Source organism: Lepidothrix coronata, unplaced genomic scaffold (assembly GCF_001604755.1).
Source record: "Lepidothrix coronata isolate B3197 unplaced genomic scaffold, Lepidothrix_coronata-1.0 Scaffold89, whole genome shotgun sequence".
In the NCBI taxonomy this organism is placed as follows: Eukaryota; Metazoa; Chordata; class Aves; order Passeriformes; family Pipridae; genus Lepidothrix; species Lepidothrix coronata.
The window spans coordinates 2,676,421-2,748,509 of record NW_016690269.1 but is presented as its reverse complement, the minus strand read 5'-3'; the positions used below and the strand labels follow the sequence as shown (position 1 = coordinate 2,748,509).

At 38.4% G+C, this 72,089-nt stretch overlaps 1 protein-coding gene across 1 annotated transcript; it reads left to right on the top strand.

The window, feature by feature from the left end:
- The first annotated feature begins 22,687 nt into the window (after positions 1–22,687).
- Positions 22,688–51,649, top strand: MFSD14B (major facilitator superfamily domain containing 14B). The gene is made up of 12 exons (XM_017821236.1): positions 22,688–22,900; positions 33,896–33,991; positions 36,517–36,579; positions 37,700–37,827; positions 38,660–38,774; positions 41,592–41,810; positions 42,932–43,045; positions 43,586–43,657; positions 45,606–45,718; positions 46,587–46,684; positions 48,418–48,575; positions 50,044–51,649. The coding sequence occupies exons 1-12, from the start codon at positions 22,706–22,708 to the stop codon at positions 50,245–50,247; spliced, it is 1,575 nt and encodes a 524-aa protein (XP_017676725.1). The 5' UTR covers positions 22,688–22,705; the 3' UTR covers positions 50,248–51,649.
- Positions 51,650–72,089: the final 20,440 nt, after the last annotated feature.

Genomic DNA, 72,089 nt, shown 5'->3' with positions numbered 1-72,089 from the left:
TGGAGCACCAAAGTTGTTTGCTTTTCCAGCCTCAAAGAGTTTCAGTGAACTTTATTTTTCAAGGAGTCTAGAGCTTTGCTTCAAGCAGAAAAGACCTCTTATTGTCATATTTCTTTATATGAGCATTTCTCTAGCACAATTCTTGTAATAGATTCTTGCATGAGACAGATAGAAAGACTTTCATTTACCTGCACACTCACTTGCATATTTCATGGCCAGGATGACCTACAAAATAAATTAAACTTTCAAATGCTAAGAAATTTACTCATAAGTAGCAGTGATCTGATTGAACCAGAAACTTTAAGTAAGAAAATACTCCATTTGTAGTTGTCTGTAATATTTTTCAAGACTGGATAAACATTTAGAAAGCTTGCCTAGATGTATTAACTTATTATCTGCCTCAGAGGGATTTCCTTTTTACGACAAATTTTAGGATTTTTAGGAATAAATAAAGTCAAGATATCTATTAATAACATTTTGATTCGTTTCTATTTTTTGTTTCCAATAACTTTGCAGATTTTAGCCATCATGATGTAAGCAGTGTCCTACTGTGTCAGTTTTGGGTGCAGACAGACTTTAAGACTCTGGTTTTTGTGAAACACATAAGTCCTATAAGATCTTTAAACAATTGTCTTTTCTTGTTGGAGGCTATGCAGGAACAAATTTAGACTTTAGGGCATAATCCATTACAAAGACACTAGTGAAGCCTGAGTTGTGTTCAGGGTTTTTTAATAGAGCTGAGATTCAATTTCTGTGTTAAATATATGGAATTCATCATATCTTCCCCAAATTTTTAGCATTTATTAATTAAATTCTGAATGAACTTTCTCAGAATTTACATATGAAGTCATAAATTGAATAATTGATTATAAGGAACTAAAAGCGAGTCAGAGTTTTAGCATCTGTGTAAGCAGGTTCTTCCTCCTGAATAATCCAAACAATGGAACAAAGCAGCCCTTTAAGGGTTATTATGAAAAATAATTGAGATTTTGTATCCTACCTGTATTTGAAGGCAGTTATAGTTGCTGTACCTGTGCAGTTGGTAAGACCAGAAAAGGTCATCACCTCAGATGACTTCCAAGAGGAATTGCAGGACCGGTTTAAATAAGGACTATTCATCCTATAGAGCTAACAGATTGAGAAAGTTCTGCTGGTTTTTGTGATGTAGAGGTAAGAACGAAGTCAGATAGTCAGGTTATCTCACTTCCAGGTTACGTGTTCCATCCGTGCCTGTCGTTAAAGGTCTGTGTCTGCAGCCCCGCTCGTGTGTCTGACGGACACCGGGGGGCAGCAGTGGCTTGGCTGTGAGCTGGTCAAGCCTAAATGTTTTTCTGCTCTTCCTGAGCATGACGTCAGCATTTATGAAAACTACTGAATTGTTCACAGTTGTTCAATCTGCAAACTAGAGTCTCATAACCTCAGCCAATGCCCACCCCTGATGGTTTTGTTACACGTGTACGTGCGTGGCTGTGTCGTACATTATCACACCAAAAGGCCCTGGCAGAAACCTGGACGTGTATTTATATGATGAGAAAATCTGTCAGTCAGTATTTCCACACTCAGTTCCTGGCTTCTGCAACAAGGCTGTTAAGGAAGGTGGGTTTTGTCTGCTGTGAAAAGAATGGAAACCACCAAATATGTTCCTCTAATTGTATTTATAAAGCGCATCGTGGTCATTTCTAACACAGGGCAGGGAAGCAGAAGTGGAAGTCTGATATTCTATTTCAACCCACGTGATCCTGCTAGTTTCCTGCAAGCTAACATTTGTAAAAAAAAAAAAAAAGGAAAAGCAAAATAAACGTTTATTTGGGGTGAGAGTAGCTCATAGATAGTTCATGTGTTTGATTGTGGTTTTGAATGTTTGGAAAAACTACATAGAGGGAAAAGTTTCTGTGAAAATTGTTAACATTCCCACCCCCAGGCCCTCAAACCATTGTAAATCTACTTATTACTGCCTCCAGAAACTGACGTGCAAGAATATATCTTTCCATCCCACCCAGTTGCAAAATCTGAAAATAAATGGGATTAATTTATCACTCTTGAGTGCCTACTTTGATGTAGTCTGTAGCTTCATGTTTGCCTATATTTTTCTTTTCAAGATCTTTTCCTCTTTCAGTGCACAGTATAAACATTACACATCTCTTGGTGAAGAAAAAGAAATGGAAAAACAGGATTGCCTTTGCACAAAACCATAATGTCCTCTGTTGAGGCAATCAGAAAATTCTCTGCACAGACCTCCATCGTTGAACTAATGGAGTAGTAGTCTGGCATTTTGCCAGCCTGTTTGGACAAGCCCTAAAGGAAGGTCAGATACTCCTGTGGTTTTTAGCTTCAAGTAAATACTGAACCTCCAGACACTGAGTTACCTTGAGGTGCCTTTCTCCTTCACAACTCAAAATGGTGTGAAAGGGGAGATTAAGAACACAGACAAACCTTAGGTAGACAAACCTTAAATCACAGAATCATTTATGTTGGAAAGGACCTTTAAGATCATTGAGTCCAATCATAAACCTAACACTGCTAAGTCTACCCCTAAGCCATGTCCCTAAGTGCCACATCTACAGGTTTTTTAAGTACCACCAGGGATGGTGACTTGACCACTTCTCTGGGTTTCACAGAGAAGTTTCACAACCCTTTTGGTGTACAAATTTTTCCTGTTATCCAATCAAACCCTCCCCTGACACACCTTGAGGCCGTTTCCTCTTGTCCTGTCACTTGTCACCTGGGAGAAGAGACCGACCCCCACCTGGCTACAACCTCCTGCCAAGTGGTTGTAGAGAGCCATAAGGTCTCCCTTGAGCCCCATTTTCTCCAGGCTAAACAACCCCAGCTCCCTCAGCTGCTCCTTGTATGACTGACCCTCCAGACCCTTCCCCAGCTCCACTGCCCTTCTCTGGACTCACTCCAACACCCCAACATCCTCCTTGCAGTGAGGGGCCCAGAACTGGATACAGGATTCGAGGTGTGGCCTCACCAGTGCCAGGTACAGAGGGACAATCCCTTCCCTGGTCCTGCTGGCCACACTGTTCCTGATCCAAGCCAGGATTCCACTTGTCCACCAGGCATGCTGCTGGCTCACGTTCAGCAGCCGTCAAACAGCACCCCCAGGTCTTTTTTCCCAGGCAGCTTTCCAGGCACTCTGCCCTGGCCTGCAGCACTGCACAGGGTTGTTGTGACCCAAGGGCAGGGCTCTCCACAGAATTTCCAGTTATATTCCAAACCTAAGCTTTCTAAAAAGAATATTTGCCAGAATTTTGCCAGTGTTTTGAATCCTGGACAAAATAAAATAGTCCGCATCAGTGGGGAGGCATAAGGCTTGTAAAACTGAAGTTATAATGTTTTAGGTTGTCAGAGTTGTAAGACGTGTTGTAGTGAGAAGTGATAATTGGTCTGATCAGTACTAGAGCTGCCATGAAATACTTATCTGTGGGTACATGTAGAAATGTTCTAAAATTTTTATAGTTCACTGAAAGAAACAAACACTACAGATATTATGGCTTTAATCATCAGAATGATGCTTAAGTTGCTTCTGTAGAGCTGCAATCCTCAAATGACAGGACAAGACCCTGAGCAAATCATGAGGTGCTAGGAGGTAGCAGACAGAAAGCAGCAGCAGTAGCAATTTAATTTCCTGTGACCTGTCCAGAAGCTCAGCTCTTTTGAGGTGGGAAAGTGAGAAAAGACTGTAGTGACTGACAGCAAGCACTTCCTAGCCAAGGATCTGCCTTTCATTACTGGCAGTTGCTCAGTTTCTCCAAAGAATTGAAGTAAACATAATCACTTCCTGCCAGTTTTCCCCGTTCAACACCCTGTTCTGTGGATGCCAAGTTCCTTGCAGGGGTTTACCTTCAACAGATTGTGCGAAGGACAGAGCTTGCAATGAGTTTGACTACTAATGGGATACATACATATTTACCTATATTAACATCCAAATACTACCCACATACTATACAAATGAGACATGGCTTTCAAGTTCCCAAATTCCCCAACACAAAACTCAACAGACTTATGCCTGATGAAACTTTAAAAATGGTTGTCATATATGTTCCTACCTCCATTGAAAGGCCAAGAGAATTAAGCCAAAACTCAAAAGATCTTCATGTGGCTCTGAAAAGAAAGAGTTCAAATTCCATCTTAATTTCAAATTTACTTTAGAGCCTGAAGAATCTTGCTCAGGTCTTCAGGCGTTCTCTCGTGGCAGTAGGTGGTGAAAGATAATTTTCCCAGCATTTCTCCAACTGAATTGCAGGCTTAGCAGCATTAAATTGTACATATTTTTGACATGCTTAATGGGATTTAGTCTTTAATTTTAAATTGTATGAAAGCCTCACTCTGAAAATAAACCAGCAAAAGTGCTGTTTGAGGAATTAATGAAGATTTTTACCCTTTGAAACACTGCACACAGTAACTTTTGTTTTGTAATTTTTTGTTTTGTTCCACTGTTTCTTTTAACGGTTTCTATACTGGCTGCACATTTAACACTTTTATTTTCCTTATGCTAAGAAGTGCATTGCAGAATGTCAATAGCAAAAATGTTATTTCTTGTTCTCTAAGAATAAAAACTTTTGCAACATTACAAAATAATATTATGTATGAGCAGGTTGATCGAGGCAGTATGATTTATGTTTAAAGCAGCACTGAAAATGTCTTTCAGTTTTATGACTTCAACTTGTTTTTTTTTCTCAGGACAATTAAATATTTCCTGTTACTTAAATTGAATGAATACTTGCAAAAGAATTTTTTTCTTACATTATGTCTTATGCACCCATGTAATAGTTCTCTCAAAGGAATGGCTATTTTGCCTTCAGTTTGTTTCATCTTATTGTCTGGAATATAAATTCCTCAGGCCAGTTAACTGACTTTCCAAAGTGAGATCATTTAAATAGCACAGGCGTATCCTATTTGTTTCCAAATAAATACTTCTTAAGTGTGCATCTTGCAGCATCATGTCTCAGTCTAAAAATAAGAATACTTTGTTTCTGGGTGTATGAATACTTGAAAAGAGACATTTTTCAAAGAACAATTTTAGAAAAGTATGGAATTGTGCCATATATGTGGTACTTGGTGCTTGAACTTTAACTTGAAGCTGAGATTAGCTGGTAAATTCTTCATTACTCATGAGCTCACTTTACTTCTAATCTTTGAATCAAATAATTCATCATTCTCAACTATGGTATTCTTAAGAAGAAATCATCATTAATCTCCTATCACATGCTAAACTAGTAGTTTTAACAGGGGTCTAATTAAAAGATTGTAAAATACAACAGGGAATTTTAAACTCCGAGTCATAGTAACAGCAGGGTAATTGATTACAACTTGTACCCTCTGCAGGAGTTATGAATTCTGTTGAAGAATAAAACTACGTATGGCAGTCCAGAAAGAATCTTAAAGATCCGAAAGGTATTGTCATTACTTTAGTGGCATTAAGAAAGCAACGTGGAACATAATTCAATATTTTACCAAACCCAAAAAATACACCTGAAGTTATCCAGCTGTGTAACCAGTCTTTTTGTACTTCATGATAACCCGAATCTTCCATCCAACTAAATGCAACCTGTGAGTTTCAACTATGCTAAGAGCTAGGTTATTTTCTTAGGGGCATAGATGTATGGGGGCTTTTGGTAAAGAAGGTGAACAGAAAGATGGTGACTTAGAGGAATGTCCTTCAGTCTTATGTTGCATTGATCTCAGGGAAACAATAAGAAACACATTAAGTAATTCATGTTTATATAGCACAAAAGTCTTCAAGCCTGATTTTTAATGGTATTCTTTTCTCCAGTGCAATGCTCTATGTGCCAATAGAGGTATCTGTTTTCCAGTCAGAACTTCACCTAAAGCTCCACAAACTCAAACATATTGTTTTGAATTGTGAGATGTGTTTCCTAAAAAACAGAGGCAGTTTATGATGGCTTTATTTACTTTTTACAAGAGCATATAGTGCTCTTAAACAGTGCAGTCGGTGAGCTTGTGTCAAGCAAAGTCAGTGACTTCCCATGAGTCTACCACTAACCTTTAAATCCCACAGTCTCTTTTGATTTCACAGTTCATTTTCATTTCATCAGACACAAACATTCAGACATAAACATTTCATCAGACACAAAAGAAAAATAAAGACATGAGTCTATATTTGAACTGGTCAGGTGGAAGCATATAACATTTGCACAAGGATGGTATTTTGGGGATCCCAGCAAATGACTGTAGAGTACTGACATATCTGTCTGTCCTTCCCCAGAAATGCATGTTTTTGCACATACACCTGATGGGGCTGAGACATTATTTTAATCTCATATTTCTTCTTCATAAACAACTGTAGTGACACACCATGCATAAAGCTGATTGAACTCCATAATTTTACATCAACTCCTTGGAAGTGATAGGTTTTATGTGTTGTTCATCCTCAGAATAATAATTAATTAAAGAAAATCAAGGAAAGCATAACAAGGGATCTAAACAAAAATGTGCAAAATGTCACCTTGCATGAACAGTGCTAATGAAATTCTTATTTTCAGAGACTGATGTAAAAAACCTGAAGGCAGTTATAGCTTAAATACAAGTAAGAAAATGCAACCCCCTCACTTACACTAAGTTACTCGGATTCTGCCTCCCCATGTCCTGAAAGCAAAGTGAGCCCATACGTTCTTTCCCATCAGTCTGAAGCACCAACTCTAATCTGGCTCATCATTAGAGAAAACAAAATTTGGAGTGAGTTCCAATGGGCCCAGTTAGGGTTGCTGGCCAAACACTCCATGGGTTGTGCACTTCACTAGAAATGGCAAACACGGGCAAACAAAAAATTTGCGCAGCTCTTTCTGCAGCGTCAGAAGCTTGTAAGTTGCATTCACAGCATCATAAAATTGCCCATTGTATGAGAGGTTTTCTGTCAGCCTAAGCATCCATGCTGCTCTAATGCTAAAAAATGTACTCTCACGTTGCTCTTGTAATGAAAAATACAAACCATAAAAAGCTGAAAAATTTTAGTACTGCTCATGATCAGGGGAGCAAACCACAACCAACATTTGTAATATCCATGGCAACAGAAAGCAACCTAGACTTAGTAGGTCTTATCTTGCTGTGTGTAATAAGTCATTCATCTGTTAAGAAATAAGGACAGTTTAGAAGAAAAAGAGTTCTTTGTAGGGCTTAGCCTTAAATTAGTTGCAAAGTTCCCACGCTTCACCCCAGCCACTTACAAAAGGAATCATATAGCCAGCCAGATTTTGCCTTCTGGCCCTTCTCTTGCCATTTCTTCTTCACAGTTGCTTCAGTGATAAATACACCACTCCCTGCCTTGTGACTTCCCCCTCTGCAGTGACCTTTCTCTTCCTGTCCCAGGCCAGATTTGCTTTGTATGTGCCTTTCTCATACAGAAAGATAGACCTTTAGGACAGATCTAGGAGAGGTGTCTTGATCTACTGTACCAGAGCTGTTCCATTTAAGTTAATTGACCTAAACTTAAACCAGATAATTCGACAGAGTGAATAAATAGTCTAGTGGGTGAGTGGGTACCTCAGTGGGTGTGAACCCCTTATGTTCACAGCCTTCTTCTGCCAGAGTACCCCATCCTGTCCCTGGATCACGTATTCTTAGTTCCTCAGGGTTTTTTTTTTTTTTTCAGGGGACCTGATGAAGGTCAGGGAAACTTCAAGATATATTGAGTTTCTCCTCATGTTGATGGCATCACTTTGGAAATCATTAAGATATTTCTTGTACCAACCTCTACATGCAACGTCTGGGACCACTTTTCAAGGTGTATTTATTAAAGCTCCTGTTCTGATATGAACATTGAGAATGGCACTGCTGAAATGACGTGTGTTGAGCCTGCATTGTGCTCACTGTTTTCAGCTATGCTCCTCTGTGGAGCTGAGAAGTCTGAAGTGGGACCTGAAATGCTGTACACTGAGAACTAAATTTGGCAAAGAGCTATTTTCTATTCATAAAGCTTGCAGCAAGGAACCTCACCCACTTAGCCAAGCTGTCTCCAGGGAATGAAGCAAGGAGATAGGTAAAAGAAGCATTCCTAAGTAAGCTGCAGTCTAGCCAAGCTTCTTGGGAAAAGGTCTAGAATTACAACAGCAGCTACACCAGTAAAGAAAGTTAACTGGTTAATATATCCATCTAAACTCAAAACACCAAGAAACACACTATCTCTCTGCCTGAAGTCTGATAGTAACTTGCCTGAAAGCATTCTCCTTATGGAAAAAACTGCTGCAATATGCTATACTTTCAGATTTCGAAATGGATTTTGTTAAGTTTTCATATTTATAAAGAAAGGATATTCTAAGGCAATTAGTAGATTTTTTTTTGCCCTGTAACATAACATGTATTTAATATTCTAATACATATCAATATAATATTCATAATATAACTTTGAAAGGTTTGGAGTTGATAAGGATATAGGGAGTTCTACTAGGGCACAAGCTGAGTGGATGACAGTTTTCATCACCAGTTTGCATTAAAAAATCATCACTGAAAAAAATGCTGTCTTTGTAAAGAAAAAAGAAAAAAAAAAACCACCACACCCCAGCCCTTTGCATTAGGCTTTGCATTGAACTTTTCTGTTGCCAAAATCATACTCGTGGATTCCTCACAATCTTCAGCATCCCACACTGGACAACTTGCAAATAAATATAGCTTTTTTTTCTGCTATACTGACATGGAAAAAAAGGATTGAATGACTGGTTCATGGTGGAGTTCCTGAGTTAGTAAGTAGAATTTCTATAAGATCTGTAATGTTTTCAGACTTATTCTTTATAGGAAATCATACACAGAGAACATTTATTGGATTCAGGCTTAATAATCTGATGAAAGTTCTTATACTGACATTGCTTGCATCTAAAGGTTCTGTTTAGTCTTCACTGTAACAGAAGGACCTCAGACAACTTTACAAACTTCATACGTATTACAGAAAAATTTTTCCTTTGTTTTTTTTAGATTTAAAATACATCCTTTCAACTCATTACTGAGTAACTAAAAACAAAAAGTTGTTTTGACACATCTTTAAGCATTATGCATCCCCAGTGCTGCTTGTTGGTGACAGTGTCTGTTAGGGAACACATGAAGTGCATTTTCCTGTCAAATTTCTAAAAAAGCACTACAAAAAATGAAAAATGTTTCTAAATCAAGGAAAGTAAAAGCAGTGCCTCTTAACTAAAAATCCCTCAGTATATTCAAAGAATATTAGTATAGATTAGAACCCTGGGAAGCAAAAGTACATCGATACAAACTTTTTTACCTGCAATTCATCACTGCTGTTGAAATGAAACCATGTTATTTTTCCTTCATTTTTACTAATGTGGAGATTTTGATCCTAGCTGTATTTCCCCAGATCTTGTTCTGTTTTAAGTTTTATATTGATTTCAACATTTTTCATTTTTCAGTGGATACCAACCTGAATGTTTCACATCGTCTTCCTGGCATCGAGATTTTATATTTGGTGCTTTGATTGCAATTGATACATCTGAGTGCATTCATGGAGACTTGCTAAGCTTTTCTTACTAAGGATGTTTGTACTACTCTCCTATGTTATGTATTACAAATATACAAGCATTGTACACTTTTTTCTGATGAATCATTGTGGATTTTTACTATAGTAAAAACTATATAGTTTTTAAAACTATAGGTATATAGTTTTAAAGGTGCATATGCCATTTTACCATAAAGATCCCTTATCTAGCTTTTAAAAATGCTAGATATAGTATTTGATAAACTTTTCTGACTAAAGCATCTATCTCTAAAATAATGATGTACTAGTGTATACATACATACATATAAATATATATATATGCAGAGAGGGCAAACATCCAGATAGTTATTTAGTTTGACAACAGAAAGTTTAATCTATGAGAGTCATATCATGTGTCTTTTCTATATCCAATACTGAAGACTTTGCAAGAAATGGAATTCTTAAAGAGAAAGACTACTACTACTGGCCTAGTGTGACACTGTTATGGTGATTACGTGGATTATAAATATGTGCTTCAGAAAAAATTGATTTCAAAACACAGTGATGTCAGCTGTCTTCCTGACAGTCCTTCTGTACGTCTCTCATGGTTAAAGACTCCCTGTCTGTCTCTCATGTTTTTCATTTGTTTATTGGCTGCACCACACGAAATCATTTCCAAGCAACAAAACAAAATATTTTTGAAAGCAGAAAACAGTCACAAGTTTCATGTACTTGCTACAAGTCTTCTATGCAAGAGAAAACACATTACAATAACAAATAAATGCAGAGTCCAGAGGGAAGTTCTGAGAATCAAGGTCAAATTCAAGCTTCTAGGACCTCATATAACCATAAACTTGCAAAATCATTAAATCAGTTCTCACTCTCCTCATCTTTTAAAAGTAAGCAATACTAAGCAACTTCATAGGAATGCTTCAAGTTTTGTTTACCTGATACACTCAAGAGTTTTAGTTTTCTTAGAAGTAGCAAAATGTTATTATTTCTTTTAAGATTAAGATTTTGATTTTTTTCTTTAAGGAGATATCTCACTTCAACAGTGAGATATTCAATTGGCTTAAACTGGCTCCATATGGGAAAAGCCTGTTCAAGTGGCACTGAAGACAATGGCATAAATCAAGGGTAATGTTAAGGACCTTTACAAAGGATTCCAAAATTGTTGACAAGAGTGATCTTTTGCCGTGGGATGTTTTCTGCGATGTGTTTCTACTTAGGACTCAGACTGTGCACTGCACCCAGACATCTGCAGTTCTGTTAACGTGCATTTTCTGAGAAGCCTGACACTGAGAGCAGAGTTTTATTTAGCTTAGAGACAGTTGCACCAGCAAATGCTCTGTCTCACCTCAGCCCAGTATATTGTGCTAGAAAACTGCTTAGGAATCCATCACTGCAATTGTACAAGAACAACTATTTCTAAGTTACTAACAGCTGAAACCTCACACCACATCATCTAAATTTTATTTCCTTACACCATTGTTCTTAAATGTTTTTAACTGATAAATCACCTAACGTCTCTAAAATACACACACATACACAAGTGCACACCTCTGCTGTTAAGCAGCAGGCAAGAGACCTGAGAACTGCTTTGTAACATGCACATAAATAAAACGTTATTATTATATAAAATCGTGGTTTATCTCAGAATTAGAAACAACTGAGTGTAGAATACAACAATCACAACAAAACAAACAAAAAAAGGTGACAGTTGGACTGATATGCCAGAGGATATCCACAACGATCATCGATTAACTCACAGCTTTCCTTCAGGGCACTTGCTGTTTCTCTGGTTGCAATATCTTTATGGATTTTCTTCTCCTGCCTCAGTATTAACCTTTGATTTATGGAAACGGGATAAATAACACTGCAGATGTACTTAGGTACTTCCAAGGAGAGACAGAAGACACAGTTAGTATCCGGAATTAGGTGGGAGTGGGAAAAGGGGTTTAAGCCTGCTGGAAGGATGGAGGGGAGGGGGGACATTTATAAACAATCCATGTATGCTTTAGGGGGTCCATACTGGTGTCTTCATGCAGTCATTGAGATGTCCAGCTGACAGCACTATTCCTCCTTAGTTTCAGGACATGTTGGCTTACGCTTCACCAAGAGGCAGACTTCCCCTCAGGGGAAGTCCTGAGGCTGCAGTCTATAAATCATATTAATTTCTATAAAATACCAGGTTCAGTTCTTTGGATCCTCGGGGGCCTTGGAGGCAAGTCAGGTCTAGTGCATCCACTATGGCAGCAGAGAGAGCACAAGTTCAAAATCTCTACGGGAAAAGGAAATCCTTTGCAGTTTTGTATGCCAAATGGGCACAAGACTTCCTGCTTGTATTCACAAAAGCTGCTACTATGATTTTGCTCCTTTTTTGCTCAGGAAGGAAAGAAGTCATGAGTGCTGTCACTTTGGGTACAGAGTACTCCTTCATTTGTTTGAAAAGGGTTACAATTGCCTGGTTTTGTTTGCTGTCCTCCATTTCTTGCTATGGGGGACTGTGAAGAAGAATACTTTGAACTGAACCCTTGAAACAGCAGTTTTAGTTCCAGAAAAAAGAATTAACATTATTCACTTGTTTTTTGAAGAGGAAGCAGCATGGAGCAGAGCAGTCATTTATCACATCAGTAAATGTGAACTGCAAGTAGGAAAGGGCAACATGTTGTGCAAAATGTCTGCTTTTCCTTTCTCTCCCATTATACCTGAGCAAAATTATAGGGAACTCCAATTCTGTGTACGTAGAAGAGAAAACGTTTCCAAACTGATTCTAACATATACGTATACTTTAGCAGTTCTAGGACTCCTTTGTTTTTTTTAATCCTTTCTGAAGCTCAGAAGGCAATGTCCAAGGCTGCATATTCAAAATAAACAAAAAAAAAATAAAAAAATTCAAAAGAACAGTGAAAGAGAACCAAGAATCACCCAAGTGGGATTTCTGAAATCTGACACAGGTCTAAACACAGCTGCAAGGGAAATAACTGATTCCACTAAAACTGAACATTCTCTGTACTTGAGTCATATGTTCTTAGCTTCTACATTTCTAAAAAAATGCTATAATAGGCTATACCACTAGAACTCATAATTTCTCTTTACCTGGAACTTATATGGATATACTTACTAAGTATTCTCTGAGTCTACACATTAATTTTCATTAATTAGATTGGTTCTTTAAAACACTGTTTTGTTCATCACTAGCTCCTAGTCATAGCTTTTGTCTGGTTAATATTTTGAGAGCCTTTTTCTTCAAAGTGAGAGGGAACTCAAAATAATGAGTAACTAATAGAATGGCATTAAAATTCCAGTAAAAAACCTGAAAATATACTACTGTGGGGTACTTATTCGACCATGCACTAAAACCTGAAAGCTGGAGTGACTTATTTTCTGAATGGGACATCCCCATGGAAATTGGAGTCAGGGGGTGAGCAGTGGTAGCCACTATGACCATCCCTGCTGTGGGAAGCTACTGAACACTGCTCTGCAGTGCCTGGGAATATATGAATCTGTCAGTCAGAGGGAAGTGCTGTGAATGCTTCAACCTCTAGTCTCTTCCAAAGAAACTAAATCCCTGCAATAATTAACATTCTATTACTTTAGTAAAAGTATAAAAAAGCGAGATTTGAATTCTTCTTCTTTATGTGATGACATATGTGATATGTAAGTCAGGGATATAGACAAGTCAAAACATTAGGGATGGCTTTTCTGCTACTCTAGTAGTAAGCTTGAAGTCAAGCTATGGCTCAACTAACTTTTGTTTTACACCAGAGAAGCAGAGGAACAGTAGCACCAGCAACATTTAACTGGATAAGAGCAATGCCAGCTGAAATTTCAATAGAGAAAATGTCTCATTTGCAGCTGTATACATTCGATACATTTTGATATTCACATTTTCTCTTTCTTGAGCAAATTCAGGTTTAAGTAAGTATGTTCTGCCACCTTGGCATTTTTCTTTACTTCAGATTGACTCTCCTATATTCTTTATTTTATCTACTAAATTATACAAGTTGCTGCAAACTGTTGAACTGCAGCTATTTATGGTTGAATAATTGTAATATAAAGTGAGTAAGCAACATCCACTACAGTTACAGCTGAGCTTCGATTTCCATCTATCATGTGTAGCCAGTAAATTAGTCTTAAATGACTGGACTCAGCTTAAATGAAGTAGGAACTGTGTGGGTAAAGGTCAAACACTACCTCCTTTTTTTCTGTTTAAGTTTGAAATCTTGCATTTGAGTTTCTAGTGCTGTCACCATAACCAACCTGACATTTCCTGCTGACAAGAATTCTTTAGCATTTTAACCTCATGCCATTTTTTTAATCATTCATTTCTACTACTAAAACCCACAGACAACACACATAGAGAGAGATATACATGTATCTAATAGAGATACTTTTAAAACAGAGAACAATGAAAATTAAAATGTCCCTTATTTGTTGCAACCTGGATCTCACCTGATGAAGCCATATTTTAATAATGTGGTAATTTTCACAACCTTATTTTTCCTTTTATTTCCAACTGATCCCAAGATGTAAACACAAGCAGAGCACACTGATGGATGTGTGAGTGCCTACAAAATATGGCATCAGTGTCAACCTCGCTGTGTGCCTGAAGCACTGTTGAATGGGTTATTCCCTTACAGAGAAACCAAAGAAACAAGAATCTCGAGGAACTTTATTCTAACTCATTTCCCATCAGAAATCAGCTAAATGATCCTTCTGGACCTGTAAATAGTGGCCTATTTTTTTTTTTTTAAGTGCCACTGTGAGCCAGCAAGATTTCCCATGTGGCCCATGTATGCATTGTCTTTGACACTAACACCCCCCTTCAGACTGAAAGCATATACCATTTGGGCACACAAAGAGGTTTCCTGGTTCCCTTAATCCTACTAATGGATTACTCCAAGACTTACTTTCAATATTGTCCCACGGACTTGGCAGACTGCATATTATGATTGAAATCAATATGTTCGTTAATAATAGGAATACTCAGCTAAACCCTGTGTCTTATGATTAAGTAAATTATTTGTGACTGTGCAGAAAGTAACTACTATTTTTATTAAATCAACAAAAAGATGGTTAGAATTATTAATGTCTTAATAGACACTGGGGAGACCTCAGTGTGGCTTTTCAGTGTGGCTTTGAAGGGGGCTCATTGGAAAGATGAGGATAAATTTTTTAGAGGGATGTGTTGTGATAGAGGAGTCATGTTTTTATGGTAAAAAAGAGTAGATTTAAATTAGATAGAAGATAGAAATTTTTTACCATAAGGGTGCTGAGACACTGGGACAGGTTGCCCAGAAAAGTGGATGCCTCATCCTTTGAAATGTTCAGGGTCAGGCTGGACATGGCTGTGATCTAGCTGAAGATGGCCCTGCTCATTGCAGAGACGATGGACTAGATGACTTTTTAAAGGTCTGTTCCAACCCAAACCATTCTGACTCTTGCATTTTGAATTACTTACAGAGACTACTTCAGTAACACTGATGACCAGTCATGTGTCTCCAATCAACATTAATTGAGGCTATTGTGCATCCTACATTTTGCAATACAGAGTTGCTGTATTGAGCAACTCTGTTTTAAAATTGGTATAGAAGTTGAAATAGGCAATACCACAAGGGAAAATGCTAATGCTCAGCTTTTAAAAAGGACTTTTCCTTAGTCCCTTCCCATGCTATGAGGTAATTGCACCCCCTCAAGCCAACTAGTTATTACAATTCATCAGGAATATGATTTTAGAAAACATCTGCATGGAAATCTTCCAGGTCTTCTCTGACTACACTAACAAGTCAAACAATATCTCATTGCTACTAACTAGCAATGACATTTTTACAGTTTTTAAAAAGACATTTACCTAAATTTGATTAAATTAACATCAATATTTTCATGTATTTAACAGTAAAGTACCTTGTAAAGAAATACCCCAAGACCTCTTTGAGCAGAAAACCTAAAATGATGTCTACTCCTTGATGCTTTGTTATAAAAGACTCAGGGATAAATTAAAAGTTGCATATTTTTTTAAGTTTTAAGTTTTAAAATTTTAAGTTCACAGTGGATGATGCTTCATTCCTGAATGATAACTGGCTATCATATTTTCACATAACCTACTTGACAATTATTAATAGAAATGATGGAAGTCACATCTTCATCATTGCACTGATAAATCTGAAGTGAAGTTTTTGAATAATCATGCATATCACTCTTATGGGTGTACACAAACTAAAAACAAATTAAATTGAAATTTGTTTCCACAACTGCTAGTGAAAAGCAAGAAGTGACCAGTATCCTCTGCAGCTGTGGATCCCAAAATTACACAGAACTGCTTTTAAGCATATTAGCCTGAACAGTTGCAAGTTGCCACTCATAGGCAACAACAAAGGTAGCTGCAGGTGATCTCATGGACTAATCTTTCAATTTTTGTCACTAATTTCTGCTGTATGTTTTTGTATGTTGCACATCTTATCCATAGCAATAGTCTGTACTGTTTGATGCAATAATATTGACCTTTTGTCATAGAATTAAGGAGATGTATGTCCTTTTCTAACACAAGAAATATGCTTTTCTTCCCAACATCATAGAGGGATGGGGATAGGGAATCCAGTGTGAGGGACCTTTGAGAAATAAGAATGTTAAATAAATAATTGACATTGTATACTTCCATTATTCTTCTATAATAATCTCACCTTACTATTATTTTTTATTGGGGAAACAGCACATCTTACATCTTGTGACATAGATGCTTCTAGTAAGCCATGAATTACATATAATCCAGGAAGAAAATGTTCTTGAGTTCCCAGCTTAACATCCTTCCTTCCTATCCTGCTGAAACATGTGAAGTTTCTCTGCAATATGATTGCAGAAAAAACCAAAACTCAAGTATATATTTTAAAAGGGATCATGAAGAAGTAATTTCATATGTTCTATATCTGGCAGCAAAAGCAACCTCTTCCAACTATACAGAATATTTCTACAAGCATTTATAAATATAGCAGGTTAGCAAATAACAACTGTTTGATATGTCTAAATAAACTCAGAATCACAGAATGGTGGAGGCTGGGACCACTGGAAGTTATTTTTCCGGACTCTGGAATCATGCAGGGCTACCTAGAGCCAACTTCCCAGGACCATGTCAGCAAGGCTTTTGAATATCTGCAAGGAAGGAGGCTGCACAACTTTTCTGGGACACCTTTTCTGACACTCATCCACCTTCACAATGAATAAGTGTTTCCTGAGGTTCAGGAGGAACCTCCTGTGTTTCAGCCCTGCCAATTAAAGGGGATGTAATAGTCTGCAAGAGAATATTTATTTCATTGTGCAACTGAAATATGTAGCTTGGGAAAAAACCCCCTTGGTTCACATCAGGAAAAAAAAAGACACGAATCTTGCAGTTCACGCTGAAAAATTCTCAGCAGTGTCAGCCACTCTTGATGAAGAGTTTGTCATTTTACATGTCTCTGATTCCAAAGGTGTAAAGTATTGCCTTCAGTCAAAAAAGCATTTTCTATCCAAAATTTAACCTTCAAACACAAAAATCTCAGTATCAGGTATCACACAAAAATTAAATATTTGGCAGTGAGTAGGACCTGCTTCTTTTAATTCTCTTTCAAACTTTGTTGAGCTGCTGTTCTTCAAATATCCATGACAGCTAATTGCTGGTGGAAGGTAATAGCCGTGTTATAGTATTGCAGAACTAAGTCAGTGTGCCAGCTCTGGTGTTATCCCAGAAGGCAACCTCCAGCTTCTGGCATCAGCCCTGGAGATGTTTTGGTGCCATATTATGTAAAACATTGGCAGTGGCATTTGGTGACAATGACAGTGCAGGATGGGTATGAAAAAGGATGGGTGTGAAAAATGACAGGCAACTGAATGGTCCCCAGAGCTGTGGACAGAAGAAGGTCTGCAGGATCCACGTTTTTTGTGTGTGATGTTTATCACAGATCGAAGAAATTTTGTAAACACAATTTTTCTGACTCAGTAAGTTATTTTTCCTGAACCTGATTTTCCTAAAGGCTATTAAACCTCTTCTGCTGCAACCAACGAAGTAATATAATATGTGGGTATGGGATTCTTCATTCAAAAAGACCCAAACCACTATGCAAACACTATACATATAAGAGTATTCCAGGTATGTACCTATACATTATTTCAGGATGCAAGTGAAATTGAGTAATGGTAAGAGCAGGTAAACTTTTGAAACAAAACTAGATTTTGATCAAACCACAATGCTAAGCTCATTAATTGTGCAACAACTGCAACCAATGCATGATGTAAAAAAAGGACTGCAAAAGATCAAAATTTTAACAAATTACAATATATGAGGGATAGGTGGCTTTTAGTTAATTATGAGATTCAAGCACAGGGAAGATGGTAAGTGTAAGAAAAAGCTTAATTTCTTATTAATGGGTCAAATAACTTAGCAACACAAAAAAAGTTTCATGGAAGCTGAATTACAGTGTAATGCAAACATGAAGCTGGAAGACATCTAGCAAGCACCAGATAAATTGACATAATGTGTCTTGGGATTGGACAATCCCCAATGACCTTTTCTGTAACCCAGTTTCCACTTGCTAATGCCATCTTTGAACAATAGGGCGAAAAAAAGTATTGTTAGGTTTAGCAAGGACATTCAGAATTGTATTAATGAATTCAATTATTTCACTTAAAAATTTTGGAAGAAACAAATTGCCATTGTATATTTATTATGCTTGTTATTGCTTCATACAGTAAATGACTGTACTTCTGACAGCTCCCAAGCTACAAATATCTTGTGCAGGAAAAAAAGTTTAAATATTGAGAGTCAGTGAGCTAAAAGTGAAGTAAAAAACCCCTCCTTTGTTATTTTCTCTTTTCCTTCATTCTGTAGTCTTCTCATCTGTCGCATGTGCTGTTTACACTTACAGGGTAATGACTGACAGCCTGTGGGTTCAGCATAAAGTCAGAAATTCCATTCTCAGAATTTGAACTAAATTAGAACTCATACTATGGCTAGGGAAGGGAGACGTTAAATCACTTTTGAAAATAGGGTTTTGATAAGTTTTTGACAATTTTTAAATACTCTCGATTTTCCAGTACCTCTTACTGGAATTCACAACACTTGATATAATCACTAGATGACTCCCGATTTCCCTGTGTTCCTGTCCTGGTCCAGTTCACCCCGTCCCCCTTTTTTTTTCTTCAAGTGGTTTTAAAAGTTAAATTTCATTTGTCATCTTTTGTATGAAAGATTGTAGATAGAAGTGATTTAGTATTCACTAAATTCAACTAAGTTCATTACAGTAGAGATGACCCTTAAGGTTCCCATCATCATACTTAAAATGTAAAATGCAAAGGCATTACTATAAATATCAATTAAACTGACAGATGAATAAAAGTGTTCTGAGCATAACAACAACAAATATGGTAAAAGAATATTAATAAATTTTTTATATAATCACAGACCAGACAATGTCAAAAAATAACTTTGTTAATCAATTTGTTTTCACTGGATTTTTGTGTATGTGTTCTTCCTTTTAGTTACTACTACATCTAATTGATTCTCATTTGAGAAACTCTGTTTAAAACTGAACAGTAACAGGGATCTAGGAACATAATTATTATATATATTTAATGTAATTATTTATTATTGCCTTCAGGGGAATTAAAACCCAGCTAGAGGGCACTCCTGTGCTAACCAGTTTTCTTTTACAAAAATAAAGAAATAAACAAAAACTGTGTTCCAAATAGTTCATAGATTATGGCACCAATGATGTTACTAATGTCAAATTAAAATTATTTGCGACAGATTTTTTTCCTGTAACTGCTATATATTAGCATACAAAATGATAAAAAAAAAGCAGTGCTAGGGACAGCAAAGAAAAAACCCCAAATTTCAGCCATGAAATCTATGAACAGTGGCAAGAGTGCCCCAAACACACCAGTAACTTACTCAGATAAAGCTGCAATAACTTGTGCTGAATGTCAGAACAGTCAAAAAAAAACCTACTGGTGAGCCAAAGAGATAAAGACAACATGTTCTAATTTCATAGAATTATGTTCCCAATTTGAATAAAATAAGAAGCAAAAAAATGCTTCGCCTCAAACCAGATGAGAAAATACTCTCCCTTTGAAACTATAACCCCATCTAGTGGAACTCCCTTTCAGTAGCTGGTAGGATTTGATCTATTCCTTACTCTGACTTGAGTACTTTGTGTTAGTAAAGACCATCAAATATCACTGGGAGATTCCCAGGTTTTGTCTGTACCAGCTCTCTCTCTTTGCTACTGTTATGACCACTTCATTAGTTAGAAAAGGGTTGATGCATATGGGGAACTATTTACTGTATTTTCTGGATGAGATCTGAAAAAACTTAGCATAACAGTGTGGGAAAAATGTTTTATGAGATGTAACTGATTATAGGTAGAAAAGTACAATGTGGAAGTAGTGTTGTCAATGGTCCCTAGATTACTCAGCTTGCATAAATTTCCTTCAAAGTTGTCTGTGTTTACATAAATTAATAAATTACAAGGGACCCCAAGAGCATAAAAGAAGGTAATTTTACTTTACTGAATGTTTGGGACTAGGCTATAATGAATTTGAGCAAACCAGCAAGGATTTCTCACAGTGTGCACAGCTAAATTGCAGTACTGGAGCACAGTCCACTGCTTTTGTTCTTTGCCTTTAATAACACAAAGAAATGAAGGAGGAAAAATGGCTCATTGGTTCTAAACTCTTCTCACTGGGAGCTGTGACGTATGGAGAAGGAGAGAGTGGAGTGTTTTTCTGGTCCCTGATACCTATAGCTCACATTACTGTAACACATAGCTCAGACTGAATGCAGAATCCATGGCAAGTGTCTGCCCTGCAGAATAGTCTGGCCCACCTCTTGCACACAGCATTGCTTCATTGATAGGAAGCTCACTGAGTAAGGTGATCTCCATCAGCACCCTGCCGAGACAGAGCACTCTCACAAGCTGCAGGGATTGCTTTTACAAACTATTGGCCCAACCAACACATCATCCTCTGTTTTCAAATGATTCTGCAATCTTTGATATTTCTTTGATCAGTAATAATGGTTATTAGCATTGAGATACAATTATTATCAATTTTCTAGAGAATATACACACAGTGAAATAAATGAGGCAATTATATTTTGTCAGATCAGTCATTTTATGCTTGGCAAGTTGGTCAGATGATGCAATTGTATTTTCTGTTTCAAAAGCTCTCAGTCTGTGAGTCTGCAAAGATTTGAGCCTTAAAATAGAAAAGCAGATATGTAGAGCTACACCAAACTTATGCCTATCCAGGTTCTGAAACATTAGCCTATGCTTATGCAAATAGTGGAAAATATGAGCAACAGCAGAGGGATCTTCCAACTAACTCACCCATGTCTGTGCAGCTAGCAGACTGGGGGACTTTGTATGGTTTAGTAGCTCTTAAGAGAGTTTTATTCCACAAAACAATGTAATTGTCTTTTAAACCACTTGTACTTTTTTAACCAAAATATCTTGTGGAAATGATTTTCATGATTACTGACAATTTGACTGGAAAAACACTTGCTTCCATCTGTTTCAAACTTACTTCTTGATAATCCCATTTAATCCGAGGCAGACTCAGCTACCTTGGACAAAGAAAAGGCTGAGGTTCTCTAATACTTCTGCAAGCCTCCCAAGTCAGAAAAAGCAATTGCAGGGACTGGGAGAATTGGGACCCTAAGCCCACTGTACGAGAGGATCAAGGTCAAGACCTTCCAAGGAACCTGAATGTGCACAAGTCCATAGGACCTGATGAGATTCATCTGAGGGTCCTGAGGGAGATGGCAGATGAAGTTGCTAAGCCACTATCCACCATTTTTTAAAAATTGTGGCGGTCAGGTGAAGTCCATGATGACTGGAAAAAGGGGAATATAATGCCCATTTTTTAGAAGGAGAAAGCAGAAGACCCGGGGAACTACAGACCAGTCGATCTCACCTCTGTGCCAGGCAAGACTGTGGAGAAGATTCTCCTGGAAACTATGCTAAGGCAGATGGTAAACACAGCCAGCATGGTTTTACTAAGGGAAAATAATGCCTGACAAGTTCGGTGACCTTCCATGACAGGCTGTAGCATTGGAAGATGGGGCAGAGCAACTGACATTGTCCACCTGAACTTACACAATGCATTTGACACTGTAGCTCATGACATCCTTGTCTCTAAATTGGAGAGACATGGATTTGATGGATGGACCACCCAGTGCATAAAGAACTGGATGGATGGGTTGTGGTTGATGGTTCACATGGAGAACAGTGACGAGTGGTGTCCCTCGGGGTCGGTGTTGGGGCTGCTACTGTTCAACATCTTTGTCAGCGACATGGAGAGTGGGATCGAGTGCACTGGGAGGTAACAGGTTCTGACTCCTATGATGAACCTGGGGCACTGCTTATGACAAGCAGCTGGCCTTGCAGTACTGCAGAGAGGAAATCAGGGTCACCGTTGTACTTGCCTGATGATGAAGGACTGAAGGGTCCAGCAAGGTTTAACAGAGCCACACACGACACTAGTTTGGAAGAGATTCGCCTTCTGTATCAGAAACAGCGTGGCCAGCAGGACCGGGGAAGTGATTGTCTCCCTGAAGTCGGCACTGGTAAGGCTGTACCTTGAATCCCCTTTTAATTTCTGGGGCCCTGAATTCAGGAAGGACACTGAGGTGCTAGAGTGCGTCCAGAGAAGGGCAATGTAGCTGGGGAAGGGTCTGGAGCTCAAGTCTTATGAGGACCGGCTGAGAGAGCTGGAGAAAAGGAGGCTCAGGGGAGACCTTATTGCTCTCTGAAACTACCTGAACGGAAGGTGTAGAGAGGTGCGGATCGTCCTCTTTTCCCTGGCAAATAGTGATAGGACAGGAGGAGAGGGCCTCAGGCTGCACCAGGGGAGGTTTAGATTGAGTATTAGGAAGAACTTCTTCACAGAAAGGGTGATTAGACACTGGAATGAGTTCCCTGAGGAGCTGGTGGAGTCACCACCCCTGGAGGCATTCAAGGAAAGACTGGACGCGGCAACCCAGTGCCGCGGTGTAGCTGCCGTGTTTGGTGCTCGATCGCAGGTTGGGCTCCATGACCTCGGAGGCACCTTTTCCAATCCCCTGCCCGGCGCTGCCCGGCGGGAGGCCGGCGAAGGGCTCGGCCGCGGTCCCGCCTCAGGGGCGGCTCCGCGGGGCGGGCGGGGCCGCGCCCCCACAGCAGCGCGGGGAGGCGCCGGAGCCGCCGCGCCCGGCCCGGCCCGGCCCTGCGCGGGCACCATGCAGGGAGCGGCATGAGCTCCGAGCCGCAGCCGCCGCCAGCCCCGGCCCGGCAGGCGGAGGAGGACGAGGAGGAGCCGCCGCTGCCGCCGCCGCCATCGTCGTCGTCGTCGTCGTGGGAGGGCGGCGGCGGCGGCGGCGGCGCCAGGTGGGGCGGCTGCATCATGCTGGTGAAGAGGGTCGGCCTGAAGGCAGGCGGTGGCGGCGCGGTGAGTGCGGGGTGGGGCCGGGGGCTCCTTGGGGACGGCGGCGGCGGCTTCTTGCGGGCCCTGCCGGCCCTGCGGCGGCGGTGCGGGCCGGGCCGGGCCGTGCGGGCAGCGGGGGTCTGCGCCCGCCCCGCCCGTGAGGGGCCGGCTGCCCTCCTGGTTATCCCCTGGTTACCCGCTGGTTACTCGCAGGTGACCCCCTGGTTACCCCCGGCTGAGCCCCGGAGCGCCCTCCCGGGAGGGCTCTGTGCCAGCCCGGGCGCGGCCCTGCCCTGCCCTGCCCTGCCCGTCCCCCCGCCCCGTGCGTTCGTTACGAGTTTTGTCCTCCAGCAGCCGCACCTGCGAGCAGGTGGCCGTAAATAAGTTTTTTTTCTTCCAAAATGAGCGATGCCGGGGTGGTAGGAAGGTAAAGCTTAAGTTTTCCTCTGGAGTTGTAGGAGGTGCCCCTTTGTGAACTCAAGTACTGCAGCTTTCGTGACTTACTGCGCTTTCAGTTTCGTCTCTCCGCACTAAGCACTAAAATGCCTTTGTGCAAATGACGGAAGCTGGAGATGAGCGATCTGTGCACTCGCCTGAAAGTGTCTCTGAGGAAAGTTGCGTTTGTAAGCGTGGCAGCGGTGCGTGATTTCTTCCCAGCAGAAGCGTCTTTCTGGTGGCTTAAGCCTGTCCCTCCACGCGTGTGTGCTCGCATGGTGCCCTGGAACCAGACCAGAGATGACACTTCCTGCAGTGAGTGGGGACGAGTGGCTTGTTTCAGGCAGGATGGCCCTGGCTGAGGTGATACAACCCATCCTGTTTTGCTGGCAGTGAGGCCAGAACTTAAGATGGGGCAGAAGAACCCAGAGGAAGACACAAAGTAACAAAACAGATGATCCTGTCACTGACAGTTTTTGAAGGCAGTGCCTTGCCGTGCTGCGTCTCCTTCGGCAAGTTGAATGAAATCACACGATCTTTTTTTAGCAGCGTGACTTGCTATCTAGTAATAACTTTTTTTAGAGTATATGTTCACGTTCGTGTGTTCCTGAATGATTTAATATTCGTTTACTCACAAAATAAGGCACGCTGAAAGCATTGCATATGCCAAAAGTTATAAAACAATGTAAAGTTTGTGTCAGGGAACCAGTGTCTGCTCTGTGTGTTGCCTGCCCTCCGAGAGAGGATGGTGTGCTGTTTTTTGTGAATGTGAGCAAGTATGTTTAGCTGAGCATTAACAGTGTAGGATTAACATGATCACGGCTAGAGCTCAAGAATGTAAAAAAAAAAAATAAAAATCTTGAAACCATCAGTTTGACACATGTACGTCTTTGTACATTACTCGTATTTGATAAAGATGTTAAGGTACTTTTAATACATGAATAAACCAGAGGGGATGTTAAAAAAAAAAAGTTATTCTATGGAATTTGTTAGTCAAGTAATTAATTTTTCTGTAAGTTAATTCCAAAATGACGGTTTCATGCTTCTTGTTACCCATAATTTCTGTTTTCGAGTCTTTCAGTTGTATTTTAGAAGTGGTTGTGTCTTTAAAAAATCAGATTTGACTCCCTCAAGAAGTGCACCTGATGTCTGCTGTGTGGTATATTGGCTGTTCCAGGTTTGTGTACAGCAGCTCCCATTAAGGACTCTAGTGTGTATAAGATGTAGTAACCCAATCTGAAGTCAGACTAGGAAAATGACTCTAGAAGAGTCTAGAAGAGTTAATGTTTTAGTTAAGAAATACAAGCTTTTTTATCAGCTCAGATGATGTGGTGAAAGAAATAGAGGATGATCCCAGTATATAGAAGAAAACCAGTTACACTTATTTAATCATGAACAGAGAATAGGAAATGGAAGGTAGAGGTAGGAAAATTTTAAAAAGTATCAAAGGACTTTGATTTCTTTCTCCAACTTTGAGAAAGCTCAAATGGAAATTGAATCCATAACTGACAAAGGTGCTAACCTGTTCTTTTATTAATGGATGGAATGTTTATTACAGTTGGATTAAATGTTAAAAGAATGCTTTTGTACTTAAAATACATTCTTCTATCAGTTTGAAAACTTAGCTTCTAAATGATATAAATTCTTGCTTTTATAAAATGATCACAGGTTTTGCTTCCTGGGTTTATTTTTTCCCCCCCCCCCCCCCCCCCCCAGTTGTGCGCTTAGAGGACTTTGTGTTCCTGTGAAGCATCTCCTACAAGAGAGAAAGGCTTGGGGCTCTAGCCTTATCTTTTGTACATTGGTGTAGTATATGTATATATGTAGTATATGTGGTGTTGTATACTTACATCATCTTCGGGTCTGCATCTCAGTTCCTGACTGAACAGTCTGTTTCCTGCTCTGTTGCTGCGGTTCCTGCACCTCCCTGTGATTCTCATGTGGCTGTCACATTGCTAGAACTCTCTCTGCTTAGACTTCATTGAAAGAACTTATTCACACTAAAATATGAGGGGCTGCATCATGGCTTTAGATGTAGTTGCAGAGATCTGTTTGATATCAGTGGGAGTGCAACCCTGACATCTGAAATGGGGAAGCTTGCCGTTTGGTCTGCTGCTAAAGTAAATACAGAAGTGAAATTTCTGTGAGCTGCATCTTTGGTCTTTGAAGAATGTCTTAATTTTTTATTTTTGTTTTTACTCTTTTGTCACATCAGATCGGTAGGACAAAGAGGAGGAATATGACCAAGTCTGTCAGACTGTGCAAGGCTTTCTCCTTTTACCCCTCCAGCCAGGGCATAACAAGCTTCTGGTTTTTGATTTATCTGTAACTAAGTTTACCCTGGTGAATGCATTGGCTTCACTGAATCAAAGAACTATAATATAAATGCTGAACAAATGAATTTTTATGAATTGAGTTACTAGTATGTAAAACTAGTAAAAACGATAGAATGTTTAAGTAAGTTCCAGTGGAATTAAATCAGTTTTCATTGGCTGTATTACCATGATTTCAGTGAGCTTCAGAAATTGAAATAAATGATGCCATGGGACATTTTGTTACTGGTTATGCAATCCTGTTACATCCAAATTATGAACACCGGTAGTATAAAACTTAGCGTGACATTGACAGTATTCATCCCACACACTTCCTTTCTATGCACCCTATTGTTGGTAAAATAATGCCACACTAAGGAAGCTTTGCAACAAAATACAGTGCCGTACTGTCTAAATCAAGTGCTTCTATGGGAGAAGTCCTCAAATGGGATATCAGAGAAGTCACACCCGTGTACCTCTTTGAGAATTAATCACACGTTAGTTTAATGTTCTTGTGCACTATAAAATGCCCCAGCTATTGTGAAGCCCAAGACCTTTATGTTTTTTAGAAACATAATGAAAGCATTCTGAACTGTACATGTTGGAAGTATGTCAGCCTTTGTTATTTAAGCTATTTTACTCAGCTATAAGTTACAGGTTCTCACCCTTACTGCTAGCATTTTTCTTTTTGATATTTCATAAAAAATACAGTACAGTGAAACCGAGGCAGCAGAATTTAATGTTACGAGACTTTTCTGAAACAGCTCTGAGTTCACTAAGCTGGTTTCTTAAATTTCTCGCTCTTAGGATTTAAATAGGACTGCTAGTAGTAAACACATTGTTCAGTTGTCAGTTTGGGTATCAAGTCCCACACAAGTTATTTTTCATGTTAAATCTGAATAATTAGAGATGAACAGTATTGCCTTCCCAAGGTTGCCAGTGTAATTCTGAATCTTCCTATCACGTTAAATTGACGCTGAGTCTGAACTGTTGCAGGAGTGATTAGCTGCTGTCTTTGAAAACAAACCACTCTGGCTTATATTTATACTGAGAGGACAGTTTTGCTGTTATGAGTCTACTGTTACTGATCCTCCAAGTTCTGTGAGTGTGGAAGTTTTTATGTTCAGAAGCACACTAGGCTAGAGCAACAGAAGCTTTTTATGACCATGACTTGTAATTTAGTACTGGAGATCCAACCCTTCCCACTGCACAATGAGCTTGAGTAATTATCTGTTCCACGGAGAAGCATGTGAATTAACTAAGCAGTGGGTGCTTTTTAGAGGAATTCTCAGTGTCATATGTCTTTCTATATTTTAGGAAGAAAACTTCAGTAATAGATAAATCAGTTTGTTATTTGGTGTAGCGTAATATGCTGGTTATATGTTATTTCTGTAAGAAGTAGTTTAATTAGGCAATTACTACTGTCTAAAGCTGAGCTTTCAGAATGTGGCAGGGTGTATGGCAATTGGTTGGTTGGTTGGTCTTCCTCCCTCAGTGGCCTCAGCTGTGAAGACAACCAGAAATGGTGTTCATGTTTTATGTGCCTTAGAAGATTCCTGCTTCATAAGCTTATCAAGCCTAAACTTAAACAGGAATGTATTCCCAGGAGGAAACATAAGACGTTTTAGACACCAAGTGTAAATTATGTGAAGTGCCACTTATTTTCTTGTATCTTTGTATAAGAAGGCAGTGACAATTGTTTTGCCACACCCTTCATGACACTCCCAGTTCAATGAATCCCAGTTGTATCTGCAGCTCTTCTGACTGCAGCTTGGAGGAAGCTGCTTTGGCATTCCTCTATACCTTTGGCAGTGTCCTTTTTCTTTCTGTGGGCCTCCTGTGCTTCTGTAAAATAGACATTCAGTAATGTGTGTTGCTTAAAACTTCTGAACAAAACAAGCAGTCATGGGATAAGAGGAAGATCTTTTTGTAGATCTGATAAAAATTGTTGGAACACAAGAAGTAGAGCATTAGCAAGGCAGGCACATCATGCGTTTATGCAGTAACAGAGTGATAATCTTTTCCTGTCAGGATATATGTTTGAATACACTTTAGTAAACCACTGCTGAATGCTGAACTCGTGTCTTTCATTGACTTGTTTTCTCCAGGATCACATTCCTACATAATAGTCATCCTGTATGTGGAAATAAAAAATTGTTTTTTCATGCTTAAATTCATGGTTAAATTCAGCTACGTTAATTTCAATCTGCCATCGACTTTTGTTGTTCTTCACCATTGCCTTATAACTTTTCCAATGTGAGTTGTGTTTTGAGTTGTGTTTTGTCATCAGTGAACTTTGTCACTTTGCTTTTACCCTTTTTTTCAGCTCAGTTATGAATGTACTGAACTACATAGCTGCTAGGACAGAGCACTGGGACTGGTCTGGTAACTCCCTTTGTTTTTTGTTTATGTATTTTCTTTTTAATTCCTGTGAAGAGTTTGCTTGCTTTAAGAGCCTTTGGTGAGCGTCTTTGAGTATGTTCGCTGAATTTCCAGAAAGCTTATTAATGTGATCTCCCTTATCTGTACATGTTCGTTTGAGAACTCCAGGATCTTTTTAAGGCACAGCTTCTCTTTACAAAATCAGCACAGACTTTTCCTCTTCGAACGAATTGTGGCTCTGATACTCCAAACCTGTGTAATATGATTTAGCATTTTCTTGAGAGAGCACATCACGGTCTTACAATCCAGAGAGAGATTTGCCGAAGGTATTTCTTTTGCAAGTGAAATACAAGTTTGGACAATGTATAACCTGAACTAGTTGTGATTTATATTGCAGTTCACAAGGCATGTCTAAAACGCTGTACTGGTTTGGAAAGTGCTTTCATTTGTGCTCTCTGGGTTTTTTTTCTACTGAATTTTTGCCAGTTTTGACAAATGGAGCATTTGTGGGAAACAGTTGGAATTAATGTTGATCCAAAATACTTCTGTTTGAAAATTAAAGAGAATAAGACACTAGCAAGAGATAAACATGCAGTATCCTTAGAAAGCTACCTGGCTAATATGTGTGGACAAAAAGAGAATCTGTCATGTAGTGGGATGGATTGGAACATACTATTTGTGCAAGAATAAGCTCAAATGATTAAATAGTCATGTAGAGAGGCCTACCAGGAAAAGTTTGCGTTTGAAATGGTTGAATTTGGGGGGAAACTAACAAAATATTGGAAAGTGAATGCACTTTATAATTTGGCATGATCTTCAAGATATGAATGATTCATACATGAAAGCATGTTTCTCAAGATGTTTTTCTCATTCTGTTAGTTCAGTTCTTTGTTTTCTTGAAAACATGAGCGTTGACACAGTGGACTGCAGTGCAGGTGGTAGTGTGAAAAATAAGCACTTGTACCAGTTAATTTTTGGGGGGGGGGAATGTTTCTGTAGGCACTTTTTAAAAAAGAGAAAGTAAGAAAATTTGTTATCCTAATGCATATGTTATAGAAGGACAGTAAGTGCTGTTTGCAAAGTGTGTCTGTGCTGTAAGTAAATTAGCAGCTAGCAGGCTCTCCTAAGAGACCCCACTTCCTGGTGGGAAAGAATTTCCAGAGGATGGTGTGAGGGGGGGGGAAGGCAAGTTCCTGTGGTTTGTCAATTCAGAAGTTCAGCTTGAGTTTGTTTTTTATCTGCTTGAGAGCTAATAGGATTATTTGACTGTAAAGGTACTTTAGGGAGATCCTTCCCCTTCAGGACAGGATCAGCTGTGAGGCCTGGGCAGGTTACCTGGGGCTTTTCCAGGTGAATATTGAAACAAACCCTTCGAGGATGGAGAACTTGCGTCCAGCTTTGTGGGCAGCAGGCTCTGCTGCTTCGCCCTCATGGAAGCAAAAAAGCATGCTGTATTTATCCAGTTGAATCTTTTGCTTAATTTGCGTGGCAAGACTATATGGCCTTCATCAAAATATGAAAAGTTTGAAAAGGTGCTCTGGAGGACTTCGGGATTTTAGCAGTGAGAAGTGATTTGTTTCTGAAATAAACACATTTCCTAAGAGACACAAACATTTAAGCACGTTTGAAATTGATGTTCTAGTTCTTTTGCAGCCATTCTAACAATTTTAATAATTAAATTACAGATTTAAATCAACAGATAAATAGTTACCTAAAAATGTGTGAATAAATGAATACTGTCAATTCTAGCTTTGCTCTGGAGATCTGGGACTGACTGTAATATTGCATGTTGGTCTTGAGTGTTTTAGGATGAATTGTACTAGCTGTTCTTCAGAATGTCTAAGATAAGGTATTCTTACTGATACCTCCCCCACTCCTATTAGCAGTTCTTGCCAGCTGCATTTTTGATTCTGACATCGTCTCATGGATTTATTAATGTTCAACAGCTGTTGAACAGCTTTGAAAAAAAAAATAATTGTATTGCCTCCCAGTAGTATCCATGTTACCTTCAAATTAACTTTTGGGTTTATTCTGACTCAATAACGGCAGAAATAAAAATGAGTTCTTTTTAGAATTGGATAGTGAAAAGAGGCATAGAAGGAGCAAAAGTGTAAAACTGGAGAAACAGCAGGTGTTTTGTTAGAACCTTTAGGACTTCAGATTTTATAATGATGGTCTTGTATCGTTAAGCATTTGAGATTAAGTAATGTTCTGCTCATTATTGATTATGCAATTATAAAAGCTTGACAAACAGCTGCATTCGAAAGCAATTATAATGTTCATACATAGTTTCTCTGCCCACACACTGGTCTGTCATGTGGAGATGATCCATGTGCATTCCCAATCCATGTGCATTTGCACAAGGGTTTTTTAATTAATCTAGGTGTTTAAGACGCTGTAAAGAAAACTGCAGATCATCAGCTGCAGTCTGTGTGGATCATAGATTGGTAGCTATTAGTATATTTGACATAGAATGCTTGTCTTAATTTTGATAGGTGCATGTTCCTTTCAGGATTTAAATTCTACTTTTCCAGGTCACGTCTTGAATCCAAAAAGTGATTTCTGGTTTTTTTTTGTTTAGTAGTTCAATGCAGCTGACTGTAAGCTGCATTGTGCTGCAGAAATGACTTGCAGACCATTTTGGTCTCCAGGAAAGATTCACGGAGGCTCAGAGCAACAAAAATAGTTTTTAAAATGACTTCTGAGTTAAAAACATACACGCATTATGTGTGTACATCATCTTTCTATTAAATCATGTAAATCTCAGATCAAATGTGCATGTAATAACATTATTAAGAAACCCACAAACAGACCAAAACTTTATTTTTAGTAGCATTAAAAATGTTTGCTGAATACAGAGCAGATGTCCAGCATCATGCTTAGTGATTTAAGGGTGTGAGAGAAGTGGAGGCGGGAGAAAGTCCAAGGAGTCCCTTACCCACTCCATACTATAAAATTTGCTTTTTCCAGAGGAAACCATTGTGGAAGGGATATTCAGACTTCAGTGTAATCAGTGTTAAGTGCTAGTCTGGCTGACATACATATTGTCAAAAAAATACTCTTAAAATTGTTATCCTGTTACATTATATAGAAGTACTTGCAGACTTCTTATATGAGGAAGAATTTTTTACTGCCATAATCTTTGGAATCTTTGTTATTTAGAGATTTAAAATTGCATGGTAATCTATGCAGAAATGTTAATAATGCTTGAAAGTTATTAGACTCCCAGAGATAATCTTTTATGCATGATATTATATTGTTTTCCAGAAGAAAAAAAACTCTTCAAATCCTCACAGTTTGAAGCAAGCTGCAATGTAAAAAGTAAATTGAATCATATTAGGTAGGATACACTACTGTTACAGGTTTTGATAAACTCTGATAGATCTAAAAATTATTAGAGGTCTAGGCATTTAGACTATTTAGGCTATAGGGATTTCTTTACATTTTTTTGCTATAATCTGTTAGCTTAAAGGAATCTTGTAATACAAGCATTTTCTAAACCTGTAATTTCTATCAGTTTGGATAAACTTTACTGAGTAGGGGAGAAACTCCAAAGGTGTCTCTGCTCCTCCTTCACCATAGACCGTCTTGACTTTTTTTGAGGTTCAATGGAGGACCCTGAGTTTCATGCTCTCCCAACTCTCCACGTGCTGAAATGAGAGTCTGGTTGATACTTGTCACTGGATGATGTTTCTTCAACTTAATCCTGAATTATTATGTTGCACAACAAAAGACATGTTCTTTTATATTTTGAGTAAACCTCAGGTATCTCTGGGAGTACTAGCTGAGAATCCTGTACTGCTCCTTTCTAAGAATTGCCAAATCCTCTTGGGGTGTAATGGCTTTGGAATAGCTGGAAACACTGAAAAACAATCTTTTGTGGCACAGGTGTTAGGGGAAAGAGAAAGAGTCATTTCAGAACACAAAACCTGTGTAAAACAGCTACTCTGGCAATGGGAAGATATAAATGAAACAATCATAGAATGCTTTGGGTTGGAAGGGACCTTAAGGATCATTTAGTTCCAACCCCTCCACAGTGGGCAGAGATTCCACACACTAGATAGGTTGCTCAGGGCCTCGTCCAACCTGACCTTGAACACTTCTAAGTATGAGGCATCCACAACTTCTGTGGGCAGCCTGTTCAGTGCCTCGTTACTCTTTGAGTAAAGAATTTCTGCCCAACATCTAGTCTCAGTCTCTCCTCCTTTGCTTTAAAATTGTTTGCCCTTGCCCTATCACTTTTTGCCTGTGTAAAAAGTCGCTCTCCCTTTATAAGACCCCTTCAGGTAGTGAAAGGCCACAATGAGGTCTCCCCAGAGCCTTCTCTTCTCTCCCTGGAGGCTGAACAACCCAGCTCTTTCAGCCTATCGTTGTAGGAGAGGTGCTCCTCATATTTGTGTCCCTCCTCTGGACCCACTTCAACAGGTTCCTGTGTGTTCTGTGCTGAGGACCCCAGACCTGGACACAGTGCTCCAGGTGGGGTCTCACAAGGGCAGAGCAGAGGGGCAGAAATCCCATCCTTGACCTGCTGGCCACTTCTCTTTTGATGCAGCCCAGGGTGCAGTTGATCTTCTGGGCTGTGAGTGCATATTGCCAGCTTATGTCCAGCTTTTCAGCCATGAGAACCCCCTTGCAGGGCTGCAAGTTCCTTGCAGGGCTGCTCTCAGTGACTTCTCCTCCAGAATGTGTTCTTATCTGGGGTTGCCCTGACCCAGGTGCACTACCTTACACCTGGAATTGATAAGCTTCATGAGGTTCTTGTGGACCCACTTCTCAAGTTTGTCCAGGTCCCTCTGGATGGCATCCCTTCCTTCTGTTGTGTCAGCTGCACTGCTCTTGATCTCACAGGCTGTGTCACTGATGAAGATATTAAAGGGAACTGGTCCTGAGACGGAGCCCTGAGGGACACTGGTTGTTGCCGGCCTCCACGTGGACATAGAGCCATGGATCACAACTCTCTGGCTGCATCCATCCAGCCAATTCCTTATCCATGGAATAGTTGATGCCTTAAATCCATGTGTCACCAGTTTGGAGATAAGGATGTCATGTGGGACTGCATCAAAAACCTTTACAGAAGTCTAGGTAGATGACGTCTCTTGGTCTCCCCTTGTCAATCGTTGCTGTCACTCCATTGAAGGCCACTAGGTTGTTCAGCAGTTCTGCTTAACTCTGCTTTGGAAAAAAAAAAAAGAAAACAGCAATTCTGGTTAAATATGCTTTACCCAAGGGTTCTGCACATTTTGTCTGAATAAAAAGATTCCAGATGTTTTGTCTGGGATCCAGTCCTTGGCTCTCGAATGGCAGCAGTTTGACAGAATCATGAGCACTTCAACAGTTTGCTAATTCTTTCTGGGATTGTTGACCCGTAGAATAGGTCCTCAGTCTCTGGCATAAGTAGCCCTTTATTTTCTCGTACTTTGATGTTTTCAAATACAAAACCAGTTGCTCTTCTGATTATGTACATAGTTGTAGTTTTGGTGAAACAGTGCTGTGACCTTCATAAAGTGGACCTGTTGTCACTTGTGGGGGTAGCAGGGAGAGGTATACCATTTGTCACTCTGCTGTGGAAGGGTTGTGAATAATGCCCAAGAGGAAGAAAGCCTAAAGGCATACTGAAAGTGAGAGCAGTACAGGCAGTGTCAGGAACGCAGCAAATAATTCTCTTCAGTCGGGAAGAACTCAAGGGAACAAACTTTTTCAAGTTCCCTGGATATCTTTATTTGTTTTGTAATAGTTTTTCTCCTCCCTTTTTTTGGCTTATTGTTGTTTCCAAGGGCTTGGTTTGTAGGTCATCCTGAAAACTGGTTATGCTCAAAACGTGTTTGTAAGAGATGTTTGCAGGTGTAATGAACTGGATGTCTACAACCACGCATGTGTTTTTCTCTCTTAGCAACAAGGTGTTGGCAGGCCAAGTGTATACCATGCAGTGGTGGTCATATTTCTGGAATTCTTTGCCTGGGGACTCTTGACAACTCCAATGCTAACAGTAAGTCTCATTCATCAACTGTTATCTTGGCAGTAATGGCAAATCTTAGTTTCCTAATTCCTAGGGGTTTGGGTTTTAATTTGTTTTGCGTTTCCTGCCTATCTCATTACCTGAATTCCAGAAGTCTTAGCATTCAACACTGTGCAGTAGTTAATATACTACAGCTGAGATCTGGACTGCTGAAAGACTGAAAGGTAATAGAAAATAAATTAGCAATATGCTGTACTGCTCTTTTACTTGCCTTTTAGAGTAACATCAGTTTAGTTTGTTGGTGGAAGTATCTCTGGAAATTCTGGTTTTTTAAGACTTTGTAGTTCAATTCATCTTCCAGTTGTGATGATTGAATAAACTGTGTTCACTGTTGTGGTCTGGCTGTGTTACCAGCAAGTAACTGAAAGTAAAATGTAAAGGCATTCATGTAAGACATGGATTTCATAAGTATTTAATCTGTTCTGGAATTACGTTGTTTGCCAGATAAACACATAATTTGTGTTTGGTGATAGGATATGAACCATTTCATCTGAAGACATGGATCTCATTCATTGAAATGGGGCCTGCCAGAGAGAAGCCATCAAAAGTCTATTAGTCCAGGTTTTCATCACTTAATATCGGAGAGCACTTTGAACACATGACGAGCAAAGTTTTGTGGGATTGAAAGAGTTAATTATTTTTCTTCCCCAAACTTCAAATAAAATAATCTGCATAACTCTCGAAGTGTGTTTGTCTAACCTTCCTAAAGACAATCACTGAACATAGCTTGATAATTAAAAAAGTCCATATAAAACAGTTAACCCATTTCTGTAAAGCAGGTGTCTCATTAATGACCATCCTGTCATGATGTCCTGCCAGTGTCAAAATATGGGCAAGCTTACTGGGTGATCTTTCTTATTTCTTTTTTATTTTTTTCCTTTACTTTTTTTCTTAACCAAAGTGCTCGACTTCAACTTGCCCAAGCCTGACACTTCTTATTTTTTGTGGTTCTGTCATGATTCTCCAGGTCATTGTCAACGTTCAATCTTACTAAAATGTCATGTATTATGAAAATAAATTGCATGTATTCTACAATAGCTGAGATTATTTACAGTTAATTTTTTAAATTGCTTTTTCACTTCTTTTGGCATCTGTCAGCAAAGCTATACTGTTTGTTACATGACACTGTATTTGGAGAAGAAAAGATTTAAAGTGTTTGTAAAGAACACAAAGGCTTTTTTGGTCGCAGACTGCCCAAAGTTTGTGCTCATTACTTTTATTTATGTACTTTTATGCCAATGTTAGTAAATCACCATAAGCAATATTAATCACTTACTGACATATTCTGTCTTCAGTATGATTTTTTTTAATATGTATCTATTGGTAGAACTTGAGTAAAGCAGTTCCCTCTACCAGCTTGTCAACTTTCTTTTCTCTAATCTATAAAGTTACAGAAATTAATCTCAAAAATTTAAACCAATATCAGCAGTGGTTGCCTCCCAGGAAAAAAACCTGGAAAACACTTCACAGAAAGATAATTAGATTAGGAAACTCAGAGTATCCAGCTCTCTCTCTTTTTTTTTTTTTTTTTAACTTAGAAGACGTCTGCTTTTGGATCTCTAATTTGAACCCCGACTTTTTTCTTCCATTCATATAATCAGATCAGTGATCTTAACAGGTGAAAAATTGTTTTAAATATCTAACCAAATGATGACACCAGAAGGGAAAAGGGGTATAAATGAGAAGAATTATCCGACCAGTAGTTAATATGAGAACCACCACCTTTATTAAACGTATGATTTGAGAATCCCAGTCATCCTTGAAAAAGGATGCTGACACTTTTCAGTGACACTGCAGTATTCTGTTTCTTCAGGCTAATGGCTTTCTCAGTATGCATATAAATAATTTTTGTAGTTGGTGGCACTACCTCTGAATAAAGAGCAAACGAATTTGAATTTTGTCTGCATACTTGCTTTGATCACTTCAGTAATTTTTTTTAATCGACCCTGTAGCACCTGTGAGGCCCCTTAACTCTCTTGCATATTTATGGTAAATCTGTTTAGTGTAGATTAACGTTCTTGCCCTTGAATTAAGACTGCTGGTAAAGCACCTTAAATGAATTTATAGCTGTATTTAAACACTCAGAACTCTTGCTAGTATTTTTAAGTATCTACTTGTTCATCAGTTGTGAATATGTAACTCTTTTTTCCTCATCAGTGTAAGTTAGACAAATCTCATTTTCACTCCTAAACATTGACTGACAATGTTTGAGTCAACCTTTTGAAGGAATTAGCTATATCGAAAATTTTGTAGTTTTTAGTGCACAGAGATGCTTTTTGCTCACATTGATCCTCTTTTTTTATTTTAATAATTTCTTATGAAGACAAATAGGAAGTATAAGATAATTTTTTCTGGGACTTTTTTTTTTTTAGTTTTTATTTTGCGTAAGATAAAAGTTCACATAGAGCTATCCTGTTTTACCAATCAAATTTAAACTTGGAATTAACTTTATTCTGTCTCTCCTGATTCAAATAATGTTTTTTTTTTCCTGTCAGGTCTTACATGAAACATTTCCCCATCATACATTTTTAATGAATGGTCTTATTCAAGGTTTTAAGGTAAGATCTTTTTAAAACCTTTGACCTAAATATTGTGTGTGTTCTTGTATTTTATTTGTCTCACCTGAATTCTCCATAAGAACTTACAAAACAAAACAAACTTACAAAATGGTTTTCTCAGTATGCATATAAATAATTTTTGTGGTTGGAGGCACTTACTTTATAAGGATTTGGCAGAGCAGGGATTTAGTGCAGTAGTCTGTACACTTATGTTAAGCTTGAGAGTGACTGTATTTGAATAACAGAGGTATGCTAAAGTTAGCTGGAGTAGACTTCCAGTGTACAGAACCATGCATTTACTGAGGTTTGGACTTACAGCAGAGTTGGATTGATGAGTGAACAAAATACTAATTTGGAGGAAAATGTTCTTCTAAGCTAAAGTTCTGCAGTTAACAAGCTTAAGAAATCCTTTACTTATTTTAATTCTGTGTAACACAGAACAGATTTGAGATGAAGGCCTAGACTCTAGGTCTTCATGAAATGCTGAAAAATCTAGTATTTGATCCTTCATCAGTGATCCTGTACATCTAACACTGACCTTTGCCAGTGGAATATCATAATGGTGTCCCATAATCTCAAGTTGCCAAGCTTGCTCAAGTGATCCTTGTAGTTCTTGCAGTGTACAGATGTACTGTACACGATGAATACTTGATATAAAGCAATAAGTGTTATCTTAAATTTGTTTCAGAGAACAGTTAGCGTTACCCAAAACTGTCTCTTAGAACAATCCAAAAGACCCTTCAGTTAGAGAGGAACTTGGATTTGAAATCTAGCATGAAGTCTCTTGATAGAAGAGTGGAACTAGACTGTATTTTGGAGATTTTAAAGAAGGTTTTTCAATCTGTGTTACTTCTATATTGAATTAAATGCATCTTGAAAAAACATATGCTGTTTCTTTTTTTCTTTTTTTAAATTCACTGGGGTTTAATAGATTTGAAACATAGAACATCAGAATCACAGAAAACTAGATTGTAGAAAAAATTGTGTACATTTTCAGTTATCGACAACTTTGTGTTTAATTTCAAATCAATTTTAAATTTTAGTCCTTCCTTATATGGTGGTTAAAGTGGGACTTGGAAATGTATATATAGGCATAATAATTGTTTTTCTTCTGTCCCAGGGTTTTTTGTCCTTTCTCAGTGCTCCTCTAATAGGTGCTCTCTCGGATGCATGGGGGAGGAAATCTTTTCTTCTTCTTACAGTTTTCTTCACCTGTGTCCCAATTCCACTGATGCGAATAAGCCCATGGTAAGTGGTACAGACTTGTCAGTAGAGCAGAGGAGTAGTTTGGTTAGATGGGAAAGGGACAATAAGACAGGAAAGCAGCTTTCTTTTCAAGATATGACTGCGTTATTCTGGAACTTTTCTGTTTAAGAGGTGTTAAAACTGAGTATCTTAGAGGTGGCAATAATGAAATGTGATTTAGTAACTTTATTCACACAAGTAAAACAGTACTTGAAAGGATTTGATAGTCCTTTCTAACTCAGTTTTAAGCTCAGCTGCCAGTTTGTTCCCCTTGATGACTGACAGTAATAAACATGTTTTTAAATCTAAATGAACCTTAGCATTGATTTGCCACAGAAAAGTATAATTGCTGCAAATGAGATCTTCTATCTCTTTGATTAGGACTTTGTTTCAAAGTCAATACCCCTCAGTTAAAACTTCAGTTTCATTTACATTAATTGTGAAACTTGTGAGATTACAAAAGAACTTCATGTGCATGGAATGCATTCAGAGTTCAGCTTCCACAGCATTTTATGGTAGTTTATTCCTTAGCTGACTGTGAAAATTAGTTCTAAAATAGTTTATTTTTCTGAACTTAAACTTGAGAGTGTAAAAATCCCTTCATGTCCTACAGGGGCCACTTCTTTTAGGCTGATGTTAACAGGGGAACATAAAAAATTGAGATGCTGTTTTCCAGTATTTAAGTGAGATTGCACAAACATTCATCTCCACGAAGGCTCTATTTTAGTTCTCGAGGAACACTTCTCTTAAGCTTAAATACAAACTTGCTTATTAGTAAGATAAAAAGCAAGAAATCTTAGCTCAAACTTTCTGACTGTTGCTCTTAAATTTTTAGGTGGTACTTCGCAATGATTTCGGTATCTGGAATCTTTTCTGTTACCTTTTCCGTAATATTTGCCTACGTAGCTGATGTAACACAAGAACATGAAAGAACTACAGCCTATGGACTGGTAAGATATGCTAAACTTTGAAAAAAGGGTCAGATTATGACCTCCCTGTTGAACTGGTGTTTTGATGCACAGATTGTTTTCTGGTTGTGGTGGTTTGAGACCCCTCAAAAATCCAGTTTCCAAGTTCAAGCCCCCCTCCCACAATTTGCTTCAGTGTGAGGGGTTTTCAGACAAAACACAACTACATACATACATATTTACATACATATATATAGGTAACAACTTAACTATCTCTTCTACGATGAAATAATATATTTACATTAGATTAAATTTCTCTTTTTCTTCAACAAGAGTCCAGGAAGAAAAAAGTCCTTTTGTCACTTTTCAGGTCACAGTTCCTTCAAATTAGTTTCTGTGTATTAGTTAATGTCCTTTATTTTTAAGGCAGCAGATTTGAGTATTGTAGTCAGAATTTTTTTGTTCTTACTTTGTGAAAATCCCAGTCCCTCGAGCCCGAGCCTTCAGGGGACTTCCTTAGAGACTTTCACTCCTCCTCCTCTCTGGTGCTGCTGCATTTCGGAACTCCCTTCAAATAGAACTCCACCTCTCTTTCCAAAAGAGGGTCTCTGAAAGGGGTTTTGGGGAGATTTAATTCAATCTTACCCCCAAAACACTCTTCATTGAGTTTTCTCTGCTCTGTTGCCAGCTCTCCCTCCTTGCAGGACATCTCTGCGTCTCTCTCAGCCGGCTCTGTGCCATCTCTGCTGCTTGTTATCTCTTGGCTCTCAGCCACAGCTCTCCACTCAGCGCTGCCTCTGCCACTGCTTTTCCATCTTCTGCTGCCCACTCACAGCAAGGAAATTTCCTCCAGTTCTCAGCTACAGTACTTGGCCCAGTTCAGTACTGTTCCAAGCTCCTGCAGCCCCTAGACAGGGGCCAGGGACTTTGGCCCCCAGTGGGGCTCGCTGGCCCCTCTCTCCTCTTGGCTCAGACCATGGCTGCCTCCTTTTTCAACTACCTCAGCTTCCTTCTCTTCCGGACTGTGCCATGTGTTGATTTTTACAGTAGCGAAATGTAGCTTCTGATTGGCCCTGGCACACCAGGAACACCACCCCCCGGGGTTAACCACTTTTCTAACTCCAGGGGAAAACATTTTTTATCCCAGGACACTGGTTAATGTGAAGCGGTTGGTAAAGGAATGAACCATGCCTCAAGACACAGAGTTCAGGCAATGAACAGCGTGCTGGGCGCTCAAAGGAACACCGTAACAATTTGACACGTCACCTGCAGAGAGGGCATGTGGAACAACACACCTCTTAACTTCCACAAGCAAAACATGCAGTGTTGTTAAAGGCAGTGCAGGGTATTTAATACTTCATCCAGCAATACCTTTATCATATGGAAATTACACTTTTAGTTCATATGGCTTCTTTTTAATATAGAATGTCTTTTTTCTATAGTCAAAACAGGTAGGAAGGATGAAAAGGCATAATGCAGCATTCGTAGTAACTTCGTCATGACCTTTCTTAATTAGCAAAAGATGAGGAAAATGGTTCAGTTAGTACAAACTAGTCCTTTCAGTAATATAATTCCTACTTAGTTTGCTTTCCTAGTATTTATATTGGTTTAGGGTTTGGAGATCTGTTGGTAGATGCACTTAGCCTTTGAACATTTTTTATCCCTTTATCTTCTGTGCATCTGTTTTCACTATGCAGATATTCACTGAATTCATTTTTGGCTGATTATATGCTACTTTGGGCTATTGAGGGTTCCCTTTATTTTTAGCCTTATGAATATATGATTACTGAGATGGTCATTTAGCAGTTAAGAAAATAAAGGACTTAGTTCTCTTGGACTTGTGTGTGTTGTTACAGCAGAGCACAAAACAGATTTAAAAGTTCTGAAATTCTGACTTTATTTCTGCTGCATATAAAGAGGGCCACAGGTATATTTGGAGCATATATTTGCCTGCATTCAAACAGTTTTTCTTGACAGAAACAACTTTATCTAAAATTCTATGAAGTGATAGACAAAAGTGCAGTTGTTTTAACGAGGTCTGTTTCTGTTTGTTGTACCTTTTCCTTGTTTTTTTTTCCCCTAAATTGGTATAAACCTAAATTTCTAGCTTGTGTTCTTATTCTGTAAAATAGTTATGGTTTAATTTTGGGGACTGTAAAAGAGCAACAAAAAAAAACCCAACCCCAACAACAAAACAGCTGCTATTTAACCTTTTTCTGGTTATTTTTGTAGTGAAATTTAGTTACAACACTTGATTTTTCATCATATTCTGCTGTATGTGAGTATAGTATGCGATCTGTTAGTAGCTGCATGTCACTACAGCACAGTATGATACAACACAGTCTTGTTGAAGTTGTTGTCAGAACTGTTGTCATAGCTAATGATTTCCTAGTTTGCTGTGCTATCCAGTGGTTACTACATATTTAAAATGCAAACTGTTAACAAAGGCATTATATATTATATTACGCTGTGTATTACCCAGGAGTGCTGACAGCTAGGTTCACTTAGGCAGGCATTTAAATGCGCTGACAGCTTTTTCAGTCACATCACTTTAAAATAATTTTTTGTTTCCCACTTATGAATTTGGTCTATTTGAAAGTCAGAGCCATTTTCTTTTGAGCCAAACCCGCTCTTTGGCTGCAAATCCTGTCTGGTGTGGTGTGGTGTTGAGGAGGTTGGACCCATACTTACTGTCATAAGTGGTTGGTGTTATTTTTTGGGGGTTTTGTTTGTTTGGTGGGTTTTTTGGTTTTTGTTTTGTTTTTAAAACTTGGATTTTTACCAGTGTGGTTTTTTTTTTTTAAAAACCTGGGTAGGGGTGGTGGTGTTGGTGAACTTGTGAACTGCTCTTTTGCACAGGTATCTGCCACTTTTGCAGCAAGTTTGGTGACTAGTCCTGCCATTGGAGCATACCTGTCTGCCAGCTATGGAGACAGCCTTGTTGTACTAATGGCCACGTTGGTGGCAGCTGTGGACATCTGCTTCATCCTGCTAGCTGTACCAGAATCTCTGCCAGAAAAAATGAGACCTGCTTCATGGGGATCTTCTATATCGTGGGAGCAGGCAGATCCTTTTGCAGTAAGATGCGCTTCAATAAGTAATTATTAAATATTTGATGATTAATAAAGAGTAGGTTTTGATTGCATTTTGTAATCGTGAGAAATCTTTAATCTTCTCAGTAGCTTGACTACTCATTATACAATAATCTTGCTTCTCTGTTCTTGCCCAAAAAGATCTAGATGCATTTAAAAACCAAAATCAAGCCAAACTTTGTGGATTAAATAATTTTTTATTTGAAAATAATGTTTCATGTGAAAGCCCAAGGGAGAATGCTGTACTTTTGTCACTTATGTACTCTATTTTATTGTAAGAGAAATGCTTAATTCTTACACCACAAAAGTCAATATTTTAAGATTTTCCATATTCACTTTATGTTTGTACTTTTGGCAGTATCTCTCCTGATTTCCAGTTTTGGTTACATGTGATTTCTTTCTAATACAGAATGGATCTACAAAGCCTGATTTTTCTACAGGCTAAAATTTGTCGTCCAGTCTTTGTAGTAACTTGTTCATTTGTTCAACTTGTGTTTGTGTTACACCTTGATATCTTAAAAGAGGAAAGAGTGATTGTTCTTCATGAGATGCATCCTGCTGGGAGCTGGTTGTGAATATTGAGAGATGAATGGCATGCTTGAAAGACTGCAGTTACAGAATTTCTTTTCCACAATGTATTTGTTCCTCAAATTAATTATTATCATGGGTGAACAAGTAAAAGAACTGTGCTTGGAAAAATGCTCTAATAATTTTTGAAAAGAAACAGTTGTAAAGAGGCTAACATCTTTCAAAACAGATTATTATGCAGATCGATTAGAAGATGTTGTGCATTTCCCTAAATAGTATATGATGCTGTTTTCAGGGAATAATTGTAAATTTGGCACTGAACAGTAGCTTCAAAAATCTAGTGGAAGCTTTGCAGAAGAATCAGTTATCACAAACCTTATTTAATGAGGTTGTTTTTAACTTGACATTCACCTTAACAGTTTCCATGTGTGATTTTTTTTTTTTTTTGGTACAGTAAAATGGATGGGTAAATGCATGGGTAAAAATGGATTTCAAAAAAATTTACCTTCTGCTTGCTTTATGCTTTCCTTAGGCTTTGTATAAATGTTGCAATCCTTGCTTTGTTACTTTGTTTTACAGTCTCTGAGAAAGGTTAGAAAAGATTCTACGGTTCTCCGCATCTGCATTACAGTGTTTCTCTCCTATCTGCCCGAGGCTGGCCAGTATTCCAGTTTTTTTCTGTACTTGAGACAGGTAAATGTTGGTGTCTTCACATCTCAGTAAGGATATTTAAATAAGTATTGCCTGAGACTTGTTTCTTGTTGAAGACTTTTCTCAGAAACCTGCTTTCTGGCAAAATACAGCTTTAAAACTCCAGGCAGGGTACTTTGTTAAGCAAAGAACTGAATAACACTTGACTCCCGATGATAAACCCTACAATAGCTTAAACATGTGTTAACCTTAAGCAGACCTTTGTTTCCCATTCAGTGCAGCAGTTTCTGGGTCTTGAGGCAAGATCCTGCCTTGTGAAGAGCTGTTGTGTTTATGGGAGGGAGAGAGAGCTCTAGTTTCCGGATACATGACTTCCTCTGTCTCCTATTTTAGGGCATTTTTTTATTTCTGTGTTTTTCTTGGCAAACAGTCAAGGATTAGTCTTGAAAGTGGACACTTCCTCTATGGATTTAGAGTATAAGCAGGGATCAGTGTTTTCTTTGAGTAAGATATCTCTCTGCTAGTGATTGTCCTGGTTTGTGTTTGGCATTTGTTTTTTACGCATTTTCTGCTTCTCTGCAGATTATAGGTTTTGGATCTGCCAGCATTGCAGCATTTATAGCTGTGGTAGGCATTTTGTCCATAATAGCTCAGGTAAGCTTTGTTCTTTACAGTGCTTTATTAACCAGTAGAACAATATTCAGGCAGACACTTCCTTAAGCTTGTCTATAAAATTTTTACATGCTCTAATGTACCAGTGTATCTTGCACTCACTAAAGGTTATATTCATTATATATTATGTGTAAATTTCCTTCCTTTTATGAGCTTTTGTTAGAAACAAAATGAAAATAAAACTTGCTAACCTTGGATCAGTAAATTCACTGGAAATCTGACTTAAAATTATTTAAATGATACAGGAAGTTGGTTACTTAATGCGAGGCTTTCTGAAAGGGAAATGTGTTATTTTAAGCAAAAGTCATGCTACTTGCAGCTATTCAATTAGCTCATGTTATCAAATTTGCATATGAACAATGCCAATATTGGCCTGGTCTGTCCAGAGTTACTTAAGCTCAGCTTGGAGGCTGAGGTGTGGTTGCTATCATACAGCAAGCTGGTTTTTGAACAGGTCCTTTGGATCTTTTGGAAATCAAAGTTTTTATGATATGATCTTTGGTATCTTTATGGGTACAGTCTGTCTTCCTGTTGTGATAACAAGAAGAGGAATGGCACCTACAGCATGTTGTAACCTTGCTGCCATCTTTAGCAGAGCGAAGGTCTTACTGTTTTGATGTAAACAACACATTCCATCAGCGTTTACCAGTTTTACTGGCATCAGTTGTGGCCTTCATTATCAATTCAAGTCATTATATTAATCCTTGATTTGTAGTTTGTTCTGGTGCTGTTACTTGGCTGACATTTGCCAGTCATACTTTATGCAGAAGGGTGTTTTTGCTAAAAATCTCTCAAATTGCTGCCCTTCTGGCTTATAATTTTCGGTGGGGAAGCTCTCTATATTTTTGAACTCTTTGAAGAGTGCAGCTTGTTGAAATAATCTTTGCTTTATAAGTACTCATTTGTGTTGGCATGTTGGATATATCCAGAAAGAACTGAACACATGTAGACAGAATTATTGTGTTTTTGCTGTTTAGCATTCCAACTTGCTTTGTCTAAGAGTGAGAATCAAGAAAGATAGGAAGAGAAACAAGACAAGAGAGGAAGTGTGCTCTTCTCTCAAGTCCTTCTGGTTCCTCTTCTCTGTCTTTTTACTGATGCATTGTTGAGTTTCTCATGTTAAATTAAAATGTGTGCTCTGTTAACTGAGTCAAGTTGTCCGTATGGACTTGCTTTACTGGGAACAGACAGCTTCTTGCCATGACTGTGTTGCTGTTGTACCTGAATTGAGACTTCCTTCCCCCTCAGCAGTAACACTTCTAACAGATGAGAAGCACTGTTCTTCCCTTAGGAATAGCTTCCATGGGTGAATAAAAAGGTCGTATCAGTGCTGTAAAGAGTCAGCAGAAAATATTATTGGAGATACCTAGGAATTGGCCTTGGCCAGATTTCAGTGTGTGTGATGAACTTGAGAAAGCAGCAGGATTTCCTTGTTAGTTTTAGTTTTAAATTTGTATAATAATTCACCTGACCTAAAAAGTTTACTTTTTTTCTGAGCTAACAGTCTTTTTTTCTCTACTGTTTGTAAATATCGGTAAATTCAACTCATGTCCAGCCTCTACTATCTTAACTTGGTACCAGCTTTTGTTTTATGGAGCTTTCTAGTGTGTAATGAAGCAGAATTGTAGAGGTGGAAATGAAAGCCTGTTTACAGTAGAAATAGACACTGAGATCTAATATCCATAAAAAAGGCAATACATATGCTTCCTGATGTCCTGAAGTAGAAACCCCTTAAGAGTTAAGAATATTTGTACGTGATTATTGATATGACTCATCTGTGTTTTGGACTTAATACAAGGGCAATAAAAGCACAAATAGCATGAATTTTGTCACCAGTTGAAAGGTCTTCTGAATTACTTTGTGTGGCAGAAATGACTTTAACAATCTGGCTTTTTAAAACAACTTTTGAGTGAACCAATTTCTCTTGCAGACTGTGTTTCTCAGTATCTTGATGAGGTCTATAGGGAACAAAAACACAGTTCTCCTTGGCCTTGGCTTTCAGATCCTTCAGCTGGCTTGGTATGGTTTTGGATCTCAGTCTTGGTAAGTTCACATTTTCATAGGTACGTGCCTCTTAAGGAACAGAAAGTTTTTTTCCCCCAGAAATGCTACAATTTAATTCTGTTGTCCTGAGTAATTAAAAGTTCTGTGGACTAAGTGTTCTCATTTTCATTACACTACCAAAATTTGGTCTATATTTTGCATATGTAGGAATGATAGAATTTTCCATATATGTGGTGTACTAACAGCCCTTTTGAAAAGGGAGTCTTTGCACCACTTTGGTTCACTGAGTGTTATATCTAAGGATGTGGTTAAAGCTTTTCCTAAAAGCCAATTAGTAGCATGTTCTCTCTTGTCATTCCACTAGGTCCTGGACCTATTCTTTTTTTCTGTTTTTCTAACGTGCCCTCTTTACTATAATTATATTTGTCTTGGAAATTATCTAGAGCTTCTTTTGTAGGAGAAACTGTCTGTAAGTAAGGACAACTAGAACCATAAGCTAGAACAGCTTCTTCTTTACCAAGTTTGTCCTACTGACAGTGATGAATACTGTTTCTTTATCAGAGCACTTCCTGTAAGTTATAGGAGTCTCACTGGGACTTGGAAGTTGTTCCTTTGTGCAGCATTTGGAGAGGGAAAGCGCACTTCACTCGCATTTCCCTCTTTTTTTCTACTGTAATAGCTAGTGCAGAAGCAAATCAAGTGGTCTTCTGTTCTAATAAGTTCTGCATAATTCATGGGAGGGGAGCAGGAAGAGGGTTCTAACCAGATAATTTCCAGTCTTTAGGTATTTTAATAAGACTATTTTGAAATAGCATTAATCTTTAAATAAGGGTGCCTTTGTGGTCCTTCTGGGGTGTGGGGAGTAATTACAGTCTCATTTTTAATTCAAATTCTGTGCTTAACACAGGATGATGTGGGCAGCAGGATCTATAGCAGCGATGTCAAGCATTACATTCCCAGCAATCAGTGCTCTGGTTTCACGAAATGCAGAGGCAGATCAGCAGGGTGAGTGTTGAATGAATTCCTGTTTAGGCATCATACTGCTTTTTCTGTCTAGAAAGCAGTAGAGTTATCTAGGTGTACTTTCAGTTATCTTGGTGAGTAATATTTTTACTTGGTAGTAGTTGTAGAAGTCTGCCAAGCTATGTAGAGAGGAATTTTGCATTGCAAAGTACATAGTTCGTGTCTGACCAGCTATTTTTTTAGCTTCCTTTAAAAGTACTACAAAAGCAACAAAGACTTTTCTCTTTTTTTTCCTTTCCTTTTTTATTAAAAGCAATGTTCTCTAAGTAGACAGTGAGGGTTACTGTAACAATACTGCCTTTTTAATAGAAACTAAAAGCGCATTTTACCAGATTAAAATAAGTGTATGCAAGAAGCTTTACTCTTTGTGGAAAAGTTGTCCCTGTTTAATATAATACTTCGAATTTTCAAGGAATACAAAAGGAAGCCAAAGTAACTAGTTGATCTGAGAAGACAGAAAATGTATTGATGTGAAGAGGAATGTACAGTCAGAAATAACTCCTCACTTAAAATGAAGTTGTCACTAGTGTATAATAACGAAATTTAGTGTTATCTTAAAAAAATATCCTGTATATGTACATTGTAAATATCAATCTTGCTTTAACATTGTACAACGTGAGGCTAGGTAAGTGCAGTTAGTATGAGTGGTACCAAGTAGGTGCTGTTCCAGGAGGCAGATTTCTGTTGAGTTTGAAAGGTGCAAAAGACAGTATTTACATGGATTTTTTTCAATTATTCCCCTCTCCCCCATTTTGTTTTTCTAATAGAGACACCTAAAAGCTTTTTGAAGACTTGTTTTCTATTTGTATCAGGAAAGGAATAGTTCAGTTTAGCTGTCACAAGCCACTGAACCTTCATTTTACAGAGGGAACTGGTGTTAATAGCTCCGGCTTTCAGTGGTTCCAAGAGTGATGTTTTGCCACCTAGTGGCATGAAGGTTTTAAACTTACATGTTAGCCTATGAAGTAAAAACTTGGAGAGCTATCATTTTGGCATGTTTTCTGTGCTTCTATTTTACAAGTTACTGCCTTAAGAAGGCAACAGATAACACAGAATATTAATATAGTAAAAAATAGCACTTTGTAGTATCTCAATATGTAAGATCATCAGAAAAGTTTTTGCACCGTTGTCAAAACTGCTTAAGTTGAAACAGAAATACACCTATAGCACTTTGATTAATCAAGCTTCTAAAACAATCCAGTGCAAAACTGCAGCCAGTCAAGTATTGTGAATTTACTGCAGTACACTTGAATTTACTGCCCCAAATAAGTTACGTGGTACTTAAATAAATCCTGGTCACGGTTTGTGCATATTTTGTCAATCATGATCCTTTAAAGGTAGATGCATTACTCTAAATTTCACTTGAAAATAAATTGAATGGGTACCACACTCGAGCTCTGCTGTCATCATTGGAGGCTTTGGGTGAGGGTGGATGAACTCTAGTATAAAATAAAACCTGTACATAAATTTCATCTCTCTTATTGCTTCCAGTAGCCTGCAAGTTAAGTGACAGAACTATGGTTATGCAGAGGATTATTTTAATCCAACAGAGTTGTCTTCCATGTATTTCTTTAGATCCTGGAACATAGAAGTAATTAGGAAATGAGCTTTTTTGGAACAGTCATTAGAATGCAGTCAAAGCTCTTGGCTCTGAGTGTTTCTTCCTTGACTAAAAAAAATATAAAATCCTACTCCTTTTTTTTAAAATTCTTTAGGTGTTGTCCAAGGAATAATAACTGGAATAAGAGGACTGTGCAATGGCCTGGGACCAGCACTGTATGGCTTTATTTTCTTTCTCTTTCACGTGGAACTCAATGAGTTACTACCTGATCATACTTCTGGAAAAAAAGCAATGCAAGTTCCCAGTGACAAGGTAAGTTCAAAATTTGGTGTGCAGTTTGCAGCATATAACTCATGAGGGTAGGAATCTGTCTTTTTTGGTTGATTTAAAATCTTAGTGTCTTTAACTATTTAATTCTCACCTCTCAGCTTTATTAGGCTGTTAAGATAGCTCATAATTTAAATCTGATAGTAAATATTTAGATTTACAGTAGTAGCAGGAATGGTTTCAGTATTGTAGCAGAATACTGTAACCTCTTTAGATGTAAATGTACTGGAGGTAAAAAAGTTGGAGTGAGGTTGTATCATTATAATTATCCACAGGAAGCCCTTACAGCAAACAGTGCAGTCATGAGCTGTGTTTGGAGAGTGACTACTTTTCAAGGATTCTTACCCATAATACTGAAATATTCAAAAGCTGCTCAGATAAATTAGCAAATGAGGGTATTAATTTATGGAACTTTCTTATATCTTTAAGTACTTGTGTGCATAGCACCTGTTGAAGATTTAAGTAATACCATTAATATGTTCTTTACATGTAGAGACCATCAATTGAAAATTCAGGCCTCTGATTGTAACAGCAGTTGAAGGAAGGGAAATATCCTGCCACTGTATGCTTAACTGCAGCTACTTTCCTCCTTCATATTAGAGTGGCTTCCTATGTTTCATTTAGTAGAGTAAAAGTAGACTGGTTTGACAAATTTCATCTTCTGATTTTTATTTAATTGACTCGGATGCAGAAAAGTTGTTTAAGATTAAAAAAAAATAAGCTGGATTGCTGGCACTTCCTTTTGTAGAAGTTTGTCATCAACCTTGGCTGATTTAAAATTTGTCTTACAACCTTTCTGGTGTTTGTTTTTAATTGTGATTATGAAATGTGGATAAATTGTGGTTTAAATTTTAAAGTAAACTGCATTGAAGCAGGAGAGAATAAGTCCAAATATCACATTATCGTACATGCCCACAGCCTTTCTCTGTGGTGAGAATGGTCTGTAGTGCACAGCCTGCTGTTGCTTTCCTCACTCATGTATTAGTTTTTGGGGATGCTTGTTTGTTTGGATAACTTGATTCTAAACTATGTCAACCACGGAAAAGTGAAGTTAAGAATCTATTGAGTATTTGTACTTCTGGATGTTGAAACCTTATTCTGCTAATCTTCAGAGAAGTCTTGCTGATTTAACAGGCAATTTGCCTGAAGTAAAAAGAAATTACAGAGAAGCATCAATCAACTTCTGTTTCATCTGCTAGACAATCCTATTGTCAATTGATAGTTTTGTGTGTTTCTGGTTTTTAGATCAGTGTGGCAGATCGTTTGAGGAATTCATGGGGATTGTAGGTGCAGAAAATTCGTGTTGCAATGCACATATGAACCTGTTTGCAAAAACTTCACAGTCACCATAAATACATTGCCCATGATCTCCTGCCTTAGTGGTGCAATTCATAATGCAGAACTCAATGTCTGAAGCTTCATGGAATTCTTTAATGTGCTTGTTTTGCCGCAGAGAGCCATCGTTCCTGGTCCGCCCTTCCTGGTTGGAGCGTGCATGGTTCTTCTGGCTTTCCTGGTCGCCTTATTCATTCCTGAGAACAGCAAAGCTAGCAGTACCAAAAACCACAGCAACAGCATTGGCAGCAGCCTGAGCAGCAACCCAGACCAAAGTAATGGAGAGGACATTGAACCATTGCTGCAAGATAGCAGTGTGTGAAGGCTGAACTTCGGAGGGGACTGTGGAACAAATTCATGTGCTGAATTGCAGCCCTGGGAGCTGGGTGGGAGATACAGAGTGTCTGTGCTCTGAGGGGAAGGCAGCTGTGTACAGGAGAAGGTCACGTGCCATATGACACTTGAGGTCGATGTCATACTTGCAGGAGGGGTTTTTTGGGATGGCAGGTCACAACTTGGTGTGATTCTACTCAGTATCGGACTGCAAACGCTGTGTCAAACTGTGGTGTTGGGTAGAAGCCTGAACATGCAGAGATAATGGAATTTTTTTAACAGTTCGAATGTTCAATTCCCAAAGTTGCATCATAATGCAAAATAAATAGGTTTGAGCCAGAATAGTTTCTGCCATCACTATTAAAGTTTTGTTTTGCATTTCTTATGCCTTTTGTCTGCATCTATGCCACATGTAGTCTTCATGGTATAGGAGGGACTGATCTCCATATAGTTCTGGTATCTGAAATAATGGTTATCAGTAACATTCTCTAATGTTACTTACTAACAAGAAGTCCAGTAGTTACCAGAAGGCAGTGATAAAACTGAGATGACGGAATCCTGAGTGTGTGTGATCACACATGACAATCGTTACCCGTAAATGAGGATCATATGGAAGTCTTAAACCCACATTCCAGAATACTCAGTTCTGAGCAGTTAAAGCAAATCCAGATGACACCAGAGAGCCAGGTCACATTAATGCTTTACTTATAAAAAATAAGATTTTAATTTTAAAATGAGCAGTGTCAGGAAAATGGACACTCCTGACTTCTGAGTGGGAGCCAGAGTGGTTTACGTTAAGAAATATGTGTATTTATTGCATTTTGTCACTTTATCTGCCATATGAAGTAATCTTTCTTATTAATTCCTTTCACCCCTGCCTTAACTGCTACTTAGGGTTCAGTTATTAATCATATTTAGCCTTCATATAACTGTCTTACCTGCTGAATATCATGGGTATATTCATATCAAATTTCCTTTCTAAATGATGCTTTAAAGGAGTTATGGATGGCTACAAATATGCTAATTTTTAGAGACATTTTATGAAGAATACACAGATTTATATGAATTTTGCTGCAGTGTAAATGGACTATTAAACCCAACTTTAATGAAGTACTCCTGTGAATGTTTTATATGTATGCAATATATGTAGATATTTCTAAGGAGTTTCAAATTTTTACACATGAGGTGCTGTGTAAATCATGTATTTATAAATGTAATGAGGGTACAGACAGATATACAGTTTTTTAAAAGGATTGTGTATTGACTGGACAAATTTTAAAAAATATATATTTTGAAACTTGTTCCACACTGAGCACAGATAACAAACCTTTTGTACTATGTGGTTTGGTTTTTAAGTTAATAAGCTTCCTAATGCATAATAAATCTACATTTTAAGCTTTCTAGGTTTCATAAGTGCGTGTTCTTCCAAGTTCACCGTTGTACCTTCGCTGCCTCAGAACAGAAGTGGGTTAATGCTGGTGCTGGGTGACAGTACCTGAGTTCCTGCTCTTTTGTGTTGTGTCTGTGTCATCAAGCCTGGTGAAAAGTGTGCTTTGCTTAGAAGTTCCTTTGGTGTCTGACATGGTGTCCACTGGGGTAGAGAGGTGGAAAGAGTGAAAGGGAGTCAGTTAAACAAAAAAAAAGAGTAATTTGTGATCTGAACAGTGCTACAGAATCAAGATGCTTTTTCTGATAAGGCTTAGGTGTGTTTATGGTTTTGTTTGGGGTTTTTTGGTTTTGTTTGTTTGTTGGGGTTTTTTTAAATTTCTTGGAGTTCAAGCCTGGGCTTTTATGCTGGATATTTTATTTTTGCTGCAGGGCAGACTGCAGTTAGGTAGGTTTTGCATGATCCCAGTACAGAGTGTCTTAAACTTGATATGGAGCTTAAGAGATCATACAGTATGTTAATGTTAAAAGTAGCAGGTGTCAAAATTAACACTGCTAATAGTATTCCAGCAGTGGGTCACATTTTTAGAGTAGAATCTCAGAGTCACAGAGTGGTTGGAGGCACCTTTAAAGGTCATGGAACAGGGGCATCTTTCACTGGAACAGATTGCTCAAAGCCACCCTGTCCAACCTGCTCTTGAACACTTCAAGGGATGGACCATCCACAACTTCCCTGGGCAACCTCTTGCCACCTTTAAAATGAAATTTTTCTTCCTTATCTCCAATCTAAACTTACCCTTTTTGGTTCAAAACTGTTCCCCTTTGTCCTGTCACTACATGCCCTGGTGAAATGCCTCCTCCTTTCTTACAAGCCCTCTAAATATATTGGAGAGCTCACCCAGTGTGCTAAAAGAGCACATGATAAAGGTGAAAAAAAAGTGAACTACAGATTAGATAAACAATTAAAACATATTTTTATTAGTGGTACAAAATATTTCGCTGTTCTCAGTATAAAATTAACAAATAAGTGATGCTCTGGAATAACGCTTTATTATTTTTGGAAATTTTGGTTTGACACTGTGGTACAGAGATTCAAAGATTTGGTTCTAGGTTCAGTTTATTTTGATACTTGATTTTAATGTCTGTCACTATTGAGAAAGATACCTCACAAAGATATACAGATCCAAATGGAAGAAGTGTGTTGCTAACTATGCCCACTAAGTCAGGATGCTCGTTTTTCAGTCCTGTCCTCTAGCTTTGCAAAGGTCTGTGTTAATATTCAGCTAATATTTCCATCTTCCGTCTTCAGTTGTTCTTGCAAACTAACTAAAGGTCTTGAATTTTTGTGTTGTTAACAAATGGATTGGAAACCCACTAAAACTCTTCCTTTGGAAGATTTTTTTTTTTCCAACAGGTTAAGAAGTTACTTTCCCAGTTGGAGTTGTACAGAGATTTTATGGGTGACACCTTTACTTACACCTCTTTTTGCAACACAGTTGCACGACTAGGGAAACATTTTCAAACCTGTTTTCAAAATACCCCCTCTGTGCAACAGCTTTCTTTTAAAAAGAAAAATTTTCTTTCTCATTTTTAAAACGTCATCTTTATCTTGAAGAGACATGTGAAATGATTTCATTTTTCCAAAATATTAGCATAGTACTGACAGGCCCTTTTCATCAAAGAAAAGGTCAGGAAATTTGGAACAATTTCTTGTCTTTCTGTGAAAGAAAAATGTGAGTTTGACAGCATTTTTAAGCACTTTGCCATGATATAACCAGTGAACCTCTGAGGTACAAAAGACATTCATGATGACTCCCAATCTGTTTCCAAAGTATTGTAAAGATTCCAGGATTAAAAGGTCTTGTTGTTACAAAATTAACCACATTGATGACATCCTGTAGCACTTTTTGCGCTTCTGGCTCCAATTTATTTGCTGCACTGGCTTGCCCATGAGACATCCAGTGACTGAATTTCACTATTGCTGTAACCTTCTCCTGTACTCCTTTTTTTTTTAATTCCATTCAAAGCAGCCACTTCATCAGTGATTACACTTGTACATTTTTTTCATAATTTTTAATAAATGATTTACTGTTCAGAAGCTATCTTTCCCATAACATCTTTTCTTTAGTGATTAACAAAATCACTCTTTATCTGCTTCATCATTTAAAAAACTGAGACAGGTTAGGAACACCTGTAGTTTCAAACCTCCCACAACCCATAACTCGTTCCGATATTTTTTTCTTCAAACCTTCAGCAGTGTTTTCTGTGAAATTTTGTAAGCACCGGGTCAAGCATCACATGACTTTTAAACATCACTGATAAAACTCTTAAAGATTTGTCTTCATATCCTGGATGGCTGATTTTTAAATGCCCTGCTAATCCTTATGTATCCTTACTGTTTTTAGCTAAGACCTAAAGGCACAACGTATGCTCAAGTGGAGGTTCATGGTTAGCAATAGTGCTAATGTAGATGTTTCATTAGTATTACCTTCAATCTGCAGGGCTGGGCTTTTTTTGAGGGTCAGTTTAGTTTTGACTAGGTAATACAATCCATGGACCACTTAAGTGGGTGTCAGTATGTCACAAATACACTGAAAGGGCGAGTGAGGATGTCACTGTCAACCCCCCTCTGTGTTGTGGAGCACCCAAAGACCCCAAGGATACCTTGTGTACTGCCTACATCTGATGCACAGACCAAATGAGAGTGCCAGTGTCAGGGCATGGTAAAAATTAGTAAAGTTTGATTCCTTTCTTACTGTTTTTTAGATTAAAAATAAACAGTAGTTCTGATATTTTCTTTGTGCACCCCAGTGGATTGCCTTGGTATTATGGTAACTTAAAGCTGAATGGGTTGGATTTTGCAAAGTTGTGTGGGGTAGCACGTGCTAAATCAATGCTCCATGAAATGCTTTGGTTGAATGTTGCCCTTTAAACTTTGCTGAGTTCCTTTATTTTCTAAAGTTTGCCAGTAAAAGTGTGTTATTTGACCTCCTGAGAAACATGTGCACGTCATCTGCCACACACTCTCTCAAGGTCTAAAAAGGACTGAAGGCCCTTTCAGTAAATCCGTTGGGCAGATTTTTGGAGCCTTTTGTACTTTTAACGTAAAACCCGTTCTGTGAGCTCACAGTGCGAGCCTGGAGTCTTACACCAGTGCTCCAGAGCATGTTTTATTGTAATGTAAGAACATGCAGTAATTACAGTTAAGGCAGTGCCTCACTTCCTCAGGATGATTAAGGGCTTGCTTCTCTAGGGCAGCTGCTGGTCTTCATTTGTGCTGAGGTGTGCTTCTGATCCAGAGAAACAAAGGCCTAGTTCTGATGCAATTTACTTTTTTTTTATTTTTATTTTTAATTATTTTTATTTTTTTTCAGGAGAAATCAAGGATAGTCTTGCTCCCCCAAAAGTAGGGCAAGAGAGGAGGAATAACAGTTGAAAAATCCAGAAAATAATACTTAGGAAACTTGCTTCCTTTTCTGCTGTTGTCAGAGATTTTGCTCTGCTGTGTACATTTATCACGAAAATATGATGTTACTGTACTTTCATTATAGCATACTAGAAGATTATAATAAGTCCTATGATAAATAAACCTATGATTTAGGTTGGACAAGTGTGTTAACCAATCTGTTATGTATACTGGCATTAAGATTTCTTTTACCAAGAAGAGAATTTGATTTTAAAAGTTTTTTAAAAAATTCTGCAAAAACTTTCAAGTTGTGGTCCAAAAGCTCTCACTTACAGGATCTTCCAAGCTCAGTTGGCTACACTTAGACACTTCCTGGTCAATCTGAAAAATGTTGGGAATGAAGAAGAGTAGATAAGCAGAATAGCCTGAGGAAAATGAGCATGATTTCTAGTCCTCTGTTTAGTGGCATGCTGTCTCACGTGTTGCATTTCAGGAGTGTGGTGGTGAGATTAAGAGTAGAAGGTAACGTCTTGAATCCCACGTGTTTAAAGATAGAAATTAAATCAGTGTTTTATTTTCGAGGCAATTTCTCTTGAATAAGCATTGCAGAAAAGAAGGTACTATTTGTCTTCTCTCATTACTGTTAGTCTTGCTCTGTTTCCCAAAAGAACACTGCAGTAAAAGGATGGAAGATGCTGGGCAAGGTTCAAGATACATTCCCAGGCCTAGCATTGCTACTCTGCTGCCCTTGCAGCCTGTCTGGTTTGTGTTGGTATAAAGATGCCTTTATGTATCGCATTTTCAGCACTAACACCTTAGAGTGAGTGTGTTAAAATCCTTCCTTAATTTGAAAGTAAGTGCTGGATCACTGAGAAGTGTAGAGCTGTTTAATGTACGTGCAATGGGGCTGCATTAGGTGTTAGCAATTTAAAAGTCAGAATATTTTTTATAGCCCTTGTTTTTATTGGCAGGAAGCAATGGCCACTTCTGATTGCATACTCCAATGAGAATTTAGGCTTATGGATCTCAGAAAGTTGCTCGTATCTGAAATGTCCCTTAACTGCTGCCTGATGTATTCCTTAATGTTTATGTATCAATATAATTGTGTGAGAAACAGGCTGTAAGGAAAACCATGCTGCTAACTCTGCACCATCTGAACAAAGGCAAAAAGCTGCTCAGCAGGACCTTGTTTAATGATGATGCAATAAAACGTGATGGCAAACAACAGGCAAGCAACATCAGCCATGACAAATGACTTTTCTACACATGTGGAAAGTGTTGCTCTTGAAAACTTTGCTGTGGTTGTATTTTGTCCAGAAAATTTGTCTTATAGGTTTACAGGCAACTATTTTTCTTTCCCTTCTCCTCCACCCAGTTTTGATGAAGAGTATTTTTAAACATATTTTACACTTTGCAGAAAAATACTGCAGCCTTTTCTGAAAGTAACTGTAAGACCCCAGCCATGGAGCCACACGCTCAAGCAGGAATTTTACTTTTAAAAATGTACAAGATGCCAAAAGTTCGCCCACCAAACCTTTGCAGAGCCTTCGGTTCTTTGATGCCTTGGAACAGTGTCGAGAGAGAACGCTGCACACGTGTGCTCAGGAGATGCTTTTACTGGTGAAATATGGCAGAAAATAAGGATCTTGGTGAAAGCTTAAAAGGGTAACACGCAATCAAAACAAAGTACTTCACAAAGCACTGGCACAGCACATGCTAACCCACACAACTTAGCAAAACCCAGCCACTGGTTGTAAGATACCGATGATATTAAGTAGAGAGTAAAGAAAGAAAGAGATTAAGAGAAGAAGAAGGAGTAAAGATAGAGAAGAAGAGAGAGTAAGAAAAGAGGAGAATAAGAGGAAAAACAGATTATCAAATAGCTACCACCAAAGAGTCCTGTGGAAGTCCAGCTTTGCATGATAGAGGTAGGTCCTAGGAAAGAGAGAGCGAGCCTACAGAGGCTCACAGTGATGAAACCTCTTTTGTTAGAGAAACTCAATCACATATGGAGGTGTCTATGGCACACAGATAAAGCTTTTGACAACTCGACATCTTTTCTCAGAGAGGTGATTCAAACATCCTCTGAAAATCAGTGAAAAAGAAAAAAAAAATGACAGAATTGTTCTAGTAACAGGCTGACGTGTTAAGCACTGAAGGAAGAATGAAACATACGGGTCTAAGCATCCTTTCATGTTGCCTAAAGCCCAAAGCAGTTTTTTTTTCCTTGCTATCTTACTTCTTTACGACTGCATAATAAACAAAAGGTATTTTTTCATCCTTGGCATAATCTGTAACTGGCTTATAAGTAGCTGAAACATCAAACCTCTGCAGGCTTGTCCAGCTGTCTAGCCCATACTCGTTGTGCTCGTGATTAAATGCATTGGGAGTTTTAATTCAATACAGAAAGTTTGAAACATGCATTTGAGTAGAGTAGCAGAATATTTTAAATACAATATTTAAAGATACGTATAAAAGGTGTACATTTTATATTTTTGTTAACACTGTGACAGAAATAAAACTGAAAAGGAAGACTGAGAAATATAAATATTCACTAGGCTGTGCCACTTCAAGCCAATTGCATCCTGCATATCCTTGTCAGGCACATGTTTTGACCTCAGGGAGAGGTTGCAGGTCTCTGTGCAGTCCTTGGAGGAAAAAGAGGTTTCAGAGCTGATAATTTGTGACTTTAACTGAGTGGTTAAGGGTTTAATCTTCCTTGACAACGGATTTCCATTTTTCCTCAAGAAGCAAGCTTTCCCTGCCAGTGAGTTAGCTTTCATTTTTCAAACATGAAGGCACATTTGGGAAAATGCCTCGGGAAATGCAGATCACTGGAACCAAGCAATCCAAAATGAATCCAGATTTTTTTATTTTATTTTTTTTACTGCAAATCACATGAGAACAGAAGATGTGGCAAGACAAAGTGAAGAATTCAGATTTTTAGCATTTTAGAATAATTCTGAAATTATTTATCTCTGTGTGTGAAATACATCAGCAGCACCACAGCTGCCCTTCTTGAAGGTGAAAGGAAAGAAAAATATGATAAAGGTCAGACCTCTAGACAGCCTATTATGAGCAAAACACTTTCCTGGGGTAGAGCCTCACCCGGAGTGGGCTGGTGCCACCTTGACATTACAGCATCTGTCAAAAGGAAAAACAACTCATGACTCCAGGTAATAACTGAAGGTAGTAAAAACAACTCATTTGCCCTATTTCTTCCATCTCTAGGGGGGAAAAAACCATCAAGCTACCGTGTAGCAATAATATTAAAAGTTCTGCACAGTTGCCTCAAGCAGCTGGTTGATGTCTTGGTCTTTTATTTTATTACAAAATACACAAAAGTAAAAGCTTATCTCTAACTTTGTGGAAGGAACCCAGGGCAAATATATTTGAATTTATTTGCTTTTATTCAGCGTTAAACATAGTAATATTTGGAGAATGGACAATAAAAATGGAACAGGAAAGACACCATGTATGCTTTTTGAAGTAATTTTTTAAAATTTTCTTTTAAATTAGGATGTTTATTTTTCCTTAATTGCAAAGACTCCAAACTCAGCCTAGGAGTTTCAGCTTGTGCTGTTATATTTCTAACACATTTACCAGAATTGCTGACCCACCTAAGGTACAAGGTAAGGTTATTAAAAGTGCATTTGAGATAGCATGGTATTACTGGAGACAGAGATGGAAAGAAAACAGCATGACTTTATTAACTAACTGAATTTTCAAACCTGATAAAAACCTCATGAGGTGAGCAAGCTTTATCTGGATAAAGCTACACTGAGGATTAGTACTGGTGGCAAAAACTTTCATTAATATAATTTTGTTATAAAATGTTCTACTTGCAGCAAGACCCAGCTTTGAAATGAAATATTTTTTGACATTCTATTGATCAATGATTTTGGCCAGGGTTACATCTGAGGTGCCCCTAGGTTTTTGAATTTAATCCCATGAATCAAAAGCTAGCAGGAAAACCTGCACGTTAAACTTGTTCTCTGAAAACTGAGGAACTTGACCTTCAAGGAAGAGAATTCAGCCCCATCTCACAGGTCCGTTTTCCTGTGGTATCCTGCTTGCCACTTTTCCAGCATTCATTCTCCGCCTCAGAGGAAAACTTACAGCTTCAGGTGCCTTGTTTTTACAGCTGGAAGGCTCCAACTGTTGTGGTCTCAGGTGTCCGTTTTGCAACCGATTCCAGTCGGATACACTTCCTTAACCCCAGTGCTGTAAAAATGTCTTTTATTTATTTCTCCGTGCTCCAATATTGTTTTCTGCCTGAGCTGACAATTCTTTTCTGCCCCTGCGACTTCTGGGGAGTCTTTTTGCAGCGGTTGGTACGTGATATTTAGCAGCAAATAACCGTGCTTGAGTTGGAGTGCTCAGGTGCCTGTGGCCTGAAGAACACTGATTCAGAGATTTCTGGTGTGGCTTTTGTCCTGCTCAAGAAAAAGACCAGAAAGTCTAAGGAAAGGGTGACACAGCAGTCCTATTTGGAGCACTGTATGTGCTGGTCACTTAAGACTTAACTGCGTAGTTTATTTACTGCCTAAATTGCAGGTGATTAATCCCATTGGCAGCAGGGACTGAGTGTGTCTGACACTGCTACTTGCAGCTGTCCAGTAGTAAAAAAAATCTCAGAAAATCTTGACTTTTGTTTTCACAGTCTTAAGCTTCCATGTCATGGTCTCAGGAGTACTTTAAGGTACAGGTGTCCTTGTGAAAAAGATAGTACCACTTTACTCCTAAGTGGAATTAGTCATAGAAGAAAATCTTAGCTGAGGAAGTAGTACATCCATTCACAAACCCCAGAGTGTTGTTTGAGTTAGAAAGTGCCTTAAGGCACTGAGCTTCAAAAGCTTGGGTAAGACATCATACACACACCTTGGATGTCAGTCTGAGACCTTGTCAGCTCTTTTAGAAAATACAACACTTGCATTATGTCAAAAGGGTATTGAACTGTCTGATAAAATTATATCTGGCATCAACCTTACACTCAAAGGACCACAAAGAGCTTTACCAACTGGAAGAAAACTGTATTTCTAATGCTCCATAAAATAAGCCCCAGTACAGACAGACTGAGGGAATGAAGAGTCCTTGTTGTCTCTTTGAAAACTCTAGCTATGAAATCTGAGAGCAGTTTCATTAATGCATTCTGTGGATAGATTAAAAATCCTCATCTAGTCATGCACAATCCTGTGTAGTCTGTTGTTCAAGTCTGGCAGAAGTTTTATAAGCTTGAATACTTGTCTCCTGTTTGTTCATGTACAGATTAACCTGGATTTCACTGAACTGATAAAGAAATCTAATTTATTAATTAAAAAAAAAAATCACCCTCTGTGCGGTAGAAACGTGTTTGCCAATGCAGATGATGGAAAGTAGGACACACTCCTGTTTTATAATTAAACATGGCAAATAACAAGATACCTTTGGCAAGAATCGACTATTGTGTTAAATGAACTTGCAAGTGAATGTAGTCAAACACTGGAGGAGTTGTGCCTCTGTGAGGTTAGATGGCTAAACTGTTGAAAAACAAGTGGAAGCAAATGAAGATAATCGATCTAAAAAATATATATAGAGAAGTTTGTACAAAGAATATTAAGACTGGTGTGACTGAAATTTTAACAGAAGAGTGTGTCAAAGGCGTAGAAACAGCCAGGCAAGGGTATAGTATCTGTTAATTGCTACAGAATGCTGTACATAGTTTCATTCATATGATTTGCCAGCAAGAAGGAAACACTTGAAATATTAATGATGTCAAGGTGAGAGTTCTGGAGCCATAAAATTTAATGGCCAGTCTTCACGAGCGAAGATTTGGGAAAGGTCATTAACCCTTCGAGCCTGCGCAGTGGATTTTTTAGGTGAGACCCAGCGTGCGCTGAACTGAGCCCACCCTTTAATCCTGAGGTTCATCTGCCGGGGCCGAGCAAGCTTGGACAGTGGCAGTGAGGGTCTCAGGACGTAGGTTTGTTTAGAGTGACCTTCTCTTAGATGGATTGCCTTACAGGGCTGACGAGCTCCATCTGCCCGGGGGGCTGGGAATCGAACCCGGGTCGCAGCGGTGAGAGTCCTGCACCCTGACCACTAGACCACTAGAGGCCCCAGCCATAAAATACTCATGTGGGAAATATTAAGAACCACAAGTCTTGGGCATTTTGCTCAGGGTTTACAAGTGGTGAAGCAAGTTACAGAGGTGAGAGATCCCAAGCAGTGTGCACATCGGAGGATTATATTAACCACACGTGCCAGTTAGTGCATGGCAGTCAACCCAAAAAGAAATCAAGATGTGTGAGAGCTGAGTAGGCAGGAGTGCTTGTCCTCCATGGTGTGCCCAAGTGCTTCTTGGGCTTAAGTGCACAGAATCTTAGAAGGGTTTGAGTTGGAAGAGACCTTAAAGATCAGCCAGTTCCAACACACCTTCCACTAGACCAGGTTGCTCAGACCCCCGTCCAGCCTCACCTTGAACACCCCCAGGGATGGGACATCCACAGCTTCCCTGGACAACCTGTGCCAGTGCTCTTTAGCGATTTTAGTTCAGTTCCTAGAATCTGGCTGGGGTCAACCCACTACAGTGTCACCAAGGAGGAAGGGTGCCAGAGGATAATTTCTTTGGTGGAAATGCTAGTTCTGAAATGACTTGGTTTTAGTGTTTTTCCTTTATCTCAGGCGGATGAGCAACTGTCACTGCATTACGGAAAATTTAGGAACTTTGCTCTCTGTACAAAAGTGAAGCCTACATCAAGAAAAGTTCTAACTTTTTTTTTTTTAAAAAAATCAATAATGAAGCATATATATATGTGTATTGATGGTACTTATAGCTGGAAGGAGGAAAATGAGTCCCTGACAATGTAATATGTTGTGTGGGACAGAGAGTGAAAACTGGGAGTTGAGATCAATGAGCCTCTGGCACTTCAAAGTTTTTGTGCTGTAGAGAGCTAAGGCTGTGAAAGGGCTTAATATAAAACATTGTAAAAATTGGCTGGTGCTGGCACAACACAGCTTGATCCAAGAGGTGACAGATTTGCACAGCCGTGGGTCTGGAGAGTCATTGGAACTGTGAGGACTCCTACGAAAGCTACTTGTAGCTGCACGAGATAGTAACTATCGAGTCAGTCAGAAAAGTGTTTCCAACGCTTTTCAGAAAGCAAACAAAAACATACACTTCCTATAGTTGGAAATGGGGGAAGAAAACAGAAGGCATGGATCTAGATCACAGCAAGACTGGGGCCACCCTATTTGACTTGAGGGAAGCTGGAGTTACACAGCTGTCCTGGGGCTGCAGAAGGACATACATGGGGCATCAATGCAAGTAACATAAAAATAGACAGTTCCCAGTGATTGAATACTTTTGCAAGTATCGAAGGAGGATCTGAGGACTTAAAAGAGAGATGAGCCCTGTGGTGCACTGTGATGGCCAGAAAAGTCCAAGTCATCCCTGGACACTTGCAGGGATGGCAATGGCCCACCAAGAGTTATCAAACTTCAGTGCTTGACTGCAAGTCTGCTCGTGCCTTGGGACACTTGGGATGCACAGCACCTGGTACTGCTGAGGCTAATTAAATAATCTGTTAACAAGAAGTGTCTGTGTGTCTTTGAAGACCTATGTTCTGTTAGTGGTGACTAACAGTGTAACACGCTGTGTGTTGTTTACTCAGTACCTTTTGTTATATCTACCTTAGGAGATCATCTGGCACAACAAAAAGAGATTGGTAGCTGGAAGCTAGTCCTGGACTTCTGGTTTTGTTTACAGTGGTCTTCAGGGGATTTACTCTGGATTACATCTAGCTTGATCCCCTAGGCCAAAAGCCTTCACCACACAGGTGGTTTGCAGATAGCTAAAGGCAAAATGTTTAGAGGCTGACTGGACATCCCTGTGAAAGAGAGACCTGTTACAATGCCCAAGGCATCTGTCCAGTGTACAGGAAAACCACTCTGTGAGAGCAAACTGTTCAATAGGGACAGTTATAAGAAGTGCTTCAAAACTGCTCTGAACCGAGTAGCTAGTGCAGACTCAGCCTGAAGGAAGCAAATTTTCTTCTGCCTTTCTTTAACCGCTCTTGCAGTGTAAAAGGTGAAATCTGCCTTCTCTCCCCCTTTTTAAAGACACCTTCTACATTAGGGCTTCCATAATAGATAGTGGGTAATTTTAAAGGATTCTGAGTTAAGGCCTCAGTAGTAGCTCTCTGCCTTTGCTGACAGATCTGTTCCTCTAGGGATATTCCTCACATGAATTTTAACAGCAGCCCAGTTTTCCAGACCACTGTGGACTTGGCCCTCAGACTCAGTATCTCAGTTCACACCTTGGACTTATCCTGCCTATCAGAATCATTTGCAAAGATACCTGCTATGCTGGCATTTATCTGTGCTGAGTAGTTCTGCTGAAGTCAGAACAAAATTAAGTGGGTATGTAAATCTTCGCAGAATGACATCCTGAGGCTGGAAGGACCTTAAACAGATTGTGTTTTAGGATATGTTAACCCTGCCCTTTACTGGCAAAGCCAGATTGATCCTGCTGGTGCTCACTGCCAGTACGAGCACGGTGTGTTCTCACTCTGAATCATCCAGGCCCATAACTACAGCTGGCTCAGAAATGAAATCCCACAATAAATCCGTCTGCTAGGCAAGATGATTAATAGAGGTCTGTTGCAAGGTGATGGTTACTCCCAATTCCAGTTGGTCCAAGTGTGAGAAGAGCAATTTTAAAGCTGTTTGGAAACAATGGCATAGATATACCCTTTAGCATACTAAGACAGCACTAATCCCAACAATGCCTTGATAAGAACTGTTTGGTGATAACTGTTTATAGCCTCGTAGGCTTGCCTTTAAAATTTTTTATTAGTTGTAATTTCTTATATAATTTCCTAAAACTTCCATTTTTTCCTTACGTTAACCTGAAGAAAATGTCTGCTTCCCAAATGTATGTGCTGCTCTATGACCCTTACACCCTGACATGAAAATGTTGGCTGACTTAATTTTTTCAAAGGTAGTGTAGCTAGTGAAGATATCCATAGAAACAGTTTAGTGTATATGTTTTTGCAGGATATGACATTTACCTTAGGATCCGTTCTTTTCATTCCTTTACTCTCTCTTACCATGTATTTTGCATTACTTGCTGTTCATGTTTCTTTGTATCTCGACAAAAGAGCTTGTTTGAAGCTAGACCTTAGATTACAGAGAGAATTCAGAAAGTTACATCATTAAATTGTAAATGTAATTATTATAAATGCATGCCTTATGATAAATGCAGGCTCCTGAATTTTCTTTGTCCCTTTAGTATCCATGCCATGTTTGATCTGCTGATGTCTGTGCTTTTTTGAAAGTTCACTTCTAATTAATAAATATTATTTCGCAGCAACAATTGTAATAGAAAAAATTAATATTATTTTCATCCAGGTATCAGAAGACACAGCTCACAGATGACATAGTAAAATTAAGCAACATTAAATAAGCTATAACACAGTTTCCTGCACTGTGGCAATCAGAGCTGTTATGACCTTAAAATTTCCCTGTCCCCTTCAACTGGAAAACTAAGCATAAATGAAGGACTAACATATTTGTGAATTAAATGTTACCTTCATGCAGATTTTTATGTCCTGGTGGCTAAGCTACTGAAATATGTTTGCAATTTATTTGTCATCTTCTTAAGCTACAACTATAAAAGGTTTTATTACATTTCAAAAATATTTAAACTGTGCTAGAATTGAGTTATTGTGCTCTGAAGTCAAGTGACCACTAGCTGGCAATGTTATACAGCTCTTCTAGTTGCAGATTCATTGCATAATATATCATGGTTTGACTCAAGACCTTTAATTTTAAAAATAGAAAAAGAAATTGGATTTCAGTGGGGCTGGGCACTTCTGAATATTTCAATGCTCAGGCTTCCAGTAGATTAGCAAGAAAATAGGAAGGGCAGTGGGCAGAAATAGTTTCTAAAGTAATAACCTTTGCTTATAGGATTTCTTTTGTTTCTCCAGCTCTGTGTTTTTAGTTTTAATTTTGATTTTACTCTTTTACTCGCCTCAGACCATCCAGGGTGATGAAAATGAAGCTTTGTATAATCATCTGCAAATAGCCTAGACGATGCTATCAGCTCCTTGAGACTCCAGTGTAGGTGTCCTTCATTGTACTTGTTTCAGGTGTCTTCCTCTTACATTCAGATGTCTTAAAACTATAACATTTCCTGCCCATCCACTGTCCTTTGTTTCCTAAGGCATGATTTCATGTCTTCTTCAACTCTTAACAAGGGAGACAACAACGAAGGCAATTCCAGAGTTCAGGGCAATGAGGATGGCACCGATGGCAGAACAAGTTGACTATATTTCCATGGTCATGCACAGGACACATGCCTTTATTCACCTTTATTCTTTTACTGCTACCAGGTCCCTGACTTGCAGGTAGGTGGAGACTCACACGTGTATGAAACTCTCAGCAGCCAGAATCTATCATTTCCTAACATGAAAAAAAATTAAAAATATGAGGGGATGAAACACTGAGACAAATGAGTTTTTAGAAAAACGCTTTCAGCTTTTTGTGCTGTCAAGTCGTATGTTTTACCCAGGAAAAGACCAGGCTGGGTAACAGAAAGGTGGGGTAAACCCCTGCTTTTAATTCTAAAAGGATCATGGAAAAGAAATCGTGCTCGTGACTGGAAATGTTTCATCTACAGTTACTACATGAAGAGTTTGGAGATTCTTATATCCGCAAGATTTTTGGAAACAGGTCGATTCCTGTTTGTTCAGTTAGCAAACAGTGTAGTGCACAGGTCTCAGTGTTCATTTTTCTTTCTCTAGTCAATGCTTTCATTTGGTCCCTTCAGAAATAAGTAAAGAACAAGGTGAAGGCAAAACTGTTACAAGGAAAAATCATTTAAACAGAGGCGTTTGGAAGGCAGATGTGCAGAGTGTGTCTTTAAGTCAGCGTCAGCATGGAATAAGTTCAGCATAGAAAGCCAATTATTTCATTCAGAGCAACTCTTTGCTGGTCCAAAGTGGTGGCCCAGCACCCTGTAAATACAGTGGGAAATCTGACCTGCAGTGACTGAAGTTAACTGCTTAAGGGCTCCTCTAGACGTGAATATTTCCCCACTTTGAGAAAATGTCCATCTTTAGAGTGGATGGATGTGTGAAAAGCACAACTGTAGATTAGACACAGCACACTTTTATCTAAAAATAAGAAGTGACTTCCAGCCAGCAATTTGCCCAGTGGAGTTTTGCTACAATTGGGATGCTAGCAAAGAGGCTGAGGTTTTGGTGTGTAATTACTTCTATATCACTTAGGTTTTTATGTTATTGATACCCACCAAACAGTCTTTAATACGAAAACTCTTTTGATCATGCACACTCTTTTGCTGTTCTTTTATCTTTTATCTGAAACATGCCTTGTCTCTTGGGAGAAACTGTTCACTTTACAAAGGTTAATGAAATGTTTACTTCAGGAAACTGTTAAGTCAGTAGATGTCTTTCCGTGCTGGATAAATTTTCAGATGGCAAACAAAGGGAGCAAGCTGGAGCTCAGATTGTGAAAAGTACCATTGTTTTGCTTCATAAGCATTCATTTAGGAGGGAGACTTTTTGGTGCAGTGATAGAAACGCTTTCTTACTAATAAAATATAATTCTATTTTATAATATTAAAAATGGGATCAATTTATATTCATTACAAAGATTTTTTCTGAAATCCACCAGGATACACCAGGGAAAAATCTTCTCCATTTATCAGATGCTGGGATTTGTCTTGTATTTTTTTGTAAGTGTGCCTAAAAAGATCTATGCTAATGATCTCAAGCCTTAGCAACACTTAAAACTGAGACACATACTCCAGGGTTTTTTTAAGTTGAAAACAGTCTAGTCTCATGGAACTGGCCACAAACAGATCAAGCCTAAACAACACCTTGCTGAATTACACTCTTAATGTGATGCACTGAACAAAAATTGATATTACGGGCTAGAGGAGTTTTATATCACCAGAAAATGGCAAATCTATTTATCCTGTGATACCAAACACCTCCTAATTTGCTTCTCTTCAGATCACTGCAGCTGCAAAAAGGATGACTAACTCTTGATTGGTGTGTTTCATTTCTAATTTGACTCCTCTGCCATCTACCTGAGGCAGTGCCTTCTCTGCAATGGTGGCACTGGGGCCAATCAAGATGGAATTCATCAGAAGGGTTTGTTTTGAAAGGTTGCTGAAAGAATGAAGAGTTTGCCAGACGTAGCTTGTCAAAGACAACACACTCAGGCTGACAAAGAGCTGGGCCAATAGGCACAACAAAATAGTGGAATTAAGGTTGGATGTTTATAATGCTATTAATTGATGCTATTAATTAAGTGTTGGATGCTATTACACTTATTAATAACAAATGTCTGTTACTGTTTTGTCACCACTTGTACTTCTGAACTCTGCTGTGGGTGTTCATCAGGGTTTCTTAAAAAAAAACACAAAACCAAACCAAAAACCAAAAACCCATCCAAGTGTGGCAATGGAGATCTTTTAATTTGTCCAAAAATCTGGGGGGAGACTGTTTATCAAAAATTATCAAAATTGCAGAGACAAGATGTTCTCTATAGATGCTGTTCTCAAAGAACCCCACTTTACAGTCTGGTTCTTTTTCTACCACATTTTTCGGATTCAGTCAGGTTTCTTACTAACTGGTATTGTTGTTGCTGTTATCATTGTTATCATTGCTATGATGATGATGATGATGATGATGATGATGATGATGATGATAATGACTGTAGGGATTGTCTCAGAAAGGACAACAAATGGAATAAAACCAAAAATGGGAGTTCATTTCTGTGTATACCTCTAACCCTTTTTGTCTCGTTTACTGCAACAAGAATTTAGACAGATGCAAAAATGACATTGAATTTTAGCTTGCTGGATTTTATTGTGTTGTGCAGCTATATAACCTGATGAAAGACTTTCCTAGCAGGAACCATGCCATTTGCACATTTGCTTTATTGAAATACAGAACTCAGCTGTAGGCAGAGGTTACGTAAGCAAACTGGTTCAAACACACAGAACTATGATAGTGGTTGTTACTTCTGTGGAATATAAATGGTTGGGGTGGTCTGGTCATTCCCATGCTCTTCTTGACTGCACCTGATCACTTTCTCAATAGATTTCAGTAACATCAAATCTTAATTTAAATTTTTCCTTTGTGTCTCCTCTGCAGTTTAACTGTTTGCTGACCCTTGTAAAGAGAGAAGATTTTTCTTCTTGTTCTTTCTGTTTCGAACATGAAAATGTGAGAATAACAAAGCGTAATTTTTCTTGACCTCAGGCAGAAAACTTACTAGCTAATAAGGTACTGGACTTTTTTAATGATGACTGCCTAGTTTCTATTTTATTTATTTTCAATCTGTTGAACATCTCGAATTACTTAATCTTCGTTCGCGAAGCCTAGCCATGATGATGATGACATAATATATCCCTTATGCCTTTGCATTTCTAAGGATTGTTTTGTTTCTCACTTGCAGCTGAACATGCATGCAGCCAATAAAACAGATTTTTTTTTCATTACTCTATACAATGCATCAGGTTATCCTGTAAAGGTTGAGAGTGATACATAGACGTGTTTTGAGAATAGCTGACAAATTTCAAAGAAAAAAAAAACCCACAAACACACCAAGAGTGCAAAATACTGAGCCTGTTTTTAATTCTTTCCCAGCTTATCATCTTTTCATTGTTCTCTGTGAGACTTGAAAATGAACTGGTTACTGGCTAGAGTGTAAACCATTGTTCCAATACTGCCCACGAAGTACACCTCATCCTGATTCTGCGTCTTACTGGTACTGACAACTCTGATTGTATTTCCTGTAGAGTATATCAGTGATTTATAAATAGAAAAGCAGAAGATAGGCTCCTTTTGTATTTGGCTCTAGAGTAGCTTTTCTCAGAATTGTGGAACATTTTCTAACTGTCCAAAATTCAAGATAGAATTTTCTGAGAAGATTCAGAAGAATCAAGAGAGCAAGAACTTTGCTGTAAGCTGAGAGACTCCATGAAATATTTGGCTAATCAAAGAGAAAGAGAAGGAAATATGATTTATAGGCATCTGAGAAAGGACAGGCATCTATTAAGAAATATGTGAGAAGCAGAGTCTGAAGTTATAAAAGGAGACCTGAAATTTGTAAGCAGAAACTACAAATATTTAGATTTGAAATGAAGACTGTCACCAATGGCAGTAAAGTACTTGAACAACATGGTAGATGGTACAGTGTATTTTCTGTTCAATTTGTTTGAGACTTAGATTTTTTTATGTTTTTTAATTGAAGTAAGCCCTTATGTTCACGGCCTGTGCTGTAGTGGAGAAGGTAGGGAGCATAGCAGTAACTTTTTGGTAGCTCCTTCTGCCCTTCTACTCTAAAATTTCTCATGAATAAAGGCACTACTCTACCCCTCAGAGATAAGATTTAATATGCCATTATCTTCTGGATTTTTTTGCTATAATACTGCCTATTAGAGCTAAATTTTAAAGGACTGGTATCGATTGCATTTTCGAAAATACAGTTCCATACAGTGTGATATACAAGGATAACGAAAAGAGCCTGTAACCTGAGCTGTGCATAGACAGGATGTATTTTACCAAGCAGAGTAGTCTTTTTTTTCACCATAATTAAAAAGTCTGTGTCAGCAGATTGGGAGATTCGTTATTAAACATAAGGGTCAGGATTTTCAGCACAGACCTGCAGCGTGCAGGAACAAGTTTCCTTGAAGCTGTGCCCCATGTGGTGTGTGGGGAGCAGTGGAAGCACCAGGCAGTGTATCTCCTTTTAGGTAGCTCTTTGGCTTGACTGATGTGTCCTATTGTGAGAGATGAAAGCAGCTTCTAAGTGGTAGAGTTTTCCCTCTGTGACCTCCCTCAAGGGTAGAAAATTGCTGAATTCATAAGACGCTTTGCATTGATTGAAGTCTGGTTCCCGGGTTGGATTCTGTGGCAAAGGCATCCTATTTTAGGGGCTGATATCCTTGCATAACACAAAACCACAGTTAGTAAAACATTAGAATATTCATAGCTTTTCCATTGTGGCAAACCATATCTGAGGACCAGGGCTTCCTGACAGTCCTGAGGTAAAATTCTGAAAGGACAGGGGATGGGGAGGGATCTCAAAAGTTTTTCAAGTAGATAAGGTAAAGAAGCAATTCTACATTGATAAAAAGGGGAAAAGAAGCCTTTTTCTCCTTCTGGAGGTGTTGACTTTTTTGGCAGAATTTTTGAGGGTCTGTAAGGGCTTTGTTTATTTCATATTTAATAGTTGCTTGCTCCTGCATTGCTGCTTAAAATTTATTCACTGACTTTATTGAAGAGGTCAAAAGTAAAGTAATTTATGACTGAAAAGTGTTGAATGTTATTACCTGTAAAATTTGATTGGTTTTGTATTTTTATTGTACTATTAGTCTGCCAAGAATTTCCTGTACCTATTTAAGGATTATTGTGCAATTCTAATTTTCGGAAGCAATCGTTTTAAATTAAAACGTTTTTTGTGGAAGTCAGTGGTGGTGGCAGCACTGATTTATTTGGTAGCAATGGAGGAGATATTCTGTACTTTTCATAATCCCAGTTAAGTTTGTAATTATGAAACCCTGGGGGGGTGTGTGTGAAATTGCTGCTTGCAAAATACCTGGTACACTTCACGTCTTGTTTTTGAAAGCTGGCTCTTTACTGTGCCTGGAGAAATGTGGACATGCATTCACAGTTGAAATCAAAAGCCAGAGGTCACACCCATTTGCCTAATTATTTAAGTGTAAATTTTTTTGCCAACAATGCTTTATTGAACTCATAAACTCTCAGTCATTAAAGTATGAATATTTTAGGACTCCTGCCTGCCAGTGAACATCTTTATCTGTTCCAGATGAAAGTTTTATGTTGTTCCTTCTAATGCATGAGATGTAGTAAAAAGAGAGCAAGGTGGAATTCATCTTGAAATAAAATTTTTCATAGCTTTGTATGTTTTGATGCATTTGGGCTTTTATTATAGCTATGAATACTAAATCTCTGATTTTACATTGCAAAAATAGCAATTGTTTTGCTTTTGGTCTTTTCTTAGGTACCTTTGGTAGTTAGAGGGAAAATTAATTCTTTGCCTATAGTGCACTATTTTTTTTGACACTTCTATTGGAAGATAGATTTTAAAACTGCTGCAGTCACCACATTCATTCCTCCTGAGATTTCCATGAAATTAAGAACAAATTTGGTCATAGTGATGTGAATTTTTATGGCGAAATATAGGCAATAACCTGTCTTTTTTTTCCCTTGTAATTTTCTCTTTTAGATAGGGAAAAATATTCTTTTATTCCCTTAGTGAAGAAAGATTTTCTGTTGAATTTAGAATTGCACTTCCAGAAATTGTGTTTAATAATATATAGTGTAGTTTTTCTGGTACTATTGTCATGATATTCATGACATATTTTTGCCAATCTTTAGGATCACAGGAGCTGCAAAATAGCTCTTTTTGTCTACATTAGGATCTGCTTTGTTCGTGCTGCCCATCATCAAAAATTAGGAGACCCACTCATTCTTTGTGCTTTTCTGCTCAACCTAGGATCTTTGAAATAACTTGAGACAAGTTAACTGAAAAGGCAATAAAATGAAAAGGAATGTTCTCATGTTGCTAATAATAAGACCTACATTTTTCATAGTTATTATTTTAGAGCAGTATGTTTTCATAAAGCCATAAAACAGCTAGTCACTGATATAAAATGCTAATACAAAGCATATAAATATTTTTCCATCTGTTTTCAAAATTGGATTTTTTTTTTTCTACGAGCTGCTCTTTGTGTGCTATTAACTCAACTGCACAGTGATAGAAAGCCGAGATAATGATTATTGTTTCCTGCATATACTGTAGAGAGTGGTAATTTTACTGACAGTGAGAATGACATTGGGATGTTTGAGACTTTTCCAGGCTCAAACAGACTGTCTTACAAAGTGACCAAAGCACTATACACAGTAATTTGCAAGCTTTTTGACTGCATTTCTTTAGTGCCTGTTTTATTCTTGAGCAGGAGATAATATACTTGTGAATAAATCTCTCAACGATCT

Coding starts and splice junctions, on each gene's coding strand:
- MFSD14B (XM_017821236.1), top strand. CDS start 22,706: ATGAGCTCCGAGCCGCAGCCGCCGCCAGCCCCGGCCCGGCAGGCGGAG. Junction 38,775..41,591: donor GAACTACAGCCTATGGACTG/GTAAGATATGCT, acceptor TCTTTTGCACAG/GTATCTGCCACTTTTGCAGC. Junction 46,685..48,417: donor TGCAGAGGCAGATCAGCAGG/GTGAGTGTTGAA, acceptor AAAATTCTTTAG/GTGTTGTCCAAGGAATAATA.